The following is a 72,089-nucleotide window of genomic DNA, read 5'->3' on the forward strand; positions in this document are numbered from 1 at the left end:
TACATTTTTTTTCGTCTTATAGCGCCACCAAGTGGTCAAACTCCGCAATTGACCAAATATTGAGCTTATACACATGTGTACCAAGTTTGGTGAAGATATCTCATTCCATTCAAAAGTTATAGCCATTTAAGTAAAAGTGGCCCCGTCACTTGCGAACGTTTTGGTGGCCCTTTGCGACCGTAAGTCAAAAGTTCAACTTTTTTTTTGATAATTATTGATATTCAGTGTCCAGAGAATATTTCTGCACTGGTATGGTTCTGATCGGGCGAAAAACCTAGGACTAGTTCGCAAAAGTAAGTTTCGGATTCACGTCCATTTTTCGGGGTCAACCGTGCATCCACTTTTGTTCGGGCTGACCCAAGAATCGCAACAATGTAAAGTTTTTGAGTCTACGACAAACGGTTTGCGAGCTTAGGCCAAAAAACTGAAAAAAAATTTGTTTTTTGCGCTGTAGCGCCACCTGTGCTCCGATTGGGCTGATACTTTGATAGGTTCTCCTCGATTTTTGCTCTATCTTCTGACCAAGTTTCAAGTCTCTAGTCTCTAGGCCTCACCTGGCTTACACATAAAACATAAACACATTTCTATAATTCAAATCCGTTAAAGGATTGTTAGGCTGCATTAATTAGGTCAGCCGGAACCGAAAACACCTCCCATAACACCTGATGCACTCGTTGCATCGTAAGAAGAATGGCATCTACGCTAATATTAGTCTGTTTTCATTCTTATTCCGAGGTCACCGTAGCCACCAGACCCAGCCTGTATCCGGATAAGATGGTCACTGCAGTCCCCCGGATCCAGTCCGCACCAGCTCAGATCATGGATCACCACCTGGAGATGACTTCAATAGCCGTGGATGTCAACCAGATGAGCTCCAGAGACGGATCATCACTAAAGACCTCGCCAACCTAGACGGCCATCGGTGCTACACCACAGGAACCTGATGAGTTCTCTACAATCAGACATTGCTACAAACGGCTGGTTTGGTCTGGCCAGAGGAGAACTGGTCCCCCGACTGAGCCTGGTTTCTCCCAAGGTTTTTTTCTCCATTTCTGTCACCTGTGGAGTTTTGGTTCCTTGCCGCTGTCGCCTCTGGCTTGCTTAGTTGGGGACACTTTCCAGCGATATCGTATACTATTTGAACTGAACTGACGATGATATCACTGAATTCATTGATGAACTGCCTTTAACTGAAAATTGATTGTTTACAATAATGCATTACTTACACACTATTGTTCTGTTTAAATACTGTGCAGTTGCTTTGACACAATCTGTATTGTTACAAGCGCTATATAAATAAAGGTGACTTGACTTGACTTACGGTTTGGGCTGCACGTTCAGTTTTACATCAGAAAAAAAAAAAAATAGTAATAAAAATCCTTACAATTACAATAGGGTTTCAGCACTTCGTGCTCGAACCCCTAAATACTTTTTGAGAAGCAAATGAGAATATTAGAATGATTTCTGAAGGATCATGTGACACTAAGACCGGAGTAGTGATGCTGAAAATTCAGCTTTTAAATCACAGGAACAAATTTTAAATTTTCAAATATATTCAAATACATTTAAAAATATATTCAATTAATTTTAAAATATATTCAAATACATTTTCAAATATATTCAATTAATTTAAAAAATATATTCAAATACATTTTAAAATATATTCAATTAATTTTAAAATATATTCAAATACATTTTCAAATATATTCAATTAATTTAAAAAATATATTCAAATACATTTTAAAATATATTCAAATACATTTTAAAATATATTCATATAATTTTTAAAATATTCAAATAATAAATATATTCAAATAATAAGCAGTTATTTTAAATATTTAAAATTTCAGAATTTTACAGATTTTCCTGTAGTTTGGATGAAATAAGCACTTCTTCATCAAAAATCCTACTATTCAAAAATTTGAAACTGACTGCTAGTGTAACAAACACAATCAAAAGGAAAAAAAAATCACAAAGAAGTTGATCCACAATAGCTTTTATCTTTCAAACTTGCTCTTCAAATATTTTAGCTCAAATCTCCATCATCCTTTACCATCATCAGGCCCCCAGGGGCCCGGCAGCGCTCCAAAAATGTCAGGTATGCGACATTTCGTAAGGCGATTCAGAAGGCAGCTGCTTGTAATGGGGTTGTTAGACCGCTGTTACTCGCCCTTAAAGCGAGGAGGACGTTTCTCTTTGAACGCCTGCAAACCCTCCAGTCTGTCTTTGGTTGGGATCACCTAGGAGACAACAGAGTGCTGTATATCAGTGGAACGCTGGAGCTCTGCTTCTTAAGAGCTAAATATAGTGGCTTCCTGAGTGATCTAGGCCAGTGTTTGCTCTCTCATTATGTTAACACTGGAAACGGCTGATGCACTGATTTACATGCTTTCTCTTTACGTACTTAAATTTTTAGGCATTTCGGCAGGACACTATAAGAAACAAGAAGCAATAGGAAAGGAGAGAGGGAAACAGGATCAGGGTGGGACTCAGACGAGTAGATTTGTCAGAGCGGCACTCACATCCCTCTTGAAAGGTTTATTAAGTTAGCATGAGAAAGACAACTTACTGAAATGCTATTCAAACTTATTATTATTCTTTTACTTCTGAGACTAAATTTATCAACTCTATCTCCTCCTAGAGATTTAACTCTACAAACGCAGATCTTCAGACTGATCTGACTCTAGTTGCTGTATCTTTTCTAACTGATCAGACTTAAGGTTTTCCTAAAAATGACGATTAAATCCCATAGACTTACATTGACGGAATGTTCAAATGAGCTAACACTATTCAAACTCCAACTAATCATGCTACAAATATGATAGCAACATTCTAGCATACTAGCGACTTGCTAATCATGCTAACAAGCTAGTAACATGCTAATCATGCTACAAATATGACAGCAACATACTAGCAACTTGCTAATCATGCTAACAAGCTAGTAACATGCTAATCATGCTACAAATATGATAGCAACATACTAACATACTAGCAACTTGCTAATCATGCTAATCATGCTACAAATATGATAGCAACATACTAACATACTAGCAACTTGCTAATCATGCTAACAAGCTAGTAACATGCTAATCATGCTACAAAAATGATAGCAACATACTAGCAACTTGCTAATCATGCTAACAAGCTAGTAACATGCTAATCATGCTACAAATATGATAGCAACATACTAGCGACTTGCTAATCATGCTAACAAGCTAGTAACATGCTAATCATGCTACAAATATGATAGCAACATACTAGCGACTTGCTAATCATGCTAACAAGCTAGTAACATGCTAATCATGCTACAAATATGATAGCAACATACTAACGACTTGCTAATCATGTTAACAAGCTAGTAACATGCTATCATGCTACAAATGTTAGAAACATGCTAGTGATTTGCTAATCATGCTAACAACTTGATAATCATGTTAGAAACATGCTAGCAAAATGCTATCGAATTGTCAATCGTGCTAAAAACAGGATAGCAACTTGCTAATTAATCATGCTAAAACATGCTAGCAACTTGTTAATCATGTTGGAAACATACTAACAACATGCCAATCATGATAAAAACATGTTAGCAACTGCCCAATCATGCTAGCTACATGGTAATCATGCTAGAAGCAGACTAACATGCTAACAATTTGTTAATCATGCTAGAAACATGCTACCAACTTGCTATTCATGCTAGGAACATGTTAGCAACATGTTAACCACTTGCTAATCATGCTTACAACATGCTAGTAACTTGAGAATCATGCTAAAACATGCTAGCAAAAAGCTATCGACTTGCTAATCATGCTAGAAACAGGATAGCAACTTGCTAATCATGCTAGAAACAGGATAGCAACTTGCTAATCATGCTAGAAACATGCTAGCAAAAAGCTATCAACTTGCTAATCATGCTAGAAACAGGATAGCAACTTGCTAATCATGCTAGAAACAGGATAGCAACTTGATAATCATGCTTACAACATGCTAGTAACTTGTTAATCATGCTAAAACATGTTAACTTGATAATCATGCTAGAAACATGTTAGCACCCTGTTAATCGTGCTAGTAACATGCTTATCATGCTTGAAGCAGATTAGCAACATGCTAGTAACTTGTTAATCACGCTAAAACTGGTAACTTGATAATCATGCTAAAAACATGGTAGCAACTTGACAATCATGCTAGCAACATGTTAACCACTTGCTAATCATGCTAGAAACATGCTAGCAACTTGCTAATCATGCTAGGAACATGATAGAAACTTGTTATTTATGTTGCAAACATGCTAGCAACATGCTAATCATGCTTGAAGCAGACAAACAACATGCTAATTACTTGCTAATCATGATAGCAACATGCTAGCAAAATGCTATCGAATTGTCAATCGTGCTAAAAACAGGATAGCAACTTGCTAATTAATCATGCTAAAACATGCTAGCAACTTGTTAATCATGTTGAAAACATACTAACAACATGCCAATCATGATAAAAACATGTTAGCAACTGCCCAATCATGCTAGCTACATGGTAATCATGCTAGAAGCAGACTAACATGCTAACAATTTGTTAATCATGCTAGAAACATGCTAGCAACCTGCTAATCATGCTGACAACATGCTAGCAACTTGTTAATCATGTTAGAAACATGCCACCAACTTGCTATTCATGCTAGGAACATGTTAGCAACATGTTAACCACTTGCTAATCATGCTTACAACATGCTAGTAACTTGAGAATCATGCTAAAAACATGCTAGCAAAAAGCTATCGACTTGCTAATCATGCTAGAAACAGGATAGCAACTTGCTAATCATGCTAGAAACATGCTAGCAAAAAGCTATCGACTTGCTAATCATGCTAGAAACAGGATAGCAACTTGCTAATCATGTTAGAAACAGGATAGCAACTTGCTAATCATGCTAGAAACATGCTAGCAAAAAGCTATCGACTTGCAAATCATGCTAGAAACAGGATAGCAACTTGCTAATCATGCTAGAAACAGGATAGCAACTTGATAATCATGCTTACAACATGCTAGTAACTTGTTAATCATGCTAAAACATGTTAACTTGATAATCATGCTAGAAACATGTTAGCACCCTGTTAATTGTGCTAGTAACATGCTAGTAACATGCTTATCATGCTTGAAGCAGATTAGCAACATGCTAGTAACTTGTTAATCACGCTAAAACTGGTAACTTGATAATCATGCTAAAAACATGGTAGCAACTTGCTAATCATGCTAAAAACATGCTAGCAACTTGACAATCATGCTAGCAACATGTTAACCACTTGTTAATCATGCTAGAAACATGCTAGCAACATGCTAATCATGCTAGGAACATGATAGAAACTTGTTATTTATGTTGCAAACATGCTAGCAACATGCTAATCATGCTTGAAGCAGACAAACAACATGCTAATTACTTGCTAATCCTGCTAACAACATGCTAGTAACTTGCTTATGTTAGTAACATGTTGACAACATGCTATCTATCTCTGGCAGATTGTATTGGCCTTCAAAACATTCAAACTTTAACCTTCAAACTATTTCAGACTGAAAACTTTTAAAAAAAGTCTTCTCAAACTTTTAAAACTTTTTCAAACGTTCTGGTCCGGCTTTCTCAAGTCAACTTAAAGTTTGTCTCAACAAACTTTTTTATCTAGTTAATCATTGCTGTTAAATATATATTAATCAATGCTCAAAAAAAAAAAACTTAACCCAACAAAATTCTAGTTTGATTCTCAGATTAATGCAAATGTTCATTGTGTAAACATACCTGAGAATAGCACGCCTCTTCAATCGCTAATCCGGTCTTCAAATCCACCTGGAACAAATCAAGAACATCATGAACTAGTCTTGCGTCATGCAGGCTGTTTATATAAACCACAATTACTGTATTAGCCGCTGGAGAACTTAAGTCTGAAATGATGGTGAATGCATACACAACACACTTTCTTTTCTCCTCGTGACCTTGTAGGACTAAACAATCTAATAAACGTGCAAAAGCTCCTCATGGCAACACAGAAAAACCAAGGACTACTTTTGTAGCTGACCTTGGCATTTCGCAGAAACATACATATCTAAACTCTTCATCAGAAAAAACAAGCACATTTTAAGCAAATGTCCTTCAGCATTAAAAGCTCAATGGTGCTCTTTCTCTATTTAACTACCGCTCTTCTAAAAAAGGTCAGAGACAAACAAGCTATTTTGTGTCTTGGTGAAGAATCTTTAAACATAAAGAATAGTTTTTATTTTTAACCCAATCAGAATTTCTGGAAAAATTTACGTTGCTTTTTGCATGAAATTTGCTCTGAAAATTAATGTAGCACCTGCCCTAAACCTGAACCTAAATGATAATGTTCACAAATGAAATGGTAAGATAAAAATGCATTTGCTGAAGCAACAACGCAGTTTTAGATTTCATGGGCTCTTTATCTTGTTTGTGCTTCACAGGACTTGTATCAAAGCATTGCTTGACCAGGTGCGCTACCGAGCAAGTTTACTTTTTTAAATAAGCTATACATTTACGTGAAGGAAACATCAAAATGTTTTTGATTACAAATCATGTGCTGTGGCAAAATTGCTTTGAGGTCAAGTCAAGTTACCTTTATTTATATAGTGCTTTTACAACACAGGCCATAACACTGTTGACTATTCATCTTTATCTGCCCCTGTAATAATCATTTGTGTGGGAAGGAAAAAAAGCTGTTGTATTTTATGGCCAATAGTGTTTATTTTAGCGGGAAAATGCAGTGTATGCAACTGTATGTACAGTCACACTTTAGTTTGGAGACTCACTATTAACTACCAAACTCCAAATTTGCTGCTTTTAATAGTTAATAAGGTCGTTTTTAAGTTTAGGTGTGGTGTAGGATTAAAGGATCTAACAATATGGTCATGCAGAATAAGGCATTAATATGTACTTTTTAATAAGTACAGACAATATGTGACCCTGGACCACAAAACCAGTCATAAGGTTAAATTTGACAAAACTGAGATTTATGCATCATATGAAAGCTCAATAAATAAGCTTTCTATTAATGTATGATTTGACTGAGATACATCTATTTGAAATCAGAAATCTGAGGATGCAAAAAAATCAAAAAGACTGAGAAAATCACCTTTAAAGTTGTCCAAATTAGGTTCTTAACAATGCATATTACAAATCAAAAATTACATTTTGATATGTTTATAGTAGGAATTTTACAAAAAATCTTCATGGAACATGAACTTTACTTAATTTCTTAATGATTTTTGGCATAAAAGAAAAATCAAAAATTTTGACCCATACAATGTATTTTTGGCTATTGCTACAAATATACCCCAGCGACTTAAGACTGGTTTTGTGGTCCAGGGTCACATATGCTAGTAATATGCATGCTATTAAGCAACTAGTTAAAGGAGTTAACTTACAGAATAAAAAAAAAAAAACGTATAATTTACTAACCCCGTTTCTTTCTTCAGTTGCAAGGAAATTAAGGTTTTTGAGGAAAACATTCTAGGATTTTTCTCAATATAGTGGACTTTAATAGTGGGCAGTGGGTTGAAGATCCAAATTGCAGTTTTAATGCAGCTTCAAAGGGCTCTACACAATCCTAGCCGAGAAAGAAGGGTCTTATCTAGTGAAACAATCGTTTTCTTAAAACAACAAAAATGTATATACTTTTTAAACCACAAATGCTCGGTTTGCACCAGCCCATTCATAATCACTAGGGCTGCCCTTGACTAAAGTATCGACTAGTATTCATTTATTTTAAAGTATTAGTCGACTAATCGCTCGTTTATTAATAAACAATTTAAATAATAAGACTTTAATTGCCTACATAAATGCTCAAGTGCACACATAAAGCTTGCCACAGCACACCGGCAGAAGTAATGATTATAAAAACAGTGAGGAGGCTGCATTAACATTTTAACAATCTATAGATTAACTAGTGCTTTTTTTTGTTTTTGGCTTAAGAGATGAAGTTAGCAACTCTAATTTGTCATCTCCACAGTAGCGAATGCACCTGTATGCATGTTTCATACTGATCACACAATCATAGAATATTTGTTTTCCATTTGAATTTGTTTATTTGAAATATAAATATACATCTATATAGATATATTTTTCATGTCTGTAAGGCAAGTATGCAGAGTTTCGGTTAATTTTTTTAAGCACTTAAGTTTACAGAGACAGAGGCGGCAGAAATCCGTTTGCTTTCATTATTTTACAAAAACACAACGTTTTGTTGTTATTGTGTATATTCTCAAAACTATCATTTTCAATTACTTCAAAGTCACCACATCCGCCATTAAATAACAGCGACATTTATATTTTATTGTGAACAGTAATTGCTCTGCAGTAAAGTTATTCAAACCAGTAAATTTTTTGCTGATAATATTCTTTTGTTTTATGTCTGCAATAAATATGATTGACACATTATTGTTCATCAAACAGTGCCACCTCGAGGAATAAAGGTGAATTGCACATACTGAGTCATCAGATCAGAGGTTGCGTTAGACTTTAACACTGTCCGTTTTTGTGTTGCATTTAATTTAATATTCTTATTTTTAGAGCCAATATCAATTCTTAAACCCCAATCAATCTTTTGGTCTATGCTTTTTTCAGTTGATGAATGAACAGAATAAATAGTGCGCATCTAATAAATCGCAATAGGCTAAGTTCTGTGCTACTTTTGATATGAAAGTCTCAGATTTCAAATTCTGTTCATTTAATTAGAAACTCCAACCAATAAATATCGTTTTGGCGCTCTGTAATGTTGCTTGATTGATCGTTGTAGCTTACACTGGGTACTCGCCTGTCCGTAATCAAATGCTAGCAAAAGATTTATAGTAGTTTCGTTTTTGTCTTGGATCCCATGCTCTGGACTTGCCACCAACTGGAAAGGGGTGCGAATTACAGTTGAATTACAATAGATCACCCTCAGTTTAATCTGTCAAAGTAATGGAAAGCCTCCAGATTTTTCCATCAGGATTTAAAAAAAATATATAAATTTTCGGTTAACGCGACCTCTGCATCAGATATTTACATATTTTTGTGCGCAAAAAAAAATAGCACTGTTACACACCTCAGGTCTCTAGCGACCCTATACACTTTTTTTTACAAAAAAAAAAATTAATCAGAAAACAGATATATATTTATATTTTATAATTTTTTTTCTTATTACATTGTTTATAATGAATAGATAGAAACACTAAAAAAGCTGATGTCAAACATAAATAAAAAATGATGAGACATGACATCACGAACTAATGACTTTATATAAATGTAATCTTTACAGTACTACTTTATCTGTATCTGATTTAGATCGAGCAGAAATCTGTGAGAAACATAACAACCCAAAGACAAAATAACAGTAAGCAATAGCCATGTAGGCAGCACTGTGTCATATGCCATAACTGTGCACAAGGTGTACGAGTCTCAGCTCAAGGTTTAGGCGTATTTGTTCATTAATGACATTATAAGCCACTAGTTGACGTCGACTCTACTTTTATCACATAAATGTCAACTTAAGGAGAGACACTGTAGGCAAAACACAGTTTTTTCATGCACCTGTCAAGTTTGAAATTTTGGGCATAAAGTGTTTTTTCTGACTAGTGGAAAGAAAACATCAAAAATACACTGTTAATTGTATATTGTATTTTATAGCACTTTATCTATTTGTGCCAATAGATTTAAATTACAATCCATACTTTTAAAGGCCATTTTCTCAAAATGATTTTTTTCCTCCTAGACTGAGCCATAAATCTCCACTTCAGGAACACTTACACACAAACATAAATTTTTTATTCCTGTCTATATTCTGAAAATTTACAGAGGGATTTGTTCATAAATTACTTGCTTGATTTTATATTTTATCCCCCCAAAAATGGTAAAAAAAAAAAGTGTTTTCTGTCTGTTCTAGGTTTTTTCTGAACAATGGCATGACGAAATGAGATACCCAAAATGCCCTCTGTAAAAACATTTGACTCTAATATGTCAAAAAAATTCAACAAGAATTCTGAAACTGACTTGACCCAGTGTTTAGTTTTTTGTACTTGAAATGCATGCAAATTAGCCAATATTTCGTTAAATAATTTCTCATTTGCATAATAAAACCTAACATTTTAGAAAACTTGTAATATATAAAATGTTTGCAATTATCAATGTAATCAATCAACTAAGATGATAACTATTGGTTCATTTTCTTACCCTACTCACCTGCAGTGTCTCGCCTTTAAAACATCTGAAGTCGTTCAACCCCTAGTACAGATAAATATTTTGGATTTTTTCAAAAATGCAGGTAGACGCACATTTTCCAATGTGCCTACGTTGGCATTTTCCTCTTTTAATGACTTCAACAGAAAAGTTGAGGAGGTCTCTGGCTCTCTGCTATGTTAGGTCACTTCCTAGGGGACCTGTGGCCTAAGGGACCTGCAATGTGTTTACAGACCGGCCTCTGGGGTCAAGGTAATGTCATGAAGCAGACTCCCTCTATGGTATCTCGGATGACAGCGGCACATGACTTCACATACAAACACACTTTCACTGGAAGGCTTATACATGATGACAGATGAGAGAAGTACAGTAGGTAGTACAGCACAGTGGTTTATCTTATGTATCACCGTATGTCTGTTCTGATATGTTTGCTTATATTGAACAGCACAATATCAAAATAAACTTCCAAAATAGAGGAGATATGTGGCCTTTATCTTTTTTTGTGACGCCAATGATGGTTTGTTTATACTCTAAAATAACATTCAAGTCTCTTGGTAGCAGATGTCAACACACACAGGTATAAAATGGCATCAGCACAAGAAAATAACTCTTAATTTTTGACCAGACAAGTCTGTAAAATGTCTAATCTTACCTCTATTCCCTGGTTGATTGCTAGCTTTGCCATTCTAATTGCTATTGGCCCCTGCAAGAGAACAATCAAAGCTTCATTAGAATAATGCGCACAAAGGAACTGTTCACTGAATGAACTAGCACAGCTGTTACACCTGAGGGATGATTTCACGGGCCAGATCCAGAGCTCGCAGATAGGCCGCATCTCCGCTCTTATTCTGCTCCACGGCGTGATTCACAAGGCCGAGACTCTTGGCTTCGTCTCCGCTCAGCGCCCGCGCCGCAAATATCAACTCTTTAGCTACAGACACTCCTACAGTTCGTGGCAGACGCTGAGTTCCCCCTACAGACAAAACATGACAAATAAGATTCAAACAGCCAGGTATTTTATTAGACATCACACTCAAAACATCTATGATTAAATGCACTACCAGTATTCGGACAGTACGATTTTAGATGTTTTCTCTTTTGCTCACCAAGCCTGCTTTTATTTGATTCAACATACAGCAAAAGCTGTAAAATTGTGAAATAGTTTTACTATATAAAATAACTGCTTTCTATGTCAATATATTATAAAATATAATTTATTCATGTGATGAAAGCTACATTTTCAGCATCATTACTCCAGTCTTCTGTGTCACATGATCCTTCAGAAATTATTCTAATATTCTCATTTGCTGCTCAAGAAACATTTTATTATGATTATCAATATTTAAAACAGTTGAGTACTATATATATGTGACCCAGGACCACAAAACCAGTCATAAGGTAAAATTTTACAAAACTGAGATGTATACATCATATGAAAGCTCAATAAATAAGCTTTCTATTGATGTATGGTTTGTTAGGATAGGACAATATTTGGTCGAGATACAACTATTGGAAAATCTGGAATCTGAGGGTGCAAAAAAATCAAAATACTGAGAAAATCACCTTTAAAGTTCTTCAAATTAAGTTCTTAACAATGCATGTTACTAATCAAAAATTACATTTTGATATATTTACAGTAGGAATTTTACAAAAATCTTCATGGAACATGATCTTTACTTAATTTCCTAATGATTTTTGGCAAAAAAGAAAAATCAATAATTTTGACCCATACTATGTATTTTTGGCTATTGCTACAAATATACCCCAGTGACTTAAGACTGGTTTTGTGGTCCAGGGTCACACACACACACACACACACACACACACACACACACACACACACACACATATACACACACACACACACACACACACACACACACACACACACACACACACACACACACACACACACACACACACACACACACACACACACACACACACACACACACACACACACACACACATACATACAGTGCCTTGCGAAAGTATTCATACTCCTTTTTTTGGCATTCATATTGCTTCTAGATGTTCCTACACTTGGAGTGGAGTTAAACTGTGGCAAATTCATTTGAATGAGTCTGATTTAGAAAGACACACACCTCTCAGAAAAGGTCTAACAGCTGAAAATGCAGATCAGAGCAAAAACCAAGTCCTGAGGTCAAGATAACTGCCTGTAGAGCTCAGTGACAGACTTGCGTTAAGGCAATGATCTAGAGAAGAGTTCAGAAAAAAATCTGCTGCACTGAAGGTTGACAGAAGCATTATCCATAATGGAAGACGACTGGAACAACTAGGACTCTAGAAAATGTCTGCCAGCCTCCATCCAAGCTGACAGAGATGGAGAGGTGAAAAGGTGAGGCAAAGAATGGCAGATAATTGCCAAATGCAGATGTGCAAAGCTTGTCACATCAGACCCAAAAAGACTTGAGGCTGTAAAGGTGCTTCAACTATGTACTGAGTTAAGGGTATGAATACTTATGCAATGTACTTATTTCAGTGTTTTATTTTTAATACATTTGTAAAATTTGCAAATCTGGTTTTTGCTTTGTCATTATTATGGTGTATGGAGTGTAAATTGATGTGGGGAAAAAATTATTTAAAGCAGTTTAACATACGATGTTACGATGTCCACGTCAAAAGAAATTTACAAAAGTTATTTTATGTCCCATAGAAAGCACATTAAATGTAAGTATAGTGTCTATTTTAAATGTTTCAAATAAGTTTTTGAAAAATTAAAAAATGTCAAAATTTAGTTGAAATAATACATTGTCATTCAGTTTAACACATTATTTATGTAAAAATTCAAACATGCTCATTCTGACTTGTACATATTAAAATTTCTAAAAGAATTAGGGAGCATATGCATTTTTATTGTGTTTAAATGAGTAAAAAATTCTTACTGACAAACTGGCAAAGCCTAGGATAGTAGCAGATTTTAAAAATGTGGAATTAAAACTAATTAGTATTTGGGGTGAAAGTAATTTGTCTATTAATATGTCAGAAATTGATTTTTGTTGTAAATATGCCTGACAAGATTGTTACACTGAGTGACATTTTAGTGGGTGTCTTCTGTAAATTAGGGTAAAATGTATGATATTTATTTTTTGCTCAGAAAAAAAAAAACAAAAAACAAAAAACTGCAATTAAAATAAACAGAAAACTTTTAAATATTTCTTGGGAAAAACAACACCACTTTAAAGCAGTATTACACTTATTGTTTTTATGCTTAAACAATTTTCCGTCTTTGACCCATATATATATATTAATTTAAATTAAATTAATAAATTAATACTTTTTCGTTTAAAATAAAGATCAAAAGTTTTTACATTTTTAATATTTAAATCAATAAAATAAAAGTTTTATTAAATTCCATAAAGGTTTAGATCAAAAGTAATGATAAAGACATTTATTTTGTATTTTGTTACAAAAAATTATTCAAAGAAACCTGAAAAAAAAATGACTTGGCTGTTTTCAACAATAATAATAAATGTTTTTTTGAGCAGCAAATCAGAATATTCGAATGATTTCTGAAGGATCATGTAACTGGAATAATAATGCTAAAAATTCAGCTTTGAAATCACAGGAATAATTTACATTTTAAAATATATTCAAATAGAAATCAGTTATTTTAAATAGTAAAAATATTTCAAAATTGTACTGTTTTTGCTGTACTTTGAGTCAAATAAATGCACGTTTGGTGAGCAGAAGAGACTTTAGAAAAACATTACAAAATCTTATTGTTCAAAAATTTATGACTAGTAGTGTATAAACATCACATGTTAAAAGTTTGGGTTTGTAAGATTGTTAAATGTTTTTATTTAATAAATGTAAATTAAAAACAGTAATATTGTGAAATTATTAACAGTTTTAAGTTTCAATATATAGTAGTCCACATTTGAAGTGGATCAAAAACGTTCATCAAAGACAAGAATGGGTATTATTTTGCTTTTAGGACAACTTTGATGAAAGATTTTGATCTATTTCAAATGCTGACTATTGCATTTTAAAACATACTATATTTCTGCAATCAAAGCTGACTTTTCAGCATCATTTCTCCAGTCTTCAGTGTCACATGATCCTTCAGAAATCACTCAAATATGCTGATTTGAAACATTTCTTAATACCAGTGTTGAAAACAGTTGTGCTGTTTTAATATTTTTATGGAAAATGTGATCAAATATTTCATAGAAATCATTTATTAAACAGACGCTGTATACTTTGATAGTACTTTCTCTCTCCAAACTGTCTTCCAAAAACTAGTTTTCTGACTGAAAAAACTATAGTATCACATTATTTTTTTCCCTCTTTGTTGTGTCTAGGGCTTTCTAAGGATGCTTTTTTTATTATTTTATTTTAAAAGTGTTACAAAACTCTTCATTTGAGCACAGGTCAGTTCTGACTACAATTAGAAAAACTTGCAAAAAGTGTGTTGGAAGTGAGAATAAAGGTCACATGAGGTCTGATTCAGACACTTGTATTTCTGAGATGATTAATGTGCAATGCATGTTTTAATTCACCACTCACTTCATGAATAAACTTATAATAGTTGGCACTTCCTTACTGCTTATAATAGTTGGCAGTTGTTAAATTTAGAGTGGATTAAGAGATCTAAAATATGGTTATGTCAAATAAGGCATTAATATGCGCTTTACAAGCTAATATGCATGTTAGTTATGAGTGAGAACTGGTCCAAAAATAAAGTGTGACCCACGATTGCAACAAATTTATGTGTATTTGTAACATGTAGTCTATCTTTGTTCTTATTTGTTTTTTAAAAACAAAGAAAAAATATTGACAAAGATTTTTTCCTTTGCCTACTTTGGCCTAAATAAATCTTTTTACTTTATATTTTGCTAATAGGCTGTACTGCTCAGACAACTTGCAAAATAGTGAAACCAACATGACAAAGAATCGTGATAAAAACATGACTCATGATATTTCTGAAAAATGATATTTTGCCAGTCAAGTTCGGTTTAACTTGAAGAAATTGTGACAGAAATATAATAATATTACTACTACTACTAATATTCTGAAAAATGTAAATACCCAACACAGTATTTCTGAAAAAATAAAATAAAAATAAATTATTTAATTAGACATGCTTTTAATTATTAAAACCATTAAAATGGAATCCAAAAAATTAAGGCGAGACACTGCAGGTGAACTTAGCCAGTTGATTGGTTACATTGATAATTGCAAACATTTTTTGTATTACAATTTTTCTAAAATGTTAAGTTTAACTTTGCAAATGATGCATTATTTAATGAAATATGTGCTAATTAGCACAAAAATCTAAACACTGGATGAAGTCAGTTTTGAAATTCAAATTTTTTTGGACATATTAGAGTCATATTGAAGTTTTCACAGAGGGGATTTTGGGTATCTCATTTCGTCACGCCATAATTCAGAAAAAACTTAGAACAGCCAGGAAACACTATATTTTTACCATTTTTGGGGAACAAAATGTTGTATAAAATCAAGCAAATTACATATGAACAAATCCCTCTGTAAAAACTTTCAAGATATAGGCAGGAATAAAAATGTAAACTTTGGTGTGTGTAAGAGCTACTGAAGTGGAGATTTATGGCTCAGTGTAGGAGAAAAACTCATTTTGAGCAAACGGCCTCTAAAAATATGCATTGTAATTAAAATCTATTGACACAAATAGATAAAGTGCTATAAAAGAAACACTTAACAGTGTTTTTTGGATGTTTTCTTTCCACTAGTCTGAAAAAAGTACTTTATGAAACAGCAAAAAGCCCAAAATCTCAAACTTGACAGATGCATGAAAAAAGTTTTTGCCTGCAGTGTCTCTCTTTAATGGAAAACACAGAATTTGGTAAAAATAAAAACTTATTTCATAGGGCCTTAAAAATGTAATTTTTGATAAACCTTTAACAAATTGCTGTTCAATTGTGTAAGTTTCATGATGAGTCTGAAACAGAAAAAACTGAATACAAAAAATAAAATAAAACTGATTTTATAGGGCCCTAAGTCTGTTATAACCAGAGATACACAAGTGGTGTGCATGCATGAACAAAATAATAATAATAACAATAATTAAATGTGCTGGGTAAATACGTTTTGCTTTTTAGATGCCATTAATTTGTGCCTTTTAAGCACTAATAAGCTAACATGTATGCTAGTTATGTGTAAGAACTGGTCCAAAAATAAAGTGTGACCCACAATTGCAACGAAAGACTGAATTTCAACAGTGCACCTCTTCATACAACTAGAAACTCTCATGCGATCAATGCCTATTGCACTCATTTCAAAGGTGTTGGTCATGCACTAAAAGAGTCACGTTGGAGGACAAACACACATGACCTGTTTCAGCATGATATTGACTCACAGAGGAGGCTGAGTGTTAGAAAACACCTGTCTCAGAAAACCGGAAAAAAACAAAACAAAGCTTATTGTTTTATGATGAGTCTTTCGATTGGGTCAATAAATCATTGGCACAACTTCTTGGTTGCACCCAAGTTCCTAGGAGTTTCTGAAATAAATATTTATTTCAGATTAAGCTCAACACGTGCAACTCTAAGGCCAATTGTTTACACTGTCAGTTAAATGTGACCCAATTCCGATTTTTTTGCTCATATGTGACACAGATCGGATCTGTTCTATGCCAGTGTAAACGGGTAAAAAACGCATGCACTTGGATATTTTAAGATCAGTTTCAGGCCTCATTCAAATGTAGAAATAAATCAGATATTAATCGGATGTGCAGATGCGACTGTCATGTAAACATTGCGTTCTGTACGTCATTAAAATTGTTACAATTTTGTACTTCTCCGCAGTTTAATGATGTCTTATTTTTACCTGCTGGCAAAATTAGTGTAAATGCGCACAGGATATTTTGAGCTACAGGCAAAATGGTAAAATTTTTTAAAAAATGTCAGCTGAGGTTTTCACAAAAATGAGTTTATTAAGCCCCTGTCTAGCGATCCCAAATTAGACATCTAAAACTTCTTCATTTGTACATTTACTGAGAGAATTACCTTTTCTCTGCTCGCTTCTCACGCTGACTCTCATCCAAAGTGTGTGCACAATGCGCTTCCAACGACGCACAAACCCAATAAATACACATATACACAGAATTACAGTATTTCAGTTTTCACACAAACTTAATCTGTTCTGTTGGGGGGAAACATCTGATGTGTAACATTATATTTGATTGGTGCATTACAGGATATCTCTGCACTTTATTAAACTGCTTTTGTAGTTTTACTAATCAATTTATTTCTAATAAACACATTTGAGTATTTGTGTTTTCGCACATGAATGATTTTGTTTAAATGTAAATGATAAAGGTAATGCATTTTTTTCTTTCTAGGCTATTTGTTATACTGTTTTTCACATCTGTTCTTGTTTATAATAGCAAAGATAAAATAAAAACAAGCTGTATTGTGATTATTAATATAGCAGTTATTAATAAGAAAAGAACTGGAGGATAACTTTAATCTCTCAAAATCAACTTTGCTGACTCTATCGACTTCAAACGGGTGTAGCGTAGTCCAACAAATCATGCATCACTTTTTTAAAATTTGTTAATTGTGACTGGTTTGATCAGCACTGATCACATATTATTCTCAGGAGGAAGCACGTGTACAGGAGGTAAACGACAACAACGCATGCGCGATGTTTAAGATGGTATGGCAGGTGTAAACGCATGAATCGGATATGGGTCACAACTGAAAGAACCTGTAAACAGACAGCCAATGAAAAAAAAAAACAGATATAGGCAACAAATCAGAATTGGGCATCAAGACCTGCAGTGTAAACAAGGCCTTAAAGTCACAGTCAACATGTACAGAAATGTCTGTATTTATGGCCACTCCAATGCAATTCAACAGAGACCAGAAAGGAGTCCTAATTATTTTATATTAAATTCAACACAGGAGAATAAAGAGACAAATGAAGGCGTGTGTCGATGTTTGACAATCTGAACCTGTTGAACCCATAAGTATGACAGGCTTTAATGTTTTTAAACAATAGCCACAAACTTACCTATTTAGCACCTGGAAATGAACTGATATCTAGGAAGTATGTTAAAAACATTTGACTGGTTTAGCTACTCAAGGCATGACAAGTATTAGGAAGGAAATTTTTATGTGCTAAAGTTGTAGTCAAAGACAAACTGTGCATGTTGAAAACACTTGCGTTTAAAGAACAGTTGATGCAAAACTAAAGATTCTGTCAGTATTTGCTGTAAATACTCTTTTTTTACCCCATAGAAATTAGACGCTTGAATATTTTCACTGATCTCTTCCATAAAGCACAGTTCACGATAAGCAGGGTTGTCAAGTTCTAGACAGAACACAAATAAATCAGCATCAACGTTAGATCATATTTAAAAGCAGATCAAATTAAATCTGGCACATAATAGCAATGTTTAATGTGTGTCTTTTGATAATGTACAGCCTGTTCTTCACACACATAAAGATAATCACGTCTGCATTCCAATTAAAAAATGCCACCGGCTCAAAACTGGTTTCCTTATGTGCCATAACTAAATACAGTTGCGCAAGTCAGAGAGTAAGAGATACAGTATGTAGCCTGAAATGGAAAAGGTTTCTGTGAAAGGGAAGATTATCAGTGAATGATTCACTTTTTAGTCTGGTCCTCACATTATCATCTGGCTACAAATGTAAAGTCAAATGGACTGACTTTGTGGTTCTTTCTACACTGTAAAAAGTTTGCACCAGATTCAACTTAAAAACCTAAGTTCAGCAGCTGCCTTAAAAATTTAAGTTACATCGACTTATAACTACAAGTCATTTTAACTTATTACAATAAAAATGAGTTGATTTAACTTGTGAGTTGAAATGAATTAAGTTGATTTAACTTAAAATTTTAAGGCAGCTGCTAAACTTTTTTTTTTAAAGTTTTTAAGTTGAAACTGGTGAAAAATGTTAGTGTTGTTTATTTGCGTTTTCTTGGACATGGATTGTTGTTGTATGGAAAATAGCTGTTTGAAGATTGAATATTAAAGAAAGCGCCACAACATAAAGGTTTGGATAAACACAAGGGCGACTAAACTTACATTTTTAGGAATTTCTTTAATCACTCTGTAGGGTTCTATGATTTCCGCAATGCGGAAAATGCGGAAGAAATAGTGTAATCCAGTCATAAAAATTGAATTTTCTGTATAGTGCAGGAAGAATAAATCAAAAGTAGGTCAGTACACTTAAAGGTGCCATAGAATGGAAAACTGTTTTTGCCTTGGCATAGTTGAATAATAACAGTTGTGCACATGAACATGACATACCGTGAGTCTCAAACACCATTGTTTCCTTATATAAATCTGGTGTTTGCAAAAGACCACTGAAAAAGAGGCCAATTCCAACATAACACAGACTATTACGTAATAGTCGTGATCATTAATAGTCACACCCCCAACATTTGCATCGCCCAATCATCACTGATTCTGCAGATAGGCTATTGCGAAAAAACAAAGCGAGGACAATAGCGAAAATGGCAGATCACGGGAATAAATGTTATGTTCCAGGTTGTGCAGGAGATGTTAAGTGCAGAGATGGGTTGGTGTCTGTACTCAGAAAGTCACGGAAAACAAATAACGTGTTCTAATAAAATAAGGCGAGCCACTAAAGGGACATGGTTAGCTTCTTTTTAGCGATAGTCTGTTACATTGCAATACATAAGATTTCACTTACCACATTAACAGAGTAAGGAGAGATGACTACACAGATGATGGTGAATGATTTACAGATCCTGAGCATCATTAACAAGCATCTAAACTTGTCAAATGTGTGGTAAGTACTGCCACTGCAGTACACAGAGCATGTGTGATCGCAAATCAAAAATGAAAGTAAAATTATCGTGCATTCAGAACAGCAGTTTCAATTACCCGCATATTAATAGTGGCTAGGGCTCCGTGATTAAATATATATAATGAGTAGGGTTGTGTATCGAGAACCGGTTCCATTTTAGAACCGGTTCCAAATTTCCATTAACCGTGTATTCTATAAGACACGCGCATTTCGATTCTGCTTAACGATTCCCGCGTTCGCATTTTAATGTGATTTTCAAACGATTTAAGTGGAGGAAAGAAGAGAACTTGCACATTGTTTGCGAGCAGTGCACACATCTGAAACGCGAGCACGGAGAACAGCGGTCCCGATGCGGGTTCCCGACCTGTGTCCGTTCTCGAAACAGTTCCGTGCATTTCCACTGCAGAAAAGGTTGTTCCGGCCCTGAACTGACTTCTCTTTCACATTTATTGACCTGTATGAACGAAATACGTCAGCATATCCTCATAAACACAGCGTTTTTTGTCTTGAGTGAACGTAAACAGATAAGAAAGAAAACGCATGTGTAACAGTATTCTTAGGTCTGTGTTCGGTGTTAAAGAGACAGCCGCCTGTCATAAATGTTAATCAAAGAACAAAAGAAAATCATTAACTGACTGAATATCTTTTATAAATTTAATGAGGACTAATCAATATTTTATTTATGAAAAGAACACTATGCAGTGTTTTTAAACTTTTGATTTAAATTTCTGTACCTGACATTTGTTCAGTTTTATTTATTTATGCTATTTATTATAACTTGTCTTTAACAATTTAATGTTTGAAATTTATATTAGACTAGTTGTTTGTTTTCTGTGGTATTTTTTGGTAAAACCATAGGCAAAAGACAGAATAAAAATGTTTGACTAAAAACTTTTTAATGGATTTTTTTTTATCATATTGGAATCAGAATGAGGAATCGATAAAAATCGGAATCGATAAGCAGAATCGGAACCGGAATCAGAATCGATAAAATTCAAACGATACCCAACCCTAATAATGAGCCACTCTGTGAAACAGCCAATTAGAACAAAGCTCATCATTATTATTCATGAACCTTCCAAATAAGGTAATAACAGACCATTTGTTTTTAGGCACAAATCCTAGGGTTGTAAATGAACTTGTAAAACGGTTTCTATTTTTGCCCTTTCCTATGCCATATACCTTCGGTGTAGATATTGAAGAACAATATGGCACCAAATGCATTCTATAGCATCTTTAAATCAAACTGTGAATAATTATTAGACTGCAAAAATACTATTTAAATATGACTTCTGCATGTTTTGCATGTCTCTGTGTAAATTAATGGCGCAGATCATATACATATAACATATACATATAACATATACATATAACATATAATACATATAATCATATACAAACGGAAACTTCAACGTCTTCACTAGGGGTGTGCGATATGACGATTTTTGATCATGAACGATAAAAATGTCTCCGTAATCTGCTTTTGAAAAAACTTCATAGTATCATGCTACAGCATGCCTCCTTCTCAATATACTGTACAACACAACATATATTCACTCACAGGATACTGCACTTATTCACAATCACAAAAGTACATTATTTCTATGTGCTTTAAAGCCTTGCCGGTTAAATAATGTTATTTCGTTTGCGCACTGTTCTGGCATGCGCTTTATGAGCATGTACACCTAAAAGCCTGTCAAACAGCGCCAGATTACTGGACTATGCTATCTTTCGCATCTGATTCACTAATACTGTCAAAAACACACAAGGATTGCATATAAACACAGTTGGTTATGTCTAAGCCTGTATATTAGATGCGTGCAGCTCTTAAAGTGACTGAACTAAACATGCTGCCGATTGTCATTAAAGGGACTCACTCACTCATACATGTTGTCCCAAACCTCTATTATTCTCGTGCTGAACGCAAAAGAAGATATGTTGAAGAATGTGGATAACAGTAGCTGGTCCCCACTGACTTTGATACTGGGGAAAAATAAATACTGTGGAAGTAAACAGCAACTGTTCGGTTACCCCCAAATATTCAAAATAAGTTTTATGTTCAAAAAAAAAAAAAAAAAACATTCAAGTTAATAAACCTACCTGAAAGATAAAGCAAATAACAAAGATAAAACAATGACAAAGATTTTTATCTTTGCCCACTTTGGCCTAAATATCTGCCATTGTTTTTATGTTATATTTTGTTACCTTTTAGGGCTTTGGTTTTTCAAAATAGGGAAATTAGTTTGGCTGTACTGCTCAGACAACTTGCAAAATAGTAAAACCAACATGACAAAGAATCGTGATTTTTCTGAAAAAAATCGTGATATGATATTTTGCCATATCGCCCACCCCTAGTTAAGTTCGGTTTAACTTGAAGAAATTGTGACAGAAATATATTACTTAATATAATAATATTACTACTACTACTAATATTCTGAAAAATGTAAATACCCAACACAGTATTTCTGAAAAAATAAAATATTAATAAATTATTTAATTAGACATGCTTTTAATTAAATTTATTAAAAATGAATGAAAACAAAAATTTAATCCAGAAAATTAATGGAAAACACAGAATTTGGTAAAAATGAGAAAAAAATAAAAGGTATTTCATAGGGCCTTAAAAATGTAATTTTTGATAAACTTTTAAATTGCTTTTTAATTGTTAATTGCTTTTTAATTGTGCAAGTTTCATGATGAGTCTAGAACAGAAAAAACTGAATACAAAAAAATAAAAAACGGATTTCATAGGGCCCTAAGTCTGTTATAACCAGGGATACACAAGTGGTGTGCATGCATGAACAAACAAACAAAAATATCAATAAAATGTGCTGGTTAAATAAGTTTAGACTGCTTATTTGTGTACCGACAGCTGACAGCTGTTAATGCACCATTTAAAATCACAATTTAAGATTGACAAACTGTAATAATGCATTAGATTTCCATCTAAACTGAAAGCATAAATCTAAGCTATGCACTGCTGGTTTTAGAGCAAAATGCAAAACTACATTTGATTTGCTTAAACTTAGCGGAGCTAAAACCAGCAGTGCATATACTTACTGACTGGCAACCACCAAAACAGGGCTGTACGTTAACTTTTTTTTTTTGCACACAGCACTGGTGCTAAAAAGATTGAAAGTTGTATAGCACAGGCCAAACAGTTGTAGCACAAGTTAGGGGTGGACGATATGGCAAAAGTATCATATCACTTTTTTTTTTTTCAGGAATATCACAATTCATGATTTTATTATGATTCTTTGTCAGGGTGGCTTTAGTATTTACTACTAATTCCCCTATTGTAAAAAAAAAACACGTTTTAAGATAAAAAGAATGGCAGACATTTAACCCAAAGTGGGTGAATTATTATATATTTATTATTAGAAAATAAGAACAAAGATATACATTACAAATACACATACAAATAAAACAAACAGTGCTTTATTTTTCAGGTACAGTATTCAGCAGTAGCCAAACATTCAAGAACTTGAATGAACAAATATTAAAATAAAAAACTATACAGTGCCTTGCAAAAGTATTCATACCCCTTCATTTTTTTTCACATTTTGTTTTGTTGCAGCATTATGTTAAACTGCTTTAAATTACTTTTTTTCCCCCACATCAATCTACATCTCATACACTATAATAACAAAGCACAAAACAGGTTTGTAACAACTTTGCAAATTTATTAGAAATAAAAAACTGAAAAGATCCCGTTGCATATTCATACCCTTTTCTGGGACACTCGAAATTTAGCTCAGGAGCATTCATATTGCTTCTAGATGTTCCTACACTTGGAGTGGAGTTAAACTGTGGCAAATTCATTTGAGTGAGTCTGATTTAGAAAGACACACACCTCTCAGAAAAGGTCTAACAGCTGAAAATGCATATCAGAGCAAAAACCAAGTCCTGAGGTCAAGATAACTGCCTGTAGAGCTCAGTGACAGACTTGTGTTAAGGCAATGATCTAGAGAAGAGTTCAGAAAAAAATCTGCTGCATTGAAGGTTGACAGAAGCATTCTCCATAATGGAAGACGACTGGAACAACTAGGACTCTAGAAAATGTCTGCCAGCCCCCATCCAAGCTGACAGAGATGGAGAGGTGAAAAGGTGAGGCAAAGAATGACAGATAATTGCCAAATGCAGATGTGCAAAGCTTGTCACATCAGACCCAGAAAGACTTGAGGCTGTAAAGGTGCTTCAACTATGTACTGAGTTAAGGGTATGAATATTTATGCAATGTACTTATTTCAGTGTTTTATTTTGAATAAATTTGTAAAATTTGCAAATCTGGTTTTTGCTTTGTCATTATTATGGTGTATGGAGTGTAAACTGATGTGGGGAAAAACTAATTTTAAGCAGTTTAACATAATGCTGCAACAAAATGTGAAAAAATTAAAAGGGTATGAATACTTCTGCAAGGCACTGTATGTCGCGCTGTACAGTATGTTGAGGTGAATGCACTAGAACTGCAACTGATAGAATATGTGTGCTGTAGCACAATACTACAATATTTCTTCAAAAGAAGATTGTGGAAACATTTAAATTGTTCACAATCAAAAATTGTCACATTGAACACCCCTAATAAGTATAATCACACAAAGAAGCACAACAAAATCACTTCACACTACTAAGTACAGCAAAATAAAAGCATGCTGAATTTAGGTTTGAAAAAAAAAATACAATTCATATAAAAAAAAGAAAATTCTAATTCAAATATCAGCACTGTATTTATAAGTGTACTATAAGGTAACTGTATTTTTATTTAATACTCACTTTTAAATTTTAAAATATAATAGTATTACAAACATTTAAGTAGCACAGGTATATTTGTAGCGACAGCCAAAAATACATTGTATGGGTCAAAATAAATGTTTCTTTTATGCCCAAAAATTATTAGGATATTAAGTTATTAAGATTATGTTCCATGACGAAATTACTGTAAATATTTCAAAGCTTAATTAGCAATATGAGCATTGCTAAGAACTTTAAAGTTGATTTTCTCAATATTTTGATTTTTTACACCCTTAGATTCCAGATTTTCAAATAGTTGTATCTCAGCCAAATATTGTCCTATCCTAACAAACCATACATCAAAAGCTTATTTATTTAGCTTTCAGAAGATGTATACATTAAAAAAAAAAGACCTTTATGACTGGTTTTGTGGTCCAGGTTCACAAACATTTATAATTTTGTTTATTTTATTTAAAAACTTGGTCACACTATCTGCAGTGTGAGCACCAAACCAAATCTCCAGGTGCTCTTATAAGAACCAGACCTTGATTCATTTGTAGGTTGATTTTCTAAAGAGTGTAAACACTTTCAAATCGATTTGGTGCCACTATTGAAATCATGGCAACTTTAACACAAAAAACACATTGTGAAGCCATTTATATCCATCTCCATTTAAAATCATTCAATCATTAGTCTTTTCTTTGGTAATTTGCTGTTTTGGCACATTACCGCAACTTCTGGGTTGACATGAATTCACATAATCAGGCCATCTTTTGACTCGGTTGCACAACTCTTACTCAAGCTCTTGGGTGAAATATGTTTACACATGAAAGCGCAGGGACGTGTTGCATAAGTGCTCGCTAATAAAGCAGTTCCCAGCCCTCCACGGGCAACTGCCACCTCTCTCTGGCAAAAAAGACACATGCATAAATCATAATGTTTATAAATCTAGGGCACAGCCGCACCGCCTGACTGACTTTCCAGTTTGACTATATTTCTGCCCAAGCGCTCCTGGACAGTGGCGCAAATATTCCACAGCTTTTGTAAGAGAGCGTGACTTTTATACTGTAAATACAGACAACCACAATATATAAATACAACTATGAGCAATGATCAGACAGATCTAATCTTACTACAATCCTCTTGTTTATTAGCCAATTCACAAAAAACTAAACAGGTGTGGAAAAACATGAGGGTGATTAAAAGACAGATTTTTTTTTTATTCATTCATTTAGCAATTGCATTTGGTGCCACTACTGAAATAATGGTGGCTTTATCACTTTTCAATGCTTACCTGCATTTATAATCTTTGTACCATGACTTTTTTATTTTTCTTTAGAAATTGTCTTGTCATTGTTATTTTTGGCAAGGACAGGTTTCCTTCACATGAATTTCAATCAAACTCTATTGCTTAACTCTGTCTTACTGTAAACAACGTAATATGCAAATGATAAAACAGATCTAATTTTATTGCACTCCTCTCATTTCGTTAGCCATTACTGTTTTTAACAAACAAAGGCAAATCTGTGGCTGAAAAAAATATATCCTAGATGTTTGACAGTGTTGGGGAAAGTTACTTTTAAAAGTAATGCATTACAATATTGAGTTACTCCCTAAAAAATAACTAAATACCTTACTTAGTTGCTTTTTATGGAAAGTAATGAGTTACGTTACTTTTATGTTACTTTTTAAATCTGGGCAGGGCTTGCTTGTTTGTTTTTAATATAAAAAGTTTCAGGCCCCACCATAGCACAGAAACTGCACTTGTAAAAATCACAAACGACTTGCTACTTGCGTCAGATCAAGGCTGCGTCTCATTGCTAGTTTTACTTGATCTTAGTGCTGCGTTCGACACTATAGATCATGACATACTCATAGATCGATTACAAAACTATACAGGTATTCAAGGGCAGGCATTAAGATGGTTCAGATCATACCTGTCCGATCGCTACCACTTTGTTTATTTAAACGGGGAGTCATCGCAGTTATCACCAGTAAAGTATGGAGTGCCACAAGGATCTGTCCTAGGTCCTCTGCTATTTTCAATTTACATGTTACCCCTCGGTAATATTATTAGGAAATATGGGATTAGTTTCCATTGTTATGCTGATGATACTCAACTATACATTTCAACAAGACCAGATGAAACTTCTAACTTAGCAAAGTTAACAGAATGTGTTAAAAATGTGAAAGACTGGATGACCAATAATTTTCTACTGTTAAATTCAGATAAGACTGAGATATTACTTATTGGACCAAAAAAACAGTACACAGAATCTCTTAAACTGCAACTTGCAACTAGACGGATGTACTGTTATTTCCTCTACAGTCAAAAATCTGGGTGTTATATTAGACAGCAACCTGTCTTTTGAAAATCATATTTCCTATGTTACAAAAACAGCATTCTTCCATCTTAGAAACATTGCTAAGCTACGGAACATGTTACCTGTTTCTGATGCAGAAAAGTTAGTTCATGCATTCATGATGTCTAGACTGGACTATTGTAATGCACTACTAGGTGGTTGTCCTGCTTCTTCAATAAATAAGTTACAGGTAGTCCAAAATGCAGCTGCTAGAGTCCTTACCAGATCAAGAAAATATGATCATATTACCCCAATTTTACGGTCTCTACACTGGCTACCTATTAGGTTCCGTATCACTTACAAAATACTACTTCTTACCTATAAGGCCCTTAATGGTTTAGCTCCTGCATACGTAACTAGTCTCCTACTACACTACAATCCCTCACGCTCCCTAAGGTCGCAAAACTCTGGACTTCTAGTAGTACCTAGGATAGCAAAGTCGACTAAAGGAGGGAGAGCCTTTTCTCATTTGGCTCCCAAACTCTGGAACAGCCTTCCTGATAACGTTCGGGGTTCAGACACACTCTCTATGTTTAAATCTAGATTAAAGACTCATCTCTTTAGCCAAGCATTCACATAATGTATCTCATAACGTTGTACTTCAGTTACATCTGATCAAATGCACATTAATATTCTTCAGCTTGGGCTAAACACATCATTTTTGTTTGGTTGGAAGTTGGAACAGCAGCTACGCTAATTATTTCTCTATTTGTTTCTCTGTCTCTGCCACGGGATTTCCATCCCGTGGTAACTAGGGTTTACACAAGATTCAGCCCGGATTCAGAAGAAGAGATGATGCCAACCCCTCAGAGGACCGCAGATGATTGAAACAAGCCAGCCTTGAAACAACATACAGCACTACATAATTTTCCTACAAGTTGATTTCAGCACATAACCATTGCAATTAGTGTTCATCATCTGTTTGATTACACAGTTACTGATTTTAACATTTATATCATATGTACATCGACTTAACATACAGTATTCACCACTAATAAGCTACTAAATATATTGTAGTAGCCTAAACTTTTGTACAGCTGCTTTGCAACGATTTGTATTGTGAAAAGCGCTATACAAAAAAAAATAAATAAATAAATAAATAAATAAAAAGTTCTATTTTTGTCAAATGTAAAAGCCTTTTCACACCAAAAGCCTCAGGCTTAGAGAAAAGTAAATTCCTGTCTGTACAACTCTTCAGCAATAAAAAAGAAAACAAAATGTTAGATTACCTTAATTTTTGCTTATTAGTATGGATGAATTGGATCATCGAAGGCTGACAGTAAAGACATCGGTTAATAAAATGAGATTAAATACATAAAGGATATTTGTATTATTTAACATGTTTAATTATTGCAGGTTTGCATTGAATTTCAATGTTTTTATTCATTCTGAAGAATACTGGATCTTTTTTTAGTGAGTGAGATAAATTAATGCATGTTCACATTTTTGTGATGTTTGAGAACAGTAGGAGATCAAATACACATGTAAGGATGGATTTTTTGAGACTAAACTCAATGGCTTGAGTAGTATTAAGGAACAAACTGTGTTATGCTGCACAGATTTCGCAAGAAATTCAGGGAAATCCTTGCATCACATCAGTCCTGGCTAGTGAGAAAGCGGTCTTTGACTTTATGGAGTGCATTTACAACAACACCACCTAAAAAAAAAAAAAAAAAAGATTACCAGAAACAGTGTCAACATGCTGAAGAAAGACTGAGGCCAAAGAGTGTGACAGAGGTTAGCTCAGGGTTGTTTTGAAATCGGCAGCAGAGGCTGGTAAGTCTTACACATTGCATTCCAAGAAACTGGAGAGGCCGTCAAGAAAAAGCGTCACAGTCAAACATGTGCTGGAGTTCCTGGAAGGGCTACACAATCCCTGCAGCCTTTAATCTAATCTTGTCTAATTTGACGGGGCGAACAGACTGGAAATCCATCGACAAGACAGAAATAGTGATTGTTTTACTTTACATTTAAGACAATTCTGAAAAGGAACTAAATTCTTTGTACGTGGGTTGTTGACGAGGCATGGCATTTTCACTGTCGCACAAGATAAAACTTAATAAAATTAGGTTGGCTTAAGAAACCCAACCTACTGATCTGGGGCCAGATTCACGAAACATTCTTAAGAAGAAATTTATTTTTACTATTATCGTTTTACTAAAGATTGTTCTTAAAACAAAAATTAAGAAAATTTGAATCCTTAAAAACCATTATAAATGACTTCTTAAACTTAGGATAGCCTGAGACTTGTCTTAAATCACAAAAAGTAAGAATTATTTAATTAATTTTTGGGTTATTTCAAATTAATTGTTATATTTAAGCATTGCAACACTACTAGCTACATATAATGCATATTAGAACTATTAATAGGGATGAGCACGAGTTCTCTGAAGTGACAGCGATGACTGATAATGTAAACAATGATTGTCATGATTAGCCCATGTATGACCCTACTTTTTGCTGATATTAAACCTCAGTAGCAACTCTACAAAAGCTAGTCAGATAGGGAGATTCAATTAAACATTTTTTAATTTTATTTAGCCTATAAATACAACACAATCTGACTGTATTTAGCGCATTTGAATGCACAGGACGCGTTTGCTGTAGCAGCGCGCACACACACAAACCAGAAGCATTCATTCGGATGAGGCCACAAAAACAGCACAAAAATGAACAAAACAGATTCCCGAAGCTTAAAACAGACAATTTAAAAGTAACTGTTCAAAAACACTATATATTAAAAACGTGAAGCTGAGGGCCAGTCAAGGTCGTGATGTGCGTGATTATTAGGATAATTTGCAGAAACCGCCAAAAAAAAGACAATCCTTGAAGTGCGAGTTCATGAATGCGTCCTCAGCCACACTGTAAAAAGTTTTCACCAGGTTCAACTTAAAAACCTAAGTTCAGCAGCTGCCTTAAGTTTTTAAGTTAAATCAGCTTAACTACAAGTCATTTAACTTATTACAATAAAAATGAGTTGATATAACTTGTGAGTTTGTATGACTTAAGTTGATTTAACTTAAAATCTTAAGGCAGCTGCTAAACTTAAGTTGAAACTGGTGAAAACTTTTTACAGTGCATGTACTCACTCAGATGTATCATTTTCTTCTTAAGAAAAAAAAAATGTATTTTACAAGAATTGCACTTAAGAACATTCTTACAAACTTCTTAGAATTTATCTTAAGAAATTTCTTAATTTATTTCTTAAGAGGTTCATGAATCCGGCCCCTGGGAGTAACTCAATGTTGTAATGCATTACTTTTAAAAGTTACTTTCCCCAGCACTGCTGTTAACACAGCATTTAATTCATCTTGTGTTTAATGAACAAGGACAAATGTTTGCAAGCAAATATTAACCTATAGTTAAGTAAAAAATGTGGCTGCACAGTATGTACATTTTGACTGACAGTAGGCACACATTCTTATTTAACTACTTTAATTGTGCAGTGCAACACAAACACTTCAAAAGGTAAAGATATGATTCAAGTGTGTCTTTCAACACCATGAGAAAACGTGAACAAGCACAAACAAAACATCTACCGTAGCTCTCCACCCCATTTATCTGGTATCACTACATTTCGCTCTATTTAAAAGGTGTGTCAGTGATGTCATGTGGTTCACAAACAAAAACACACATCTCAAATGTCTCTCCTGTTGTAGAAGGCCAGCCGGGGATGACCTTCTGTTCCTCCTCATTTCACACGTAACACACTCATTCCCAGCACAGGAAAGGAAGCATGAAGAACTATGAAAATAAACCACTGAGTTGTGGTTTATTTTCATAGTTTCAAGTATGGCTGCGAACAGTGTTGGGGAAAGTTACTTTTAGAAGTAATGCACTACAATATTGAGTTACTCCCTAAATAAAAGTAACAAATTAACTGAGTTAGTTTTATGGAAAGTAATGCAATACAAATATTGAGTTACTCCCTAAAAAAGTAGGTAATTAAGTTACTTAGTTAATTTTATGGAAAGTAATGCACTACAATATTAAGATACTCCCTAAAAAAGTAACAAATTAAGTTACTTAGTTAATTTTATGGAAAGTAATGCACTACAATATTGAGATACTCCCTAAAAAAGAAACTAATTACGTTACTTAGTTACTTTTTATGGAAAGTAATGCGTTACAATATTGAGTTACTCCCTAAAAAAGTAACTAAATTACATTACTTTGTTGCTTTTTATGGAAAGTAATGCGTTACAATATTGAGTTACTCTCTAAAAAAGTAACCAATTGCATTACTTAGTTGCTTTTTATGGAAAGTAATGGGTTACAATATTGAGTTACTCCCTAAAAAAGTAACCAATTGCATTACTTAGTTGCTTTTTATGGAAAGTAATGGGTTACAATATTGAGTTACTCCCTAAAAAAGTAACTAATTACGTTACTTAGTTGCTTTTTATGGAAAGTAATGCGTTACAATATTGAGTTACTTCCTAAAAAAGTAACTAAATTACATAACTTTGTTGCTTTTTATGGAAAGTAATGCGTTACAATATTGAGTTACTCTCTAAAAAAGTAACCAATTGCATTACTTAGTTGCTTTTTATGGAAAGTTATGGGTTACAATATTGAGTTACTCCCTAAAAAAGTAACTAATTACGTTACTTAGTTGCTTTTTATGGAAAGTAATGCGTTACAATATTGAGTTACTCCCTAAAAAAGTAACTAAATTACATTACTTAGTTGCTTTTTATGGAAAGTAATGGGTTACAATATTGAGTTACTCCCTAAAAAAGTAACCAATTACGTTACTTAGTTGCTTTTTATGGAAAGTAATGGGTTACAATATTGAGTTACTCCCTAAAAAAGTAACTAAATTACATTACTTTGTTGCTTTTTATGGAAAGTAATGCATTACAATATTGAGTTACTCCCTAAAAAAGTAACTAAATTACATTACTTTGTTGCTTTTTATGGAAAGTAATGCGTTACAATATTGAGTTACTCTCTAAAAAAGTAACTAAATTACATTACTTTGTTGCTTTTTATGGAAAGTAATGCGTTACAATATTGAGTTACTCCCTAAAAAAGTAACTAAATTACGTTACTTAGTTGCTTTTTATGGAAAGTAATGCGTTACAATATTGAGTTACTCTCTAAAAAAGTAACCAATTACGTTACTTAGTTGCTTTTTATGGAAAGTAATGGGTTACAATATTGAGTTACTCCCTAAAAAAGTAACCAATTGCATTACTTAGTTGCTTTTTATGGAAAGTAATGGGTTACAATATTGAGTTACTCCCTAAAAAAGTAACTAATTACGTTACTTAGTTGCTTTTTATGGAAAGTAATGCGTTACAATATTGAGTTACTCCCTAAAAAAGTAACTAAATTACATTACTTTGTTGCTTTTTATGGAAAGTAATGCGTTACAATATTGAGTTACTCTCTAAAAAAGTAACTAAATTACATTACTTTGTTGCTTTTTATGGAAAGTAATGCGTTACAATATTGAGTTACTCTCTAAAAAAGTAACCAATTACGTTACTTAGTTGCTTTTTATGGAAAGTAATGGGTTACAATATTGAGTTACTCCCTAAAAAAGTAACCAATTGCGTTACTTAGTTGCTTTTTATGGAAAGTAATGGGTTACAATATTGAGTTACTCTCTAAAAAAGTAACCAATTACGTTACTTAGTTGCTTTTTATGGAAAGTAATGGGTTACAATATTGAGTTACTCCCTAAAAAAGTAACCAATTGCATTACTTAGTTGCTTTTTATGGAAAGTAATGGGTTACAATATTGAGTTACTCCCTAAAAAAGTAACTAATTACGTTACTTAGTTGCTTTTTATGGAAAGTAATGCGTTACAATATTGAGTTACTCCCTAAAAAAGTAACTAAATTACATTACTTTGTTGCTTTTTATGGAAAGTAATGCGTTACAATATTGAGTTACTCTCTAAAAAAGTAACTAAATTACATTACTTTGTTGCTTTTTATGGAAAGTAATGCGTTACAATATTGAGTTACTCTCTAAAAAAGTAACCAATTACGTTACTTAGTTGCTTTTTATGGAAAGTAATGGGTTACAATATTGAGTTACTCCCTAAAAAAGTAACCAATTGCGTTACTTAGTTGCTTTTTATGGAAAGTAATGGGTTACAATATTGAGTTACTCCCTAAAAAAGTAACCAATTACGTTACTTAGTTGCTTTTTATGGAAAGTAATGCGTTACAATATTGAGTTACTCCCTAAAAAAGTAACTAAATTACATTACTTTGTTGCTTTTTATGGAAAGTAATGCGTTACAATATTGAGTTACTCTCTAAAAAAGTAACTAAATTACATTACTTTGTTGCTTTTTATGGAAAGTAATGCGTTACAATATTGAGTTACTCTCTAAAAAAGTAACCAATTACGTTACTTAGTTGCTTTTTATGGAAAGTAATGGGTTACAATATTGAGTTACTCCCTAAAAAAGTAACTAATTGCGTTACTTAGTTGCTTTTTATGGAAAGTAATGTGTTACAATATTGAGTTACTCCCTAAAAAAGTAACTAAACTATTGGTGCCGACTGCATTTTTGCTTATTAGTATGGATGAATTGGATCATCGAACGTCGGCAGCAAAGACATTACTTAATAAAATGGGATTAAACACATAAAGGATATTTGTATTGTTTAACATTTAATTATTGCAGGTTTGCGTTGAATTTCACTGTTTTTGTTCATTTTGAGGAATACTGTATCTGTTTTTTTAGTGAGTGAGATGAATTAATGCATGTTCACATTTATTCTAGAACTAAAGTAACATCTTACTCACAATTTCTCTCAACATGGGGACAGGAGAGCTTTTAATCAAATTATTTGGAAAAAGTAACTCAGATATTTTCTCAAATAAAAAGTAATGCGTTACTTTAGTAGTTACTTGGAAAAATTATATTATTACGTAACTTGCGTTACTTGTAATGCGTTATCCCCAACACTGGCTGTGAATGGATTTTGTGAATTATGACCTCAAGGAAGTTCATCTAAAAAATAAAACTGTTAGTCGATGTATTAGTTAGTTGATGCTTTAACTACTGATAGGTAATGGGAACTTTTTTTAAAGTGTAGCCATAAAATTGTGTAAAGGTCGGTGAATCAACATTCAAAAGAATTGTTTTCGTCTAAAAAGCAAATTAGAGCTACACTCAGAGGTGTCTCATTCAGAGTCCTGTTTTAACCTCCACGTGAGTTCATATTTGTAGTGATAATGTGTGGACCAGTGATAAACAGATGGTTTAATCTGAAACCTGTGCAACAGTCCTTAAGGAATCTAGGACAAAGCATATTGAGGTACTGAGAAGTGGGTCAGTGGATCGGTCATTAACTCACTCATACACGTTTATTACAAGGAATGACTTTATTTACCGTGGAGTTAATCAGTAAGGAGCTTTAGATATTTCTCTACGGCTGTTAAGATGTGTTTATCAGGGCCTGGGACTACTTAAAGACACAGTTCGTCTGAAAACACAAACATTCTGTCATCATTCACTCACCTTTAAGTTGTTTCAAACCTGTATGAGTTCCTTCTTTCTCTTTCTCCATTTATTTGGTCCAAAGTAGAGCAAAAACTGAATTTTGAAATATTTTTACTATTTACATTTTTTTTTTCTATTTGAATATATTTAAAAATGTAATTTATTCCTCCGATTTTATCATTGTATCATTACTCTAGCCATTAAATTTTTTTTAAAGTCGTCTCTTCTGCTCACCAAGCCTGCATTTATTTGATCCAAAGTACAGGAAAAACAGTAAAATTCTGAAATATTTTTACTATTTAAAATAACTGTTTTCTATTTGAATATATTTTAAAATGTAATTTATTCCTGTGATTTTAAAGCTGATTTTTTAGCATCATTACTCCAGTCACATAATCCTTCAGAAATCATCATATACTGACTCCAAACTTTTAAATATAAATACGTTCTTTAGTGAACTCATGCAGGCTTGTAACAACTTGAAGGTGAGTAAATGATGACAATTTTCATTTTTGGAAACACTGTCACTTTAATTTCCACTGTAACTAGGTAACATTTGTTGAGCAAAATAAAAGAAATGCTTGTAAGGATGTGCAAAACTACACATTTTTTAAAATCGACTCACACCAACAACCGATTAACTGGTATTAAGGAAACCTAGCATAATTAGGCTGGTTTTAGACTTAAAACAGACAATGCACACAGTCTAAAAAAAGCTAAAAAGCACAGCATGGTATTTCAAACACCTTAGCTAAACAAACAGAAACTTAAACAAAAAAGGCAGACAACACCTGATCTGCTATTTCACTACAAGTTCTTTTTTTTTTTTTTTTTTTTTTCTTCTGCTCATCAAGCCTGTATTTATTTGATCCAAAGTACAGGAAAAACAGTAAAATTCTGAAATATTTTTATTATTTAAAATAACTGTTTTCTATTTGAATATATTTTAAAATGTAATTTATTCCTATGATTTCAAATCTGAATTTTCAGCATCATTACTCCAGCCTTCAGTGTCACATGATCCTTCAGAAATCATTCTAATATACTGATATGCTGCTCAAAAAACATAATGTTACTAACAGCTTAAGAGAATATTTTCAGGTTTCTTTGATGAATACAAGAAACAGAAATCTTCAACTAACATTATAAATGTCTTTATTATCTTTTGATAAACGATAAAAGTATTAATTTCTATTATTTCTCTCCCAGAAATATTATATTGACTCCAAGCTTTTGAATGATATAGCATATAATGTTACAAAAGCTTTTTATTTCAGATAAATGCTGATCTTTGGATCTTTCTATTCATCAAAGAATAAAAAATAAACAAAAATAACTCAAATGTTTTAAATATTGATAATGATAATAATAATAAAAATAATAAATGTGTCTTGAGCAGCAAATCAGCATATTAGAATGATTTCTGAAGGATCATGTGACACTGAAGACTGGAGTAATGATGCTGAAAATTCAGCTTTTAAATCACAGGAATAAATTACATTTTAAAATATATTCAAATAGAAAACAGTTGTTTTAAATAGTAAAATATTTCAGAATTTTGCTGTTTTTGTTGTACTTCAAATGAGCAGAACTGATTTCTTAAAAATTTATTTCTTAAAAATCTTACTGTTCAAAACATTTTGAATTGTAATGCATCTATAAAATCATTAATATCCATTCATCCATCACCCAATCAAAAGCTTTCATAGACATGTGTTGAGTGTTGCTCCACTAAATCAGCTTATACAAATATGCTTTTAAACCATGGGCTAGAAAAGTCATTATATGGTGATTCAAATTGGTTCAATTATTTTAATTTTTTTGTTTCGATTTAATTTCTATGAGAGTAGCAGAGGTGACAATTCATTATGAAACCACACAACTACCATATATTCATCTGCAAAGTAACCACTGTTGTGCAGTGCAGTGTTGACTGCAAACTGCAAATTGCACATGCAAATGTACGGAGAAGCAAAATAATCCATCTTACAAATTCAATAGGCTCACCTGAAATGTGCGTTTTAACCTACATTGGATCTCTTTCACATAAATTATGATTATGGGGCCAAATTACTGATTAATAAAGACTTATTTTTGTCATATTTTGACCTCAAATTGATTTTACCATATATTTTTTACCATTTGCAGCTCAATATATATTGCTTTTCTGACATAGTAAGCTTGCTTGGTAGAAACCCAGATACCTTCCAACTCAACCACATGTATCTAGATACGGAACTGGAAAACACGCCACTGGTTGTGTCTTCATCAAACAAACCTTAACCACAACAAATCTGTCTGTTGCAGAATAGTCATAAATCTTATAAGCTACAGTGGCCCCACATGTATTTGGATTTTGTTATCTAATGCAGTGACGTCTGCAAAAAAATTATGTGAAAAAAAATTAAGCCAGTTCCCCAGAAGTTCAAACAGGTGTAACCAGAGGTGTGGTTCATCACATTAATGAATAGGTTCTATTAAGACAACCACAAAGCATCCACATTCTCTCTTAAAGCCTACATTTTTAATAGTATATCATAGTATATAATATTTCTGACATAGTAAGATTGCTCAGTAGCCCACCTGGTACTTGTGATGCAAAGTGCACAGATACAATTATAGCCCTACAACTTCATTTCCATTCATAAATCTTTGAACAGTCAACATAAATACAGTACTAGATGATTCCCTACATAACCCAGAATTCATATTTCACTTTGTGAAGTCAAGCAGTGAAGGTAACTATATCCTCTTGAGTCTCAAGTGGAAGGTCACTTCGGATCTTCATCATTTTGAATAATGTTCCCATTGGTTCCTCATGACTGGCTTTCTCTGCTTCTTTGGTGACCAATGCCTCTTGAACTGGAAGGCAGCTTTCTTCTCATAGAAGATTTGAATGGTACTTTACGCCAAAAGCACATACCTTTTGTCTTTTTATACTTTAGCAGACTAAATGCATCATCAGGGAAGACAACAGCCTGTTAGAAAGAGAGCTCTGAGTGCTTCTTGCTTTTTATTAGTCTATGCAAATGGAAGTCAATGGTCATTAAAACTGATTGGTTACCACCATTCTTCAAACTCATTCTTGTTGCCTAGTTGATCTCATGTAAAGAAACAGTTTGTGCACTGACCACCATTGGTATAAGTATTTCTATTGTTGCAAGTAAACTTCCTGATGAATGTAAACTCTAAGGCTCTGCAAAGCTTTCAGAGCAGTTAATGTTTGTTATGACCTACAAAATCTCAAAGGAACGCCCAAACTCTGGTCACCCCTGCCCTTCCCCATTGGCATATTGATGTGTGCTGAAGGCATGTGGCCATGTGATTTGTCAGTCCAGAGTGTGAATATTCCTTGCTATTCTGACTCCACTATGTGTCAAGTCATTGGAAATGAGCTTCATGTGCTGAAGAGGCTGGCATGATTAAGTCAGCCACAGGCTACACTTCCATATACTCTTAATTCAATACCGCCAACTGGAAATGTTGATTTATCAAAGACTACTCGATACTTCATGTGGAAAACGGCAATATCCTCAGCAGGCTTGTAATTTTCCAAACGCTACCAATCAAGCACTCTTTGGTAATCAGGGAGTCAATTAAATAATTATCTTTTGCGTAGCAAATGAGCATTATCCATTATCAACAGAGTGCTAAAAGGAACACAGCCTGACTCAATAAAGCAGAGGGAAACCACTGCAGGCCTGAAGTAATTCAACCAGAAATCAAGTTTGTCATCATGTACTCAATGGGCTTTTTTTCCATACAATGATATGCAGTAGTAACTACAGCTTCAAACCTTATATACACATTTACAAAACACAATAAACGAACCATAAACTTAGTCCATATGCCTCACAAGCATTATTTTTAGAGGCAGATTGAAAGTTGGTTTTTTGCAAACATGCTCCGAAGTCCCAATCTGATTCACGATACAGAAAGTTCCAATCTAAATCAAATCAGTTGCAAACCCGCTCCGAAGTTCTGATCTAAATCAAATGATTTGCGATACACGAAGTTCTGATCTAAATCGAAGCATTTGTGATGTGAATTACTGATCAAACTCAAATCAGTTGCAAACACGCTCTGAAGTTCTGATCTAAATCAAATGATTTGCGATACACAAAGTTCTGATCTAAATCGAAGCATTTGCGAAATGCGAAGTTCCAATCTAAATCAAATAATTTACAAACCCGCTCCTAAGTTCTGATCTAAATCCAATCATTTGCAAACCCGCTCCTAAGTTCTGATCTAAATTAAAGCATTTGTGATTTGTGAAGTACTGATCAAAATCAAATCAGTTGCAAACCCGCTCCGAAGTTCTGATCTAAATCAAATGATTTGCAAACCAGCTCCAAAGTCCCAATCAGATTCACGATACACAAAGTTCCAATCTAAATCAAAAATTTTTGCAAACCCGCTCCTAAGTTCTGATCTAAATCCAATCATTTGTGATATGCAAAGTTCCGATCTAAATCTAATTATTTGCAAACCCGCTCTGAAGTTCTGATCTAAATCAAATGATTTGCGATACACAAAGTTCTGATCTAAATCGAAGCATTTGTGATATGTGAATTACTGATCTAAATCAAATCAGTTGCAAACACGCTCTGAAGTTCTGATCTAAATCAAATGATTTGCGATACACAAAGTTCTGATCTAAATCCAATCATTTGCAAGCCCGCTCCTAAGTTCTGATCTAAATTAAAGCATTTGTGATATGTGAAGTACTGATCAAAATCAAATCAGTTGCAAACTCGCTCCAAAGTTCCGATCTAAATCAAATGATTGGCAATACGCGAAGTTATGATCTAAATCGAAGCATTTGTGATATGCAAAGTTCCAATCAAAATCAAATCAGTTGCAAACCAGCTCCAAAGTTCTGATCTAAATCAAATGATTCACAATACGCAAAGTTCCGATCTAAATCTAATTATTTGCAAACCCGCTCTGAAGTTCTGATCTAAATCAAATGATTGGCGATACACAAAGTTTCCAATCTAAATCAAATAATTTGCAAACCCGCTCCTATAAGTTCTGATCTAAATTAAAGCATTTGTGATATGTGAAGTACTGATCAAAATCAAATCAGTTGCAAACCAGCTCCAAAGTTCTGATCTAAATCAAATGATTGGCAATACGCGAAGTTCCGATCTAAATCAAATGATTTGCAAACCAGCTATAAAGTCCCAATCAGATTCACGATACACAAAGTTCTGATCAAAATCAAAAAATTTTGCGTTAACACTTTAGAATAGGTAACACTTATTCACCATTAACTACGACTTTTCCCTCAATAAATTCCTAATTCACTGCTTATTAATAGTTAGTAAGGTAGTTGTTAGGTTTAGGTATTGGGTAGGATTAGGGATGTAGAATAAGGCATTAATATTTGCTTAATTAGTACTAATAAATGGACAATATGTCATGATCTGGGCTGTGGGGTTTCCCTCAGCCACCTGAGGTCGCTGTTTCCCCTTTCCTTTGCACTGCACTTCCCTGATTGTATACACCTGTCTGTGATCGTTAGCACTCATCTACCTACACCTGTCTTGTGATCGTTACACTCGTCTCAACTCACACCTGTTCACAATTATACGGACTTTAAAGCTGCTCTCACTGCTCATTCTGGCTGCATTGTCTTCTGTGTGATTTGTTTTTCGTGATTCTTGTTCCTGAAGTTTATGTTCCTGATCTTGCCTTGTTTGTGTTTTGGTGTGCCGTGTTGGCCTTTTGTTTCGTTTGTTTATTTGTGTTTATTTAATAAATATTCTCTACCTGCATCTGGACCCAGACCCCTTCCTTCTCCCAAACGTGACACAATATTCTAGCGATATGCATGCTTATAAGTTGTAGTTAATAGTGAATAAGTGTTACCTATTCTAAAGTGTTACCATTTTTGCAAACCCGCTCCTAAGTTCTGATCGAAATCGAAGCATTTGTGATTTGTGAAGTACTGATCAAAATCAAATCAGTTGCAAACGAGCTCCAAAGTTCTGATCTAAATCAAATGATTCACAATACGCAAAGCTCCGATCTAAATCTAATTATTTGCAAACCCGCTTCGAAGTTCTGATCTAAATCAAATGATTTGAGATACACATAGTTCCGATCCAAGTAAAATAATTTGCAAACCCGCTCCTAAGTTCTGATCTAAATTGAAGCATTTGTGAAGTACTGATGAAAATCAAATCAGTAACAAACCTGGTCTGAAGTTCTGATCTAAATCAAGTGATTCACAATATGCAAAGTTCCGATCTAAATCAACTAATTTGCAAACCTGCTCCGAAGTCCCAATCTGATTCACGATACACAAAGTTCCGATCAAAATCAAATAATTTGCAAACTCGCTCCTAAGTTCTGATCGAAATCGAAGCATTTGTGATATGTGAAGTTCCAATCTAAATCAAATCAGTAGCAAACCTGACCTGAAGTTCTGATCTAAATCAAATGATTCACAATATGCAAAGCTCCGATCAAAATCTAATTATTTGCAAACCTGCGCCGATGTTCTGATCTAAATCAAATGATTTGAGATAGACATAGTTCCAATCTAAGTAAAATTATCTGTAAACCCGCTCCTAAGTTCTGATCTAAATCAAAGTATTTGTGATATGTGAAGTACTGATCAAAATCAAATCAGTAACAAACCTGCTCTGAAGTTCTGATCTAAATCAAAGGATTCTCAATATGCAAAGTTCCGATCTAAATCAAATAATTTGCAAACCTGCTTCGTAGTTCTGATCTATTTTCTTTTAATAATTCAAGCTCTTTTCAAGTACCTCTTCAGGAATATTGCAATCCTGTGCTCCAGTAAAAAAAATAATTTTTTCAGTTTTTATTCAATGGATATTGGCCTTGCTGGATTTTTAAAGAGTTGGATTTATAAAGTGCAGAAACAGATGTCCACAAAGATCCACATATGCGACGTTCATATCTTCAGATAACAAGTCAAACAAATTGGCTCAAGGGCACAAAATAGCACAACACCGAATCAAATGTCTTGTGCTGACGTCTTCACTGCTGTTTTTTCCAGGGTCTCTCAGCCTGCTGAATAAAGCTCTGACTGTTTGGGTGGACGCCAAAGCTCCGGTGACCTATTTTCATCCTGAAAACAGAAAACCTCTGGCTGCAAGTCAAGCCTTGAGTGATAACCTCACTGCTGCCTGGACTGACATTATATACTGAAACCCAGATACCTTCCAACTCAACCACATGATAGGGAACTGGAAAACACACCACTGGTTTTGCCTTCATCCAACAAACCTTAACCACAACAAATCTCTGGTGCAGAATAGTCTTATGAGCCTCACAACAGTGGTGCATTTGGTTTGATTTTGTTATCTAATGCAATGACATCTGCAAACAACCTTCTCTCAAAAAATTCAGTGAATAAATGAAGTCAGTTCTTCGCAAGTGCAAACAGGTGTAACCAGAGGTGTGGTTTGTCACATTAATGGAGATGTTTCACTAAGACAACCACAAATCATCCACATTCTTTGTCTAGAGTTTTGAATAGTATATAATTATAACATACTGTTGAATTTGTGTTACAAAACTTGCCCTACATTCTTAAAAATAAAGGTGCTTCACGATACCATAGAATAACCTTTTTTTGTCTAAATGGTTCAATAAAGAACCATTGACATCTTCAGATTATAAAAAGGTAGGAAAGAGATGGTTCTTTAAAGAACCTTTGACTTAATGGTTCTTTGTGGAACCAAAAATGGTTCTTCTTTGGCATTGCTGTGAAAAACTTTTTAAACCACCTTTATTTTTAAGAGTGTACTGCAAACAAATCTGTGAAAATCACTTACAAGCACACTGGACATTTTTACTGTTCTGCTGCTATTCTAACTTTAGACACAAAGCTATTTTTAAAACAAAATAGCAACTCCAAGAAATCATGCATTGGATTTTTGAAGAAAACGTGCCTTTGAATAATCATTTTATTGTGTTCTGCTTTCCCTTTCCTGGAAAATCTGTTGGAAATACTTGGCCCAGTTTATTATTACGAGATGTGCTCCAAAGTAGGTCTTTAACAATATGCACATTACATCCTGATTCAATAAAAAGGGGTGCAAAAAGTTCCCAATTAAACTTTACCAAAAAAAATAAATTTATTTGAATGCCTAAATGACTCGTCTACATGGACAACTCACTGCAAAAAATGCTTTTCTGCGATTTTTTGTCTTGTTTCCAGCCAAAATATCTAAACATTCTTAAATCAAGAAGGATATTGTCTTGTTTAAAAAAAATTAAAAAAAAAAAAAAAAGAAGTTCAAATTAAGTAAGTTTTTGGCTTGAAACAAGCAAAATAATCTGCTAAAGGGTAAGCAAAATAATCTAGCTTTCTGCTTGAAACAAGATTTTTTTTATAACCCATTGGCAGATTATTTTGCTTGTTCTAAGCAAAAACTCTCTTAATTTTGACACAATTCTTCACTTTCAGAAGATTTCAGAAGTAATGTACAAATACAGACAGATGCACTTACCTGCGCCTGGGATGATGGCTAATTTAGTCTCAACTAGTCCCATTTTAGCAGAGCTGGCTGTAAAATAGGTCAAAGTGTGGAGAATCAGTAAGCCTATTTGTTTTCAAATAGATAAATCTCAAAACACCCTGAAAAATGTGAAATCCTTTAGAAATCACACATTTTAAATCAAGCCAACAGCGATAAAATAATCAGGCATACTATGTAATAAACAGCCGAATACAAATACTCAACTTTGCTCCAATTAAAAGACCTTTTATTTATAAATAATTAATACTTTGGTGATAATTAGATATTTTCATGTAAGACTGAACAACAACAACAGAACATACTGATAAATAAACTGATAAGCACCTTCCACATGCATTAAACATTTCGCAAACTTCACAAACAAGATTTTTCTTCTGCGCATTAAATATGAACTGTTATATTTTGTTTTCACACCAGTCAAAATAATCAAAGGCAAGCCAGTTTATTTCTACATTTTAATTTTTTTAAAGCAACTTTGAGTCACTGTGCAATTACACTGAATATAGACCTAAAATATCCACATTTGAAAAAAACTCGGCTTGTGTGAAAACATATGGTGTGAAAATGGATTCTAAGAAGTGCAGGAGACCTGTTATAGCATCATGCACAGATTTCCCAAATCTAAATCTGGGTGTCAGAGGAGAACGCATGAACGAAGCCATCTGTTATCTGACAGCGTAATGAAGATATGCTAATCCACTTAAGAGACACTCAAACATAAAGAGAAACTTCATTGAGTGGACTCAAACCATTAAATGATTTTGGGTTGTTGATCCCACACTAGAGCTGAGCTACAGTATGAACCTGAGGATCTCTAACATGGATTTCCAGTGGAAACGAGTGGCTTTGATTAAAATTATTCCTATAAATGCATGAGATGAACCACGTTCTACCTGCCACTCGGATGTCACAAGCAAGAGCCATTTCAAGACCTCCTCCAAGAGCCGCCCCATCAATGGCTGCAATCGTTGGCATAGGAAGAGTACCTAAAAACATTTGAATAAATAAATGAACTGCACACTTCTCATGCATCCACATGTGTTTGTTTGTTTTTTAATGGCTGAGTTTATATCTAGAAAGCAGGGTTTCCACAGGCTGAAATAATGGAGCCGTAATACCAAGTAATGATAGATAATAAGATGTAAACTACATCATCCATCTCTGCAAGTGACATTTACATTTTACAATTACACAGTGACCCTGAGCAAATTTTGACTGTGTATTAAATTCTTTCAAGGTGTTAGCATAGCAATATTTGCTGTTTGGTTACATAACTGGAAACCACAAAACCAGTAGCACAGGTATATTTGTAGCAATTGGCAAAAAATACATATCATGGGTCAAAAATATCCATCTTTTTTTTGTCAAAATCATTAGGATTAAGTAAAAATCATGTTCCATGAAGACATTTTGTCCATTTCCTACCATAAATCAAACTTAATTTTTGATAAGAAAATTTGCATGGCTAAGAACTTAATCTGGACAACTTTGATGTAGATTTTCTCAATGTTTTGACTTTTTTGCACCCTCAGATTCCAGATTTTCAAATAGCTGTACCTCAATCAAATATTGTCCTATCCTAACAAACCATACATCAATGGAAAGCTTATTTATTCAGTAGGGATGCAACGAAATGAAAATTCTTGGCCGAAGCTGAAGCCGAATAAAATGAAATACTGGGCCGAAGACCGACTACGGTTTTTTCGTGTTTTTCCAAAATGTATTTTGTCCATTTTTTTTTCACAATTGCACAAATTAAATAGCCAAAATGTGCTTTTTACAGTTTTGTCTTGCTTTCCAAAAAAAAAAAAAATCAATTACAGAACAACAATTTAATAATATTTAGTCAACACTGAACATTTTTACCATTCTAGTAGACATTATAGCACACTAACAAAGCACAATTTAACTTAAAATGATTAAGTTAGTAAAATGATATTCTTTGGCCATTTTTGAGACCCCTTCTTGAATCAGGCATGTGTTTTTAATGTACAAATAAATGCAGCCTTGCTGAGCAAAGGAGAATGTTATAATAAATGTATTAATAGAGCTTTTGTAATGATTGTTATTATTTTTGCCTTTATTTTATTTCACAGAACAACAGTAAAATTACAATACTAACATTTATGAATGTTGACATTTATTTTGGCAGAAACCCGCAAGAAGACCTCAGTACTACTTTTTGCTGACAGCAGCAGATTTATGAATGATTCTCATCACAGATTTTCCTCGCGCTTTGTACTTTGAACCCTGGCTAAGGAGCTGCTGCAGCGCTGTCAGAATAAATACAATTGGTTCATGTATTAGACAACATAACGATCAGTAGTTTATTACTAATGGTTTAATTTTGGTGATTTCAGTCATCATACAGTAACCAGCAACAACCAGCCCTTTCTCTTCTCATGGAAGACATGCGATGTGACACTAAACAGCTTTTTTTGCCAAATTTCGGCTGAGTAATTTCGGTTGCTGAACATTCAGTGCATCCATATTATTCAGCTTTCAGATGATAATTTATAACATACTTCAGATTTATAAACGTATAAATATTGAACCTTATGACTGGTTTTGTGGTCCAGGGTCACATTTTAGGAATAGTTTGACTTACCAAGTTCTGTTATTAGCGTTCTCGCTTTAGTAACAAATGGTCCTACTTCACTCTGCTGCATCTTTGCTCTTTCTTTCAAGTCTGCACCTGTTCAGACAAACATGCGAAAATGCAAAGTTTTTGCTCTTTTGAAAAACACTGAAAACAAACTGAAAATAATCAAACAGAAACCACATAGCCATTGATCTGTACACTGGTACGCTTGTCAAATTTTAAAGCCAAGTTTACTTGGATTTTGAACTGACTACAATGTAGCAGTGGTGTTATGTAGCAAAGTAATACTTAAGTATTTTTTAGGAGTATCTGTACTTTACTTGAGTTATTTTTCAGCCTACTTTTACTTTTACTCCGATACATTTCCCAGAATAGTCAGAAAATAGTCAGAAGTCAGGGTCTCAGTCATAATTGCGAGATGTAAACTGTTTTTTTTTCTTAATTTTGCAAAACTGTATAAAAAAAATCTCACAAAAGTATTGCGTTCGTTTTATTTTGCATTGACATTTAGTTTTTCTTTCACCTCTTTCTTTCCATCACAAAAGTTTTTGTGAGCAAACACAAAGTTTATAAAACTCTGAAAATAAAATTCTGACTTCTTTTCAGGTAATTCTGGCTTTTTTTCCCCCAGAATTGCATGATACAAACTAAATTCAAATTTTTTTTTCTTAGAAATTGATGATATAAACTCGCAATTGTGAGAAATAATTTTCCTCACAAATGCAAGTTTGTATCTTGCAATTCTGACTTTTTTTTCTCAGAATTGGTTGATATAAACTCACAATTGTGAGAAATAATGTTAGAATTGCAGTTCAAACTTATTATCAGATTTTTTTTTTTTCAGAAATGGATGATTTAAACTCGCAATTGCGAAAATAAAAATAGCTTTTACGTGTACTTTAACACTTATGTACATTTCAGATTAAAAAAAATACTTTTTGTACTTAAGTACAATAAATATATCACACACTTTAAGACTTTTACTCAAGTAATATTCTAAATGGTGACTTTAACTTCTACCAAAGTCATTTTCTGCTAAGATATCTGTACGTTTACTTAAGTATGGCTTTCAGGTACTTTATACACCACTGCAATGTAGAAATGCGTTTGTATGATTTTCATTTAATGACAAAGCATGTCAAACAAATGGAAACAACTGATCAGTTTTAATGAGATGATCTGGTGACTCACTGGCTATGGACACATGCTGGAAAATGTAACATTTATATAGTAAAAAAATGTATTTACCATTATCCCATTTACTTGTTTAATAAATAAGCATGGTTTAAAGCTGCTGTACTATGTTGTGCATATTTCACTGGAACATTAAAAAATGATTTTAAGATGTGTTCAAATGTCTTTTTGCTATGAACTCAATTCAAGTCAAAACCAAACTTTTTGCATGCAGCAGATGAAACTTAATGTGTACTGCTATTTTTTGCTGTCTCACATTTACATTTGTATCCACCTTATTTTTCTCATTCGTGTCCAGCTATTTTTAGCTGTACAAAACAGCTTGTTTTGCGGCTTGATAATGCAAATTGGTCTGTTAATATCAGTGTTGGGAGAAAGTTACTTTTAAAAGTAATGCATTACAATATTGAGTTACTCCCTAAAAAAGTAAGCAATTACGTCACTTAGTTGCTTTTTATGGAAAGTAATGCGTTACGTTACTTTTTGGCAAATGTAAAAGCCTTTTAACACCAAAAGCCTTAGAGAAAAGTAAACTCAGATCTGTACAGTAGACCGCAGAAGAAAAAATGTCAACTTTTCAGCAATAAAAAAAGGAAAACAAATGTTAGATTCTCTTGAGTAATTTTTGCTTATTAGTATGGATGAATTGGATCATCGAAGGTCGGCAGCAAAGACAACGGTTAATAAAATAGGATTAAATACATAAATGATATTTATATTATTTAACATAGTTAATTATTGCAGGTTTGCGTTGAATTTCACAGTTTTTATTCATTTGAGGAATACTGGATCTGTTTTTTTTTAGTGAGTGAGATCTAAAAGTAACAAAGTAACATCTCACAATTTCTCTCAACATTGGGACAGGAGAGCTTTTAATCAATAAATGGGGATATAATATTATAATAATACTAAATTTATTAGTTGCTAAATACCTGCACAGAATATTCCAGGAACCATACTGCATAAAATTACAGTCCGTACTTTGTTGTCCGTCTTCAACGACTCGACAGCTTCTGACATCTAGAAAAAAACAAAACAAATCATAAAAAGGGGGGAAATTACGTAGGTTCTAGTTCTCATTTGTTATCCAATAAAGTTGTAACACTTGTTACCACACAGATGGTTTTGAGTTTAAAATGAATTTACTAATTGAATTAAACATTTAGCTGCAAATATTGTCCATATTGTCTATCATTTAAACTGAAAACTTTTTGTTTTTATATAATAAGCTGTATTAATTAAATATGACATTTTTCAATCATCCAGCATGCTTCGCATAGGACTGGAGAATAAATGTTGAGACAAAGTGTTTTTAGTAAAGGCAAAGACCTGTTAAGTGTTTAATGCTGCTATGCTTGACATTTAAAAGCATTTCTGTTATGCTGACGTTTTTGAGGTTACCATTGTGCTAAAAAGTAGTGCTTCAGGTTTAGGTTGCTGGCAGCTACATTAAAGCAGTTATATTTAATCAGTGTTAGAAAGGTCACTTTGGCAATGTAATAGGTCACAGACCGCAAGTTGCCCTATTTAAAATCGAATCAAAAAGTAATGTAACTATTTCAATTACTTTATCATAGTAATGTAACTAATTACATTTAAAGCAGGCAGGGTTAACCTTACAGTAGTACTCAACACTGATTATTAAGATTATAATAGTTTCATTTTAAAGCACAGCCACCACAAAATCAGAAAAACCCAAATAGGAAATAAAGCAGGTATCAAAAAAACAAAAAACAAAAAAAAAAAAACAAGTGTGCTCTTCTGTGTTCTAAACACCTAAAACATTGTTGTCTTATATTTTAAAGCAGTCAATGCAAATTTGGAAGCAAATCAATCAAATCTGAGTAAAAATATTGTTAACATTTTCATAAGAAACTGTAATTTAATTACTTTTACATTTAGTCATTTTGCATTTTGCATGTGTAGTTTTGCATTTAATTACATATATTTCTCAGTAACTGTAATAGATTAGAGTTAAATAACTTTTTTTTGAGGAATCCATTTAAAATGTGTTTTTGCTACAAATTAAGTTCCTGATTTAAAATAATCGTAATCAGACTACAGTTACTTTTTTATGGATTACATAATTACATAGTATTCACACAATAGTAATAAATTATTCATCTTCTCTTCCTCTCTGAGATTTTAAAATAAATATTTCAATAATTACGTTTCTTTGATGTTGATTAATGGTCACATGGCATTGCAGGTGAATAAAAAATAAAAGTGTTTTATTTTAGCTGTTATTTTAAAAACACAGACTAAGGGACTTTGTTTTAGAATGATTTATTAATTTTTAGGTTTTCAATAAACACACAACCCCCTTGCAGTTCCTTTACGAACCCTAGTTTGGGAAACCCTGATGTAATATATTGTTTAATGCACTTTCATCTAACTCTCTGCATTTTTACATCATTATCGTACAAGATAGTCCTATTTAAATAAATGTGATAAATGAGTTAAAAGTAATCTAAAAGTAATAGATTATATTACCTAAAATCTGCATAATCACAAGGAGCTTGTAAACATCAGCTGAAGCTCATTTTATATGTGCTATATATATATATAGGTGGACACTTTTGAGACTCCTCTACTGCCTCGTTCTTATCAGAAACTGAGAAAAATAATAATTGCAACATCGTAAATAATGATAGCGGCATGAACATTTAGTTTCATATTATTTAACAATATATCATTTAAATGTGGAGTCTGGTAATCCCAGGAGACCTGCATAGTTGGACATTTAAATGCTGACAGATAAACACTATCATAACATGTTTAGGCTAAGGTAGGCGATACTTGTCTTCAAGGACATCTTAATCGTATTCTTGATAATCAGTATCTTGCCTTCAAAGTCACGAACGTGTTTTTAAAATCTTGTAATATTTTAAAGCCTTTATTATTTTTCAACTCTACAGCTGTGAAATAAAACTCACTTCAAAGATTTACTTTTCATTCATAAAGTAGACATGATTTTTTTTTTTTTTTTTTACGGAAAACGTCTTTTTAAGATGAAAATGACATGAAATGACTCATATAACCAGAAGATGGCAGCAGCGGATCAATCATTGGCTGCCATTTCAACTCCCTCGTTTAAGACATCTTGCTTTTCGATTTATTACAAAATGACTAGTAGAATAAATTGTAGTACTTTTACCGCACTGAAGTATATAGCATAGCAAGTGCAGAAAGTCATTAAGCTCAGACACAAACACCCTATAAGGGTGAATTATTTAAATACTTTTATATAGTTCACCACAAATTAAATTTAAGTTAAATATTAATGCTGCGCTCCAAAGGCAAAGTGCAGTAAGTACGCCAACAATGAAACTAAGCAAAATGCCTTTAAAGTTTTACGCCAGCTAGTCAAACATGTTGACGCTCTCGTTTCTCTGAAACGGGACGAGATTGAACCAGGAGACTTTGCCACAAGACAAAACCATTGTCACAAAGTCCATTTTATGCCTTAACTCAATTTTGACCAAATGTGTGGTTACTGCGCTTTGCCTTTGGAGGGCAGAATGGTATAAGAAATAAATAATGCACTCAATATGAATTTAAAATATTTTATATAACTTAATAACTACATCTTTTAAGCTTTATCTTGAACTGTAAACGCTATTAATTAGCCTATATTTAACTTGTTACTGCTGTAGTTTTTTTTTTTTTTTTTTTTTACATCAGATTATCAGATGTTTGGTCCGGTTCTTACTGTCAATCATAGCAATGACTCACTCATATTTAGCCGTTTTACTTGCCTTTTTTTAAACACGCATTTGTCATTCTTGAAACGGTATACATGGATGTTTGGTCCCCTTAGATAAACAACACTTTTCTTCAATTGTGAATGGATTATGTAGAGAAAACGAGCAAAGTACACTCCTATTACGGCACACTACAGTTGACCGGAAATGACTTAGCTGGCTTGTCTTAAACAACCCAGCAGACACACAACGTCATAAGACGTTAATATTAGGTTAGATTTAGGTCGTGACGTCAGGTGACCAAAATCCAACGTCTGATTGACGTCATAGTGGTAATGTCCATACAACGTCAAGTTGTAACATCATTAGACGTTGATATTTGGTTGCTTTTAGGTTGTGTTGGAAAGAGACGTCGTTCTGACGTTGGGTTCTACAGTCGTGGCCAAAAGTTTTGAGAATGACACAAATATTAGTTTTCACAAAGTTTGCTGCTCAACTGCTTTTAGATCTTTGTTTCAGTTGTTTCTGTGATGTACTGAAATATAATTACAAGCACTTCATACGTTTCAAAGGCTTTTATCGACAATTGCATGACATTTATGCAAAGAGTCAGTATTTGCAGTGTTGGCCCTTCTTTTTCAGGACCTCTGCAATTGGACTGGGCATGCTCTCAATCAACTTCTGGGCCAAATCCTGACTGATAGCAACCCATTCTTTCATAATCACTTCTTGGAGTTTGTCAGAATTAGTGGGTTTTTGTTTGTCCACCCGCCTCTTGAGGATTGACCACAAGTTCTCAATGGGATTAAGATCTGGGGAGTTTCCAGGCCATGGACCCAAAATTTCAACGTTTTGGTCCCCGAGCCACTTAGTTATCACTTTTGCCTTATGGCTCCATCGTGCTGGAAAATGCATTGTTCTTCACCAAACTGTTGTTGGATTGTTGGAAGAAGTTGCTGTTGGAGGGTGTTTTGGTACCATTCTTTATTCATGGCTGTGTTTTTGGGAAAAATTGTGAGTGAGCCCACTCCCTTGGATGAGAAGCAACCCCACACATGAATGGTCTCAGGATGCTTTACTGTTGGCATGACACAGGACTGATGGTAGCGCTCACCTTTTCTTCTCCGGACAAGACTTTTTCCAGATGCCCCAAACAATCGGAAAGAGGCTTCATCGGAGAATATGACTTTGCCCCAGTCCTCAGCAGTCCATTCGCCATACTTTTTTGCAGAAGATCAATCTGTCCCTGATGTTTTTTTTGGAGAGAAGTGGCTTCTTTGCTGCCCTTCTTGACACCAGGCCATCTTCCAAAACTCTTGGCCTCACTGTGCGTCAGATGCGCTCACACCTGCCTGCTGCCATTCCTGAGCAAGCTCTGCACTGGTGGCACTCCGATCCCGCAGCTCAATCCTCTTTAGGAGACCATCCTGGCGCTTGCTGGACTTTCTTGGACGCCCTGAAGCCTTCTTAACAATGCAGTGGAAAGTTTTTTTCGGGATTAAGTTAATTTTCATGGCAAAGAAGGACTATGCAATTCATCTGATCACTCTTCATAACATTCTGGAGTATATGCAAATTGCTATTATAAAAACTTAGCAACTTAGCAGCAACTTTTCCAATTTCCAATATTTATGCAATTCTCAAAACTTTTGGCCACGACTGTACAGTGACGCATTGCTGCCACACACATATTTTTTTTCCCACTCAGCTATGTCGTTAAAACGACATCTTTTCTCGTAAAAACGACATATAATGTCATAAAAATGATCTGATGTTCCGGTTATAGATGATATGATTATATTATATGAGCTAAGCGTTTGTCCGCGCTGCCTTCGCCACAGTCCTGGCATAAAAGAGGATCTGCACGCTGTCGAAGTTATATAGAAATACACTGTTTTAATCATTTTAATGTAATGGTTTCAATTGAAGCGGCTTGTTTATTAGGAATAATCTCCAATCTGTCTACAATAACTGCCCTCAGACCCAGAGGATTTGAGATGATCATATCACACCTGTTATTTCTGAATAATCGACTCTGAGCTTGGAATATTATTTGGACGAATAAAGTTTGATTTTACAGAAAATTTTAATACCAACAGAAATAAATAAAAGAAAAATTACACACGGTTTGATCGTGTTATGATGATGGTGATTTCGTTCTGTTTAAAAAATGAAAAAATAAATAAATAAAGCTAGATTTTTTTTTTGTATTTTGTTATGCTTTAATATTGGTGCGTGAGCGGCCCTTAAAAGACCCTTTTTCAACTCAGCCTGTCTTTACTGTCTGTCCCATCATGCAGAATAAATGTTCGCCTGACGTACCACTCTGCAAATTAGTCACAATAACGGTGTCACACCAATGTCTATAGGCAGCTTGAAAGTTCTCCTTCAAAAAAACTAAATTGTATTTATTCAATTCGTATAAATCCAACAAGATGTAGTGTACAGTCTTTCCCGTGTGAGTTCATTATCTGTAGCCTACCATTGTGCTTACACATAACCCGGAACAACAACCTGATGCACGGCTTGATTCTGAAGAAATAATTTCTCATATATATAAGAATATATTATTTATATATAATCAGACTCAAGTATCAAGGCCACCCAGGCATGTTAAACAAATATTCAAGCAATAAGCTCATTTGTTTTGCAAAACTGTTTTTATGACATAATATGTGGTTATTACGAGAAAATTATGTCGTTTTAACGAGATATTTAAGTAGTTTTAACAAGAAAAGATCTTGTTATTACGAGAAAAGATCTCGTTTTAATGAGAAAAGATCTCGCTATTACGAGAAAAGATCTCATTATTTGAGAAAAGATCTCGTTTTAATGAGAAAAGATCTCATTACGAGAAAAGATCTCGTTATTACGAGAAAAGATGTCGTTTTAAAGAGAAAGATCTTGTTATTACGAGAAAAGATCTCGTTATTACGAGAAAAGATCTCGTTTTAATGAGAAAAGATCTCGTTTTAATGAGAAAAGATCTCGCTATTACGAGAAAAGATCTCATTATTTGAGAAAAGATCTCGTTTTAATGAGAAAAGATCTCATTACGAGAAAAGATCTCGTTTTTACGAGAAAAGATGTCGTTTTAAAGAGAAAAGATCTTGTTTAATGAGAAAAGATCTCGTTTAATGAGAAAAGATCTCGTTTTAATGAGAAAAGATCTCGCTATTACGAGAAAAGATCTCGTTATTTGAGAAAAGATCTCGTTTTAATGAGAAAAGATCTCGTTATTTGAGAAAAGATCTCGTTATTTGAGAAAAGATCTCGTTTTAATGAGAAAAGATCTCGTTATTTGAGAAAAGATCTCGTTATTTGAGAAAAGATCTAGTTTTAATGAGAAAAGATCTCGCTATTACGAGAAAAGATCTCGTTTTAATGAGAAAAGATCTCGTTTTAATGAGAAAAGATCTCGTTTAATGAGAAAAGATCTCGTTATTACGAGAAAAGATCTCGTTATTACGAGAAAAGATCTCGTTTAATGAGAAAAGATCTCGTTTAATGAGAAAAGATCTCGTTATTACGAGAAAAGATCTTGTTTTAATGAGAAAAGATCTCGTTATTACGAGAAAAGATGTCGTTTTAAAGAGAAAAGATCTCGTTTTAATGAGAAAAAATCTCGTTATTACGAGAAAAGATGTCATTTTAACGAGAAAAGATCTCACTATTACGAGAAAAGATGTCGTTTTAAAGAGAAAAGATCTCGTTTTAATGAGAAAAAATCTCGTTATTACGAGAAAAGATGTCATTTTAACGAGAAAAGATCTCACTATTACGAGAAAAGATCTCGTTTTAATGAGAAAAGATCTCGCTATTACGAGAAAGATCTTGTTTTAATGAGAAAAGATCTCGTTATTACGAGAAAAGATGTCGTTTTAAAGAGAAAAGATCTCGTTTTAATGAGAAAAAATCTCGTTATTACGAGAAAAGATGTCATTTTAACGAGAAAAGATCTCACTATTACGAGAAAAGATCTCGTTTTAATGAGAAAAGATCTCGCTATTACGAGAAAGATGTCGTTTTAAAGAGAAAAGATCTCGTTTAATGAGAAAAGATCTCGTTATTACGAGAAAAGATGTCGTTTTAATGAGAAAAGATCTCGTTTAATGAGAAAAGATCTCGTTATTACGAGAAAAGATCTCGTTTAATGAGAAAAGATCTCGTTATTACGAGAAAAGATCTTGTTTTAATGAGAAAAGATCTCGTTATTACGAGAAAAGATGTCGTTTTAAAGAGAAAAGATCTCGTTTTAATGAGAAAAAATCTCGTTATTACGAGAAAAGATGTCATTTTAACGAGAAAAGATCTCACTATTACGAGAAAAGATCTCGTTTTAATGAGAAAAGATCTCGCTATTACGAGAAAAGATCTCGTTTTAATGAGAAAAGATCTCGCTATTACGAGAAAAGATCTCGTTATTTGAGAAAAGATCTCGTTTTAATGAGAAAAGATCTCGCTATTACGAGAAAAGATGTCATTTTAACGAGAAATGATCTCGTTTTAATGAGAAAAGATCTCGTTATTACGAGAAAAGATCTCGTTTTAATGAGAAAAGATCTCGTTATTACGAGAAAAGATCTCGGTTTAATGAGAAAAGATCTCGTTTTAATGAGAAAAGATCTCGTTTTAATGAGAAAAGATCTCGCTATTTGAGAAAAGATCTCGTTTTAATGAGAAAAGATCTCGTTTTAATGAGAAAAGATCTCGCTATTTGAGAAAAGATCTCGTTTTAATGAGAAAAGATCTCGCTATTACGAGAAAAGATCTCGTTTTAATGAGAAAAGATCTCGCTATTACGAGAAAAGATCTCGTTTTAATGAGAAAAGATCTCGCTATTACGAGAAAAGATCTCGTTTTAATGAGAAAAGATCTCGTTTTAATGAGAAAAGATCTCGTTATTTGAGAAAAGATCTCGTTATTTGAGAAAAGATGTCGTTTTTAAAGAGAAAAGATCTCGTTTTAAAGAGAAAAGATCTCGTTTAATGAGAAAAGATCTCGTTATTACGAGAAAAGATCTCGTTTTAATGAGAAAAGATCTCGCTATTACGAGAAAAGATCTCGTTATTTGAGAAAAGATGTCATTTTAACGAGAAATGATCTCGTTTTAATGAGAAAAGATCTCGTTATTACGAGAAAAGATCTCGTTTTAATGAGAAAAGATCTCGTTATTACGAGAAAAGATCTCGTTTTAATGAGAAAAGATCTCGTTTTAATGAGAAAAGATCTCGTTTTAATGAGAAAAGATCTCGTTTTAATGAGAAAAGATCTCGCTATTTGAGAAAAGATCTCGTTTTAATAAGAAAAGATCTCGTTTTAATGAGAAAAGATCTCGCTATTTGAGAAAAGATCTCGTTTTAATGAGAAAAGATCTCGTTTTAATGAGAAAAGATCTCGCTATTACGAGAAAAGATCTCGTTTTAATGAGAAAAGATCTCGTTTTAATGAGAAAAGATCTCGTTTTAATGAGAAAAGATGTCGTTTTTAAAGAGAAAAGATCTCGTTTTAATGAGAAAAGATCTCGTTATTACGAGAAAAGATGTCGTTTTTAAAGAGAAAATATCTTGTTTAATGAGAAAAGATCCCGTTATTACGAGAAAAGATCTCGTTTTAATGAGAAAAGATCTCGCTGTTACGAGAAAAGATGACGTTTTAATGAGAAAAGATCTCGTTATTACGAGAAAAGATCTCGTTTTAATGAGAAAAGATCTCGCTATTACGAGAAAAGATCTCGTTTTAATGAGAAAAGATCTCGTTATTTCGAGAAAAGATCTTGTTTTAATAAGAAAAGATCTCGTTATTACGAGAAAAGATGTCGTTTTAAAGAGAAAAGATCTCGTTTAATGAGAAAAGATCTCGTTTAATGAGAAAAGATCTCGTTATTACGAGAAAAGATCTCGTTTTAATGAGAAAAGATCTCGCTATTACGAGAAAAGATCTCGTTTTAATGAGAAAAGATCTCGTTATTTGAGAAAAGATCTCGTTTTAATGAGAAAAGATCTCGTTATTTGAGAAAAGATCTCGTTTTAATGAGAAAAGATCTCGCTATTACGAGAAAAGATCTCGTTTTAATGAGAAAAGATCTCGTTTTAATGAGAAAAGATCTCGTTATTTGAGAAAAGATGTCGTTTTTAAAGAGAAAAGATCTCGTTTTAATGGGAAAAGATCTCGTTATTACAAGAAAAGATGTCGTTTTAAAGAGAAAATATCTCGTTTAATGAGAAAATATCCCGTTATTACGAGAAAAGATCTCGTTTTAATGAGAAAAGATCTCGTTATTTCGAGAAAAGATCTTGTTTTAATGAGAAAAGATCTCGTTATTACAAGAAAAGATGTCGTTTTAAAGAGAAAAGATCTTGTTTAATGAGAAAAGATCTCGTTTAATGAGAAAAGATCTCGTTTAATGAGAAAAGATCTCGTTATTACGAGAAAAGATCTCGTTATTTGAGAAAAGATCTCGTTTTAATGAGAAAAGATCTCGCTATTACGAGAAAAGATCTCGTTTTAATGAGAAAAGATCTCGTTTTAATGAGGAAAGATCTCGTTATTTGAGAAAAGATCTCGTTTTTAAAGAGAAAAGATCTCGTTTTAATGGGAAAAGATCTCGTTATTACGAGAAAAGATGTCGTTTTAAAGAGAAAATATCTCGTTTAATGAGAAAAGATCCTGTTATTACGAGAAAAGATCTCGTTATTACGAGAAAAGATCTCGTTTTAATGAGAAAAGATCTCGCTTTTACGAGGAAAGATCTCGCTTTTACGAGAAAAGATGTCGTTTTAATGAGAAAAGATCTCGCTTTTACGAGAAAAGATGTCGTTTTAATGAGAAAAGATGTCGTTTTAATGAGAAAAGATCTCGTTATTACGAGAAAAGATGTCGTTTTAATGAGAAAAGATCTTGTTATTATGAGAAAAGATCTTGTTTTAATGAGAAAAGATCTTGTTATTTCGAGAAAAGATCTCGTTTTAATGAGAAAATATCTTGTTTTAATGAGAAAAGATCTCGTTATAACGACATAGCTGGGTAGGAAAAAAAAAATGTGTTTCAGCAATGCGTCACCGTAGGGTTCTGACGTCAACCCAATTTTCATTTCCAAACAAAATGCAACGCCCCTACGTCGTTGGGGTACAACGTCAATCGGACGTCATGTTGACATCCTGTGCCTGCTGGGAAGTAATCCATGCATATGGTCAATTGTGATTAACTGTTACATTTATGACAAGCAACATTGTAAAAATACTCACCATCGTAACAAGATTTTTGCTGATGGCATTTCTAGATTGAGGGCGATTGATCCCCAAAACAACAATTCCTAAAAATACAAAACCAGTTATAACTACAACAAATTGTAAGAAAAAAATATGAAAACTCATGAGTGACATGACAACTTATAGGTTAAAAAGGGTATTGAGCGGACTTGAAATCCTAAACTCAGGCACTTATTTAAAAAATGACTGATACTTTCTTGCAGTAACAGGGCACTGAAACTGTTAAAACAATGGGGCATTATGAGAGTCTGCAGAGTACGTGTCTGCAATGCATATGAAGCCACAACACGTACAAGAATGCGATACACAAACTCTGTGATCAATCACTGTATCTTGTCTTCTACCTGAGTCATCACCGTCCAAGTATCTAACGATAAGGTCATCTGCAGACTTAACGTCGGAGCTGTACAGTCGCACACCTGCGTTGAAAGCATTACGCGCACAATGCGCTCTCTTTGTTTGAAATATATTCAAAACATTGTCCGATCTGCACACGCCGTTGACAATGTTTATTTGCGATCGGAAAGCCTGAAACAGGACTCTGCACCTCACTAAAGACGCCATGCTTCTGCTTTCCTTGACTTTCAACTCTGAACCGCGAGTGACGTAATCGTTTCGGGTCACGTGACCGCGCTCTCTCTGCAGCGGGATTTCTCTGACGAAATTTGAAGAGGGAACGCGCACAAGACAAGACATCAACTTCAGATGAACTTCAGATGGTGTTTAGGTAAAATATATAGCATATAGCCTATGGTCAATTTACAAAGACCTCCACGCTTTAGCTTTAGCTATTCCTTTAGCAGACGGTTTTATTCAAAGGAACATTGAGCATTTTGGCACCATTTAGCCTAAACAATACAAGTAACGCAAGTTACGTAATAATTACTTTTTCAAAAGTAACTAGTAAAGTAACGCTTGTTACTTTTTAATTGACAAGAAAATATCTGTTACTTTTCCCCCTCATTTATTGATTAAAATATCTCCTGTCCCAATTTGGAGAGAAATTGTAAGATGTTACTTTAGTTCTAGAATAAATGTGAACATGCATTAATTCATCTCAGTCACTAAAAAAACTGATACAGTATTCCTCAAAAATAATAAAAATTGTGAAATGCAACGCAAACCTGCAATACTTAAATATGATACATAATACAAATATCCTTTATGTATTTAATTCCAATTTATTAACCGATGTCTTTGCTGCCGACCTTCGATGATCCAATTCATCCATACTAATAAGCAAAAATTACTCAAGATAATCTAACATTTGTTTTCCTTAATTTTTTTTATTGTTGAAGAGTTGATTTTTTTCTTCTGCGGTCTACTGTACAGAAGTGAATTTATTTTTCTCTAAGCCCGAGGCTTTTGGTGTGAAATAGCCAAAAATAGAACTTTTTATATTAAAAACAAACAAGCAAGCCCTGCCCAGATTTAAAAAGTAAAACAAAGTAACATAACACATTTCATAAAAAGTATACAAAGTTTCCTCATTATGGATAACAAAGTTATGTAAGATAAGGAGGTTATACTGTCCAGATATTGTTATAGGTTCACCCTCAGAAAGGAAAAATGTGATTTGCATCAATACCAGTGTATTTTATCATCCGAGAAACATTTGGAATCCAAAAGTGTCTGTTCTCCTATTCAGCATTTGTTAATGATTTGCACAATCAATAGTAATTACCTTATTAATTAATTACATTTCTAATTGTCATTTTAAATATAAGTAAATCTGGTTTATAATTGAAAAATAAAAAAACAGTTGAGAACCACCACAATAAACATTATTTCAAGCCTCACTGATGACTTAACAATATAGCTTACCCTCAGTATTAAAAATGTTATAGGTTCACCCTCATGGAAAAACATGGTTTTCATCAATACGAAAAACATCTGTTCTCCTGTTCAGACTTTGTTAATAATTGCAGTCAATGGTAGTTAATTATACTTCTAAATTCCATTTCATACATGAGCAAATCTGGATTTCTGAAGCAAAGAACAGTTGAGAACCACCACAATAAACACTATTTCAAAGACTTAACAATATAGCTTAGCCATTGTAAAATTTAAAAGCCCAGTATTTGGGCTGATTATCAAAAGGATGTCGATTTTTCATGTTTTAATGGAAACTTTCAACATTTCTCACATTATCACAGTTAAGAAAATGGTAATAAAATATGACAAGAACTCAGAGTTAATCTGCCATATAGCAGACTGTTTTATCCAAAGTGACTCAGAAATGAGGAACATCTAGCATTTTGGCTTATGATTGCTCACAAGAGCCAGCAACATTCATAGCAGCCAACACAATGTCAAGAAAGTTTAGAAATTTCCTTATTATGGAAACCTCAACAAGGAAAAACATGGTTTGCATCAATGCCAGTGTATTTTATCACTGTTTATAGCAATGGCAATTAATTACATTTCTAACTTTCATTTTAAATATAATATGATTTCCTGAAGCAAGGAAACAATTGAGAACCACCACTATAAACATTATTTCAAGCCTCACTAATGATTTAACAATGGCTTACCCTCAGTATTGTGAAAACACCATAGCCAAGGTTTAGGCTGATTAAAAGGGCATTGATTTTCAATGTCATTTAGGTAAAAAAAAATTGTGAAGCCTGTTTCTATAATGCCTTATTAGGGTATTCTTAATAGAGTATAATGTTTAATTGTTGTAGGCCTGGTTTCGCAGACAGGGTTTCAACTAAGCCAGGATTAGGCCATAGGTCAATTAAGGCATTTAAGTCATTTTTATAAATGTGCCTTAGAAAGAAAAAAAAACATTACTGGTGTCCATCTTAAGACAAAAGCACTGATATATTTTAAGATCAATCAGTGCAAGTTTCTTTCAGTTGAAATGGCTTTGTGTGTGAAACCGGGGATAATGTATTAAAAGGCTCATATCTTAAGATCTATGTTATTTTGCTAAATCTTAACAGTAGCTAGGGGGGTTGTTCAGATTTAAGTATTTTCAGTGCAGCTAATGTAAACTTAACTGTGTGTTAGTTTAACTCATGGTAGCTCTTTTACGTCTGAAACAATGCAATACTGTTGTGTTGATATTCTAATACAGCAAATGTGCAATATAACCCCTTCATGATATTTTGTTTAAAATAAGACTTTACTCGTTACCACTTAACCCAGACCACTCAAAATATTATGACGACATTAAAAGGCCTTTCAGATATTTAAAAGAAGGCTTTGTATTTGTAACTTTACAGTAAATGACCACTCATAAAATCAAGAAACTCATACCATCAAGACATAAGCCTTATAATATATTATAAATGTATTATACTATAATCCTTTGTGGCATATAATGTGTTCATTGTGTGTTATAAATCATTATACTTATAACCATAAATAGGTAAGTATTATAATGTATTAACTGTTATTACAATTGTTCATTATTAGATGATTCAGCATGTAAGGCAGTATGCGATCTTATTCAGTAAATGCACTCAGAATGATAGAGAGTATATGTGATGCTGAACCACAAAACCAGTCTTAAGTAGAACGGGTATATTTGTAGAAGTAGCCAAAAATACATTATATGGGTCAAAATTATACATTTTTCTTTTATGCCAAAAATCATTAGGATATTAAGTAAAGATCATGTTCCATAACATAAATATAACTTAATTTTTCATTAGTAATGCTAAGAACTTCATTTAGACAACTTTAAAGGTGATTTTCTCAATGTTTTGATTTCTTTGCACCCTCAGATTCCAGATTTTTAAATAGTTGTATCTCAAATGTTAAACCATTATGCAAAGCTGATATACTTTGCTAACTAAGTGAGAAAGGGGGGAAAGACTCAAGTGTTTCAGTGCTTGCATTTATTGTAAACAAAAGAGAACATACAATGTACAATACATTTTGAGAAGATAACATTAACAGTAGCCCAATGTTTGGGCCTACAAATGGAGTCATCAAGAAGACACGGCAAACTACAACAGTAAGTGCACAAAACACCATTCTTCTCAATGAAGTGCAGCTCGTTGACACCATAACAAACCGCACAGTGCAGTAGCGAACACAGTGGAAAACAGGCGTTGTGCAAATAGAGGGAACTCAGTTTCAGAAACATCCTTTTCATTACGAGTCAATTTCAGTAGTGCTTTTCGTGGACTCAATAACAGAGCCTTGCTGTTTTGTAATCAGTCTTTTCAAGGTGGCCACTTCTGCCGACAGATCAGCGATGCCCTGTTTCAAGTACAAGTTCTCCGATTCAGAGTTGATGAGTTTGTTAGGCACAGGCCTCGGTGAGTCTGGACAGTGCCGGTGTTTCCAGTTAGTTGGCTCCTCCTGATGATCTTTGTGCCATTCCTTCGGCTGCTGACTCCAGTCCTGAGCATCACTCATCTGGAAGGACATGGGGCTAAGAGACGACTGAATGTACTCGGGTGAAACGTACTGACTCATTTGGTAGCATCGACTTGCAGCAGACATGTCAATAGGAAAGGAGGACTTCCCAGATGATTCGTAGTCGGGATCAATAGCCTCCACTTTGATCTGGATGGCCCGGGCTTTGATCCTCAACTTGTGGGGCAAAGCTGAGGCACTGACATCTGGCACTTTGAGGGTCGACACAATCACACTCTGCGAATCCGCTCTGGGTGGAACCGGACCCTTCGGGACCTGCTGTTCGTCCTCTCCATCCGAGGACTTGCTTACCGCCCCGTCATCTCCGTCTGACGTTCGTGGCGAATTGCTAGACGATCTGGTGAGTTGCAAAAACGGCGATGGCTGGGAGTAGCTTCCAGGAAAAGGGCTACTAAGGTAGTTCCTGTACAGTTCATACGGACTTGCCCTGTCTTTGGCGTATCTGCCCGTTTCCAGAGGCTCTTGCTTGATGCTGTTAGGCGTTCTGGATATGTTTATAAGTGGGCTCCCCTGGGTCACCACACTTGAGTCGGATCCATCGGACAAGGCGCTGTGAGGTGAGTGCTTGATGACCGATATGTGGCTGCTGGTTAAACGCGCTGGCTCCAGCTCACCTGGGTAGGAACCCTTGATGGCACTGGGTGGGATAAAGTCCTGATAGAGTTCAGCTGTGGAGCTGGAAATTTTCTGCACCTCCTGAGCGTAAGCGGCTGAGCTCACTAAGCCAAACCTGAGTTTAAGCGACAGAAGCTCTGCTTTCAGCGATGCGTTCTCTTCCCCAAGAGCCATGAGCTTGTTCTCCAAAACCATGTCATTGATTCGGCGCTTTTCCCGTGAGCGCTTGGCCGCCTCGTTGTTCTTGCGTCTTCGTTCCCAGTATAGGTTGTCTTTCTTCTCGTCTGGTATGAACTCGCGTTTTCTCCGACAGGAGGAGGACTTGGTCTTAAAGGGCAATGGGGACAGCTTGTGGTTAATCAGGTCTCTGTCTGTCCCTTGCAAAGCCACTGCCAGCACCAAGGCATCCTCTCCACCGTAGGGCCCAGCGCATGAGGGCTCCTTCTTAATGGCTTGCATATTACACAATGTGGTCATCAAGACTGCATAAGCTCATTAGTTGGCGCTGGGTTTAAGTAAACATCTCATCGTAAACCAAGACGTCACGTGTCCTCTTTGCCAAGCCAGTGCCAGAGAATTTCGCAATAGATCTGGTGAGATAAAAACAGAGACATATTAGACTCTCAATCAAAAAAGTGTCCCCATCTTTTCATAAAAAAAGACATGATAGAAGATATTTAAGTAGCACAGGTATATTCGTAGCAATAGCCAAAAATACATTGAATGGGTATCATTAGGATATCAAGTAAAGATATTTTGTAAATTTCCTAACGTAAATATATCAAAACTTAATTTTTGATTAGTAATGTGCATTGCTAAGAAATTCATTTGGACAACTTTAAAGGCAATTTTCTCAATATTTAGGTTTTTTTTTTTTTTTTTTTTTGCACTTTCAGATTTCAGATTTTCAAATAAGCTGTATCTCAGCCAAATATTTATAAATCTCAATAAAAAATGACCCTTGTGATTGGTTTTGTGGTCCAGGGTCACATTTGCAAGTAATGGATTGTGTGTGAATATCCACTTCATCCAGCAATCCTTTGTTTTCGGTCTTTAGTAGTCTCAATACTGTCTGAGAAACCACTGTAAACGTGTGTCAGAACGAATCGCCGACGATTTCAGATGTTTTTGCAAACCCGTTTGGCCGATTAGATTAGATCAGAGTGATTCATTCGCGGTCTGGCATCTCTACTTCTGATCATAAACAGCTGACAGAAAACACACAGGACGTGACTGCTGAAGTATTACCATCGGGGAGCATTATTTTTAGCGAAGAGAGAAAAGTAACTGCGCACAGTGTTTCTATTTTTAAACAGACGGACAGGAAAAGTTTTACGTTTCAAGGCGAAACGTGACTATTAGAACGTACAGCAATCTAAAAAATATGCTCTGCCCCATTATGTCACCATTTTTGAGGCGGGTCGCGTTCTCAAAGTAATGCAACAGCTCACGTTTTCCAACTCGAAGAGCTTTTATAATGCGGTCGTGATTAAATTAAAATCTGGAAACTCTTTCGAAGCAGTGTGTTAGTATTAATTCTCAGTGTTGCATGAGACATTTTAAGAACAAACCTGAGAATGACCTTTAACGTTAAGATCAAACAGCTGGATTTACCTCATCCTAACCTGGCTGTGGTTATAAACCTAAGTTTTCCGTGGTAACTTAATAGTGCGTAGTGTAAACACAGCCAGGTTTGAACTTAGGCTCCGGTATAGGCACAGACTAACAGCGCAGGGAACAAAGGAATGCGACCAGCCAGCATCACACGTGGCTGAACAGAGACACATTAATCAATAAAAGGGCGCTAGAAAAAAAAGCGATTGAAACATTTTGCAATTTGACAATCACGGAAAGGCTTTGTATTCTACTCTGATTTATGGGAATGCATTGTTTCTCAAAGTGAAACTGAGAATGCATTTTGCGTAAGCGTTTTGGTTTTGGGATTCAATGGCTGCGTCTCCAAGGAATAGCTTAATAAAAACATGGCTGTAGCAAAGTTGACTGGCGTTCACACTTGAATCGTCTTTAAAATGCCACCTCTAATGCAAAGACGTATAAGCACACCATACCCTTGCGGTGCTGTTATTTGACAGGCCTTTAATGCATTCACATGCACTCACCCCATCCCGACAGAGACACTCAGGACAGTCTAATCTATGCGCGTCAAACATTAACCTTAGCGATAAATTAAAGATATAACGTTAGATATTTACAGATGGTCAGAAATAACAGTTATCTTTGTGCATCGTGCCGTTGCAGTCTTTTTATCAGAAGTGTCCCAGCTTCCGTTATTGTGTAAGGAGTGTAAGATGATCAGTCAGTGTTACACAATAAATGCAAACAAGCGTTTTAGCGATTTTCGGGTAGGTATTTTTAAACCTGTTAAAGCAGCTGCAAAATTTGCCACGAATCTAAAACGTATATAAAACCACAAATCCGTATGATATCCTTTAACATCAAATATGTTAAATTGCATAAGGTTAAATTTGCCTAAATGTATTATGCATTGACCCAAAAGCCCAATACACCAACCCACATAAATAGTGGGTCACTGTGCCATCCCGTCTCCCAATGCCTCTTTTGTTTTGATGTTTTGATGTTAAAAAATAAATATCATACTAGTAATGTGCGTTACCAAATATGGCACCGCATAAGTAATAACAATCTATACGCGTAATAATATGTTGTGCGAAAAATAACTATGGCGCACATATTAGAAGTTGCCTTACTGTATCACTCTGCTCTAGCCCATATACCGGCTACCGGTTGAAACACCCCAAACGAGCCCTATCCGTTTCATATAAGCCTCACGGTAAAAGAAGAAAGCAGTTACCTCTTATTTATAAGCAAAAGTCCAAATAGATGGAGGTCCGGGATAAATAGTGTATGCGAAAACATTCAAAGCGACCAGAAGTGTTTCATCAGCAGTGATAAAATCCCATCTGGAAATAATACTTGTGTTTCTCCTATGCGTTTTCCTGTCGGAGTGACTGCTGCCTCATGGATCTGTGTTAGTAGGTCACTACAGAAGTGTATTGGCAGCGTCCATTGACTGGCACATCTCACGACCAATCCAAATACAGCATCTTCCGATTGGAGCCAATGAATCGCTTCTCATTAACAGTAGTCGGTTTCACATAAGCAATAATCACTTCATAAGAATTAACAGTTGTATGCATAACACAGATGAGGAAAACCTGTAAGAAAGCTCATTTTTATAGCCAATTAAAAAGCTTTGTCTAACTTTCCGGCAGATCTAGAATATCTAGTATTTTCTAAATGTCAAACATTACATAAATATTAGTGTTATTAAACGATTAATCGTGATTAATTGCATATTAAATACGTTTTTGTTTACATAACACATGTGTACTGTGTATATTTATTATGTATATATAAATAAACACACATATGCATGTATATATATTTAAGAAAAATGTTGTTTTCATATTAAATATATTTATATATAATATAAATTATATGATTATAAAACGTGCTGAGTAACGATTAATCGCGATTAATTGAATCCAAAATAAACATTTTTGTGTACATAATGTATGTGTGTGTACTGTGTATGTTTCTTATGTATATATAAATAAACATGCATGTATATATTTAAGAAAAAAAGTGTTTTCATAATATATTTATATATAAATTAGATTAATATAAAAAGTGCTGGACAACGATTAATCGTGATTAATTGCATAAAAATATAAATATATATATATGTACTGTTTATATATATATATATATATATATATATACATATATATATATATATATATATATATATACATATATATATATATATATATACATATATATATACATATATATATATATATACATATATATATATATATATATATATATATATGTGTGTGTACTGTTTATATTTATTATGTAGGCTATATATAAATAAACGCATGCATGTATATATTTTAGAAAAAATGTCACATATATACACAAATTATATAAATATAGACACCTAAATACATGTTAATATTTTCAAAATATATATATGTTTGTTTTTATATATACACATTATAAATACATGCATATGTATGTGTATATATTTTGAAAATGTTTGCTTGAATGTATTATAGTGCTGGGCAAGGATTAATTGCGATTAATCACAACCAAAATAAAAGTTTTTGTTTATATGTGTACCGTGTATGTGTCTTCACAAATACGCACATAGTATGTAAACAAATTTTGTTTTGGATGTGATTAATCGTGATTAATCATTTGACAATGATAATAACAATATATAGCATACCATGACTATACAGTGTTTATTATTATTATTATCAATGTGGCATGTAGTAGCAAAACTAGTATCATTAGAACTGTCATAATCTTAATATAGAAATGAATAAACACTAATTATACTGTGATTATTCAAAATATTACCCTTATAATTTTAATGACTTGATATTTGGATGACCTGCATACAGCTGTTACCTAAATATTAACAGTGACATCTGTTTGAAAGTGGCATTCAAATAAACAGGGTAAAGTTTACAGCAGAATGGCTCCTTTCAAACAGCTTATATAAATGGTGTTATGCATCATTACCTCTTTTAAAGCACAAGGCCACACCGGTGTTAAATCGCTTCCAATTTGTGATTTTTCTCAGCATCATCTGCTCAATGGATGATTTGGTCATTGATTTTTCCCCCAGCAACTAAAACTAACTTGATACATATGCGTGTTATGAAATTGTCAACATAAGCAGCATAATTTATAGCTGTCTAGTGGTCGATATGATATAACAGGTGTGAATGTGATGTAACCTAAAACTAAAGGAGTTGCACAACGTGGCGCCAGATGACCTACATTGAATAAGAAGTGTACGAGTGCGCCATCCGCTGGAAAAAGAAACGCTTCAAATGCACATTCAGAACCAAACTGGCAGGTATTCCGTAAACTGCTGATGCAACAAGTACCTGTTGACATCTCAGCATGCAAACTTGTGTAAGTATCAGCTTCTGAATGCAAGTCTACATTATTCGCCTTTCTTGGGAGATAAGAACACCTACTTTACAGTCATACAAAGTAGGCTACTTATGTGACCCTGGACCACACAACCAGCCATAAGGGTCAAATGAAAGCTGGAAAAATAAGTTTTCATTGATTTATGGTTTGTTAGCATAGGACAATGTTTGGTCAAGATACAACTGGAATTGGAAAATCTGGAATCTGAGGGTGCCAAAAAAATCGGAACATTGAGAAAAATCGCCTTTAAAGTTGTCCAAATGAAGTTCTCAGCAATGCATATTACTAATCAAAAGTTAAGTTTGGCTATATTTATGGTTCATGATCTTTACTTAATACAATAATGATTTTTTTGGCGTAAAAGAAAAATCGATCATTTTGACCGATCCGATTTATTTTTGGCTATTGCTACAAACATACCTGTGCTACTTAAAACTGCTTTTGTGGTCACATACGAGTCATATTAAATGTGACCCTGGACCACAAAACCAGTCATAAGGGTCAAATGAAAGCTGAATATATAAGCTTTACATTGATGTATGGTTTGCTAGGATAGGACAATGTTTGGTTAAGGAAAATCTGGAATGTGAGAGTGCAAAAAATCTGAATATTGAGAAAATCGCCTTTAAAGTTGTCCAAATGAAGTTTTTAGCAATGCATATTACTAATCAAAAGTTAAGTTTGGCTGTATTTATGGTACATGATCTTTAGTTAATATCCCAATGATTTTTTTGGCGTAAAAGAAAAATCGATAATTTTGACCTATCCGATTGATTTTTGGCTATTGCTTCTTGTGGTCACATACGAGTCATATCAAATATGTGATCAAAACACAGACTAAACAATAAGCTTAAAAAGGCAAAAAGCAAACATTTTAAAGGTAAAACCAACGGGTTTGATGTCGACGGAGTCTAGAAGCAAAGCATCATACATATACAATGCACTCACTTGTGCAGAAACAATACCTTTTATTTAAGAGGTATCACAACTAAAGATTCACAGTGCAACGTAAGTGATTTTTACTTAAATGTGAGCAATTAAACAAATGCAATAAAAACACAATCAGCCAGTAATGATACAAATGTAGCATGATCTGCCTTGCTTGGTTTCCACTAAGATGGAAAGTTCGTGGAGGCAAACCTTGCGTTACCACCTTTGTAGCGCAGTTTGTGCGGCAGCAGAACCGACTGCGTGCTTGCTTTTTGTTGACTATTTGCTTGCATTTCACCTTCATGCGCGGCCCCGATCGCTCCAGGATGCCGCGCGTAATTCTGTGCCAAATCAGGTGAAGAGGTTTTGGAGTTACAAAAGCGCGGAACACTGGAGAGGTTGACCAATGCGTTTCTTGAGTCATTTCCATTTGCAAAACTTATATTCCTCATATAAGCTCCGTCGGTGCATGTATTCGTTCCGTGACCGTACCTGCCCATTGGATGATAACCATCCAATAAACTAATGCGCGGGGATTTCGTAATATCAGAGTTTTTCACCACAGGGTATGGTATCAAATCGAAAACCGAGCTAAGGTGATTTGTCTGAGGACATATTAATCCGCAACAAGAAGAAAATGAGCAATGAGGCAGGCTACGCAATGGAACGGGTAAACTTCGTGAATAGCCTTCATTCGGCAGTCCTAGAGGGAACCCAAAAGCACCATCGACTGGAGTATTTTGCGCCGTTCTGTGATGATGAACCGCGGAGAGCGCAGCCTTTAATTTATCGTTCTCCCGTTGAAGCTCTACAGCCCGCGTCTCCAGAAGATGCTCCTCCATCCTCTTGCGCTGGCGAGACCTCTTCGCAGCTTCGTTATTACGAGTCCGTTTGAGCCAGTAATTACTGTCCTTCTGCTCATCAGGCGTGAACTGTCTTTTTCGCCGAGTTCCACTGTGGCTTTGCATGGCGTGAAATTGGTAGGTATTCTGTAAACTGCTGATGCTGGCCAGTTCATCATGCGTGGAGCAACAAGTACCCGTTGACATCTCAGCATGCAAACGTGTGTAAGTATCAGGTTCTGTATGCAAGTGTACATTTTTCGCCCAAAAAGTGGAGGATATATCAGTTATTATTTTGGTCCCGCCTTTCTTGGGAGATAAGAACACCTACTTTACAGTCATTGGTTAACATCACTCACAGTTTTCACAAAGTACTTATGTGACCCTGGACAACAAAACCAGGCATAAGTGTCAAATGAAAGCTGAATAAGTAAGCTTTTCCATTGATGTATGGTTTGTTAGGATAGGATGTTGTGATAGGACAATGTTGGGTCAAGGAAAATGCAAAAAAAATCTGAATATTGAGAATATCGCCTTTAAAGATGTTCTTTGCAATGCATATTACTAATCAAAACTTAAGTTATGTATTTACAGTAGGCAATTTACAAAATATCTCCATGGAACATGATCTTTACTTAAGATCCTAATGATTTTTGGCATAAAAGAAATAGGATAATTTTGACCTATACAATGCATTTTTGGCTATTGCTACAAATATACCTGTGCTACTTAAATCTGCTTTTGTGGTCACATACGAGTCATATAAAATGTGACCTTGGACCACAAAACCAATCATAAGGGTCAAATGAGAGCTGAATATATAAGATTTCCATTGATGTATGGTTTGTTAGGATAGGACAATGTTTGGTAAAAGGAAAATCTGGAATGTGAGAGTGCAAAAAAATCGGAATATTGAGAAAATTGCCTTTAAAGTTGTCCAAATGAAGTCCTTATGCATATTACTAATTAAAAGTTAAGTTTTGATATATTTACAGTAGGCAATTTACAAAATAGCTTCATGGAACACGATCTTTACTTAATAACCTAATGATTTTTGGCATAAAAGAAATATGATCATTTTGACCCATGCAATGTATTTTTGGCTATTGCTACAAATATACCTGTTCTACTTAAGACTGCTTTTGTGGTCACATACGACTATGATTCATATACAATATGTGACCCTGGACCGCAAAGCCAGCAATAAGGGTACATTTTTTTAAATCGAGATTTATACATCATCCAAAGACTGAATAAATGGTAACACTTTACAATAAGGTTCTTTAGTTAACATTAGTTAACCACATTAGTTAACATGAACTAATAATGAACTGCACTTATACAGCATTTATTATTCTTTGTTAATGTTAATTTCAACATTTCCTAATGCATTATTAAAATCTTGTTAACATTAGTTAATGCAGTGTGAACTAACATGAACAAACAATGAACAACTGTATTTCTGTTAACTAACGTTAATAAAGATTAGTAAATACAGTAACAAATGTATTGCTCATGGTTAGTTCATGTTAGTTAATACATTAACTAATGTTTAACTAATGAACCTTATTGTAAAGTGTTACCGAATAAATAAGTTTTCCATTGATGTATGGTTTGTTAGGATAGGAAAATGTTTACTGAGATACAACTAATTTGAAAATCTGGAATCTGAGAGTGCAAAAAAATCTGAATACTGAGGAAATTGCCTTTAAAGTTGTCCAAATGAAGTTCTTAGCAATGCATATTACTAATTCAAAAATGTATTTACGGTAGGAAATCTTCATGGAACATGATCTTTACTTAATATTTTAATGATTTTTGTCATAAAAGAAAAAATGTATAATTTTGACCCATACAATTTATTGTTACTTAAGACCGCTTTTGTGGTCATATAAAATATGTGACCCTGGACCACAAAACCAGTCATATGGGTCAATTTTTGGAAAATGAGATTTATAAAACATCTGAAAGCTGAACAAATAAGCTTTCCATTGATGTATAGTTTGTTAGTATAGAACAGAATTTGGCTTTGAGATACAACTAGTTAGAAATCTGGAATCTGAGGGTGCAAATAAAATCAAAATATTGAGAAAATCACCTTTAAAATTGTCCAAATGAAGTTCTTAGCAATGCATATCACTAATAAAAAATGTATTTACGCTAGGAAATTTATATATCTTCATGGAACATGATCTTTACTTAATATTCTAATGATTTTTAGCATAAAAAATAATTTTGCCTATTGCTACAAATATGCTACTTAAGACTTTGTGGTTCAGGGTCACATAAGAGTCATATAAAATGCTTTTCCAACATCTAGATTGTAGCTTTGACTCTCCAGACGTTGAGGAAATCCCCACAAGTAATATCATATGATGTATTACTTTATTGGATTCTCCATGTTCCTGGATGAACAACATATATGGTTAATGTTTGTTGATAACAT

The 72,089-nt window shown here is 34.0% G+C and overlaps 2 protein-coding genes across 2 annotated transcripts; both read right to left on the reverse strand.

The window, feature by feature from the left end:
- Positions 1-2,133: 2,133 nt before the first annotated feature.
- On the reverse strand, positions 2,134-58,445 carry auh (AU RNA binding protein/enoyl-CoA hydratase). Its single transcript, XM_073829843.1, has 10 exons — positions 58,208-58,445; positions 57,840-57,907; positions 47,821-47,908; positions 45,701-45,787; positions 43,986-44,078; positions 43,063-43,119; positions 10,990-11,177; positions 10,857-10,907; positions 5,780-5,827; positions 2,134-2,240 (listed from the first exon to the last, which is right to left on the reverse strand). The coding sequence occupies exons 1-10, from the start codon at positions 58,425-58,427 to the stop codon at positions 2,163-2,165; spliced, it is 978 nt and encodes a 325-aa protein (XP_073685944.1). The 5' UTR covers positions 58,428-58,445; the 3' UTR covers positions 2,134-2,162.
- A 3,251-nt stretch (positions 58,446-61,696) lies between these two features.
- Positions 61,697-65,861, reverse strand: nfil3 (nuclear factor, interleukin 3 regulated). The gene is made up of 2 exons (XM_073829996.1): positions 65,707-65,861; positions 61,697-63,463 (listed from the first exon to the last, which is right to left on the reverse strand). The coding sequence occupies exon 2, from the start codon at positions 63,348-63,350 to the stop codon at positions 61,971-61,973; it is 1,380 nt and encodes a 459-aa protein (XP_073686097.1). The 5' UTR covers positions 63,351-63,463; positions 65,707-65,861; the 3' UTR covers positions 61,697-61,970.
- Between the last annotated feature and the right edge of the window lie 6,228 nt (positions 65,862-72,089).

This window comes from Garra rufa, chromosome 23, assembly GCF_049309525.1.
Source record: "Garra rufa chromosome 23, GarRuf1.0, whole genome shotgun sequence".
Lineage (NCBI taxonomy): Eukaryota > Metazoa > Chordata > Actinopteri > Cypriniformes > Cyprinidae > Garra > Garra rufa.

Bases quoted from the DNA above. Each gene is read 5' to 3' on its own strand.
- nfil3 (XM_073829996.1), bottom strand. From the start codon at position 63,350: ATGACCACATTGTGTAATATGCAAGCCATTAAGAAGGAGCCCTCATGC.
- auh (XM_073829843.1), bottom strand. From the start codon at position 58,427: ATGGCGTCTTTAGTGAGGTGCAGAGTCCTGTTTCAGGCTTTCCGATCG. The intron at 45,788-47,820 runs GTATTTAGCAAC...TTGTCTGAACAG, and splicing joins TCCTGGAATATTCTGTGCAG to GTGCAGACTTGAAAGAAAGA. The intron at 5,828-10,856 runs GTAAGATTAGAC...GATTTGTTCCAG, and splicing joins CAATCAACCAGGGAATAGAG to GTGGATTTGAAGACCGGATT.